The sequence below is a fragment of the Haliotis asinina genome, chromosome 1, assembly GCF_037392515.1.
Source record: "Haliotis asinina isolate JCU_RB_2024 chromosome 1, JCU_Hal_asi_v2, whole genome shotgun sequence".
Taxonomy (NCBI): domain Eukaryota; kingdom Metazoa; phylum Mollusca; class Gastropoda; order Lepetellida; family Haliotidae; genus Haliotis; species Haliotis asinina.
Window position 1 is genome coordinate 78,611,273 of NC_090280.1, and position 72,089 is coordinate 78,683,361.

A 72,089-nucleotide genomic window follows, 5' to 3' on the forward strand; every position below is an offset into this window, starting at 1 on the left:
TGTCATATTTGGGCTTTCACTTTCTTGGCAAAGTACAAATTCTATTACTTGTTTGGTTGAGTCTTTTGGTTTTCCCTCAGCATATACCCTTTAAAAGTGAGGGTTGTAGGGTAAAGAACCTTTAAAGCACGTAGTCTCAGTAAATATATGCAATAATGTTTCGCAAAAGCTTAACACAATCAACAGTGAAATGCTGTATGTGTTGAATGTAGGTCAGGGAAAATGACGAATATCGAATTGTATATTTCATGCTATAATCACTGATAAAATTCCTGTCTACACAATTACAAATGCATTACTTCACACTAAAATGTCAATCCGATCATTCTATTCCCCTTTCCTACAATATCTGTGTATTTACATACATAACGTCCTCGATATCTTCATGCTGTACGGTCCGATAACTCTCGTGTAAAGGATGCAGATATTTACCTACAAGCACGTGAAATATTTGTTAACATATACAAAAACCTTATTATCGCGCCTCTTATTTGATGAGTGAGTGAGTTTAGTTTTACGCCGCTTTTAGCAACGTTCCAGCAATATCACAGCGGGGACACCAGAAAATGGGCCTCACACATTGTACCCATGTGGGGAATCGAACCCGGGTCTTCAGCGTGACGAGCGAACGCGTTAACCACTAGGCTACCCCACTCATCTATGAACATGATTTGAAACAGCAAGATATGGAGTTATGGAAGCACTTATTAACATATGCATGCATATTTTATGCATGTGAGTATACATGGAGCACATTGCGTGCAGGTAGAATTATTCCACGATAAGATTTAGATTAGATATATAGAACCTGATGTAAATGCTTGTTTGATCATTTGTGTTATGTTCAAACAACATCAGTGAATCCAGCTGGCGTATTTAGGAAACATGTAGAAGTGTATGGGTTGGTCAAAATGAAGTCTCCTACTCAAGATATTACGTTACTGGCGCATTTAGGAAACATGTAGAAGTGTATGGGTTGGTCAAAATGAAGTCTCCTACTCAAGATATTACGTTACTGGCGCATTTAGGAAACATGTAGAAGTGTATGGGTTGGTCAAAATGAAGTCTCCTACTCAAGATATTACGTTACTGGCGCATTTAGGAAACATGTAGAAGTGTATGGGTTGGTCAAAATGAAGTCTCCTACTCAAGATATTACGTTACTGGCGCATTTAGGAAACATGTAGAAGTGTATGGGTTGGTCAAAATGAAGTCTCCTACTCAAGATATTACGTTACTGGCGCATTTAGGAAACATGTAGAAGTGTATGGGTTGGTCAAAATGAAGTCTCCTACTCAAGATATTACGTTACTGGCGCATTTAGGAAACATGTAGAAGTGTATGGGTTGGTCAAAATGAAGTCTCCTACTCAAGATATTACGTTACTGGCGCATTTAGGAAACATGTAGAAGTGTATGGGTTGGTCAAAATGAAGTCTCCTACTCAAGATATTACGTTACTGGCGCATTTAGGAAACATGTAGAAGTGTATGGGTTGGTCAAAATGAAGTCTCCTACTCAAGATATTACGTTACTGGCGCATTTAGGAAACATGTAGAAGTGTATGGGTTGGTCAAAATGAAGTCTCCTACTCAAGATATTACGTTACTGGCGCATTTAGGAAACATGTAGAAGTGTATGGGTTGGTCAAAATGAACTCACCCACTCTCGATATCACTTTATATTTAAACAACCAATTGTGTAAATAGGTTAACATAGTTTGTACAGACATGATACTTACATGTTTACGTGGATTGTAGTTATCTTGTTTAAGAAATCCCAAAACGGGCGTTTGTCACTCAGTCGCAATGAGGGCCTTACCAAACAAAGTTTAAAACACTTAGCAGGGCCATTGCATCCATGGAGGTAGATGAAAGGTAGTATGTACAAACACTGACGACACCGCACTTGAAATTTGCATTCTGAGAAAAAAAAACATTAGTGGTAATTGTTTGTCATAATATCAACACTTATGACAAATGCAATGGAAGAGAAATGGCATTTTGTGTCGTATATGCTGCACACATGAATGTATATCTTTGCAAGGATTCTAGGTATTTTTGTCACCCGTGATGATCTGAGTTAGAATTGGTTCGAGGTGACAAACGGGATCAGGTCAGACTTGCTGACTTGAGTAACACATGTCACCGTATCCCATTTTCGTAGATCGATGTTCAAGATGTCGAACCGTAAAAAGGTCCGGGGTAGAATAGGCCTTCAGCAACCCATGCTTGCCATAAAAGGCGACTATGGTCAGGCTCGCTGACTTGGTTGACATGTGTCCTCGGTTTCCAATTGTTGTTGATCATTGGATTGTCTGGTCCAGACTCGATTATTTACAGACCACCGCCATAAATCTTGAATATTGCTGAGTGGAGCGTTAAACAAACAATGCCATACATCGATAAACAAGTTTCATCGAAATCGGTTATTGAATAAAATGGTTCAGACATACAGCTTATGTTAATTAGACCAACATTTTATAAAACAAAATGTAATCACAGTTAGAGTAAGCTATGGCCTTTGTTATGTTAATTGTAAATAGTAATTTGTCAACTACCTCTGACTCCAAGCGAAGGAAAGTTTTCCTTGAACTGTCTTGTTTAAGTTAAACTTTGAAACTTGCAATTGTGTATTTCATTACTGGAGATGAAGACTCAACAGACACTGTCTATTGATTTCCGTCTTGCTGTTTATCAAACTTTGTACTTCGATCCAGAACTAGTTTACTATGTCACAATTTCAGAAAACACAACAAATATATGCAATGAACTTATCACACGTTGTACATACAGGAGAGTTTAAATATCCAATCTTACACACACATTTTGTCAAGTGGAAGAATTCTGTTAATAATGCTATATTTAAACCATCGTAACTGGGCATTATCAGTTGATCGAAACGGAATTTATTTTATATTCCTCCATTCCATATCTATCATTCTATATTATTTCACTATTTCTCTCTCCCATTGGTGACTGACTGATGTCTTCTGAAACTTAGATCCAAATAAAACATTACAGTAGTATTTTGAGCACTTTGGGCTTTTCAGGAGCAAATAAATATTAAATGGTAACGCTCGTGCTGTTGGTTTATATCAGAATCAAGCTCATTTAAATATTTATTCAATGCATTTTTACCCCGTAAAATGTTAAATTGAATAATTACAGAAAATGCTATACATGCACGAGGTTTCGAATAATTTGGCCATCCTGATCTATATATACTTACTCAGATGTAAACACCAGATACACCTTTCATACTCTCACCTACACCCATTATATGTGTTGATTTCGTCGACTATATTGTCCTAATATACATATCTCAGAATATCATCTTCCATTACCACATGAAAGTGTGTGCACTCTTCCATGCACTTCTAGTGCTATACTTTAACACCGCACGGGCATTAATCAGAAAAAGCTGAAAAATATACCTTTTATTAATCAGGTTTTCCAGCGTCAGAGAAAGGCCCCATTTGCATATGAAAAGGAAACGTATTGCAGCTGACAAAATTATCCACGAAGAAGGTCACGTGTTGCGGCAGATGTTGCAGCCTAGATTTCCAGCGCTTGCTTACAGTCCATATAAGGTTTTACAGTCATGTGTACAGCTGTGAACATAGGTTTTAGTCCTCTAGTTGAAGGTTGACAGGAGGGCTGACACTGACAGGAGGAGGGTGTAGTAGCCTGGAGGACTGGATTCCCGGAGCACATGGCCAAACAGACACCGATCAACTGTAGAACACAAGGTATACTCTTTGATATCTACTTCTGAAGGTTCTATACACGTTAATATTAATCCTTTAATCCTCTCTCCCACCCTCTCACTGCCTGTTTCTCCCCCACCCCCCACCCTCTGTACCTCCCTTTCACAATTCCACATCTCCCCCTTCTCTCTCTCATCCTGCCCCTCTCTGTTTCTCTCTGTATGTCTCTCTTCCCCTCTCTCTATCTCCTCTCTCGTTATACATCTTTACCACCTCTCCCTCTCCCGCTCTCTTCCCTCTTTTTTCTCTCTCTTTCTCTCTCTCTCCCCATCTGTCTCTCTCATCCTGCCCCTCTCTGTTTCTCTCTGTGATTCTCTTCCCCTCTCTCTGTCACCTCTCTCGTTATATATCTTTGCCAACTCTCCCTCTCCCTCTCCCGCTGTCTCCCCTCTTTTTGTCTCTCTCCCTTTCTCTCTCACTCTTTCTCTCTCACTCTTTCTCTCTCCGTGTCCCCCCCCCTCTCTATATGCAACCCTCTCTCTCCCTTCTCCCTCTTTTTTGTTTATTGTGCGTTTTCACTATTTGTAATCAACACAGATAATAATCAACATATTGTAGATTCAGCAATTGTGGCACGTTTACATGTGTTATGGTATTGAAATCGTATTCCAATAATGAATGTACATGAAATCACATTTTACTGATGCTATGGGGCATGTTTTGTCAATATGTGAAGTAACGGATAACGCACATGAACAGCGCGATGTTGCAACAGTTGGTTAGTGGTTGTTCTTTGCGAAGAAGAAAAACCTAGTCAGTCTTTCATCAATTTTAATGTGTAATCTGAATTGCAGAAAACGAAATGTTATGTAAACTGGTTGAAGAGCGTTGTCAAACGTTGTTAAAACGTGCTTTTGCGTCAGTTGGTTAGTGGGCAGTGTCGCATTGCAGAAAAATGCCTATCTTGTGTCAGATGGTTGGTGGGCGTTCACAACGTTGCGGAAAACGTTGTGGATTGTCACACAGTGAATAGATGTTGACACAGAGGTGGAATACACACTCATTGTTGCAGTGTCAGATTGCTAGTTGACACTGTTAACATGGCCAAACACATTGTCAGAGTGGTTATCGTGTATGTTAAGACGAAGTCGCATCCAGTGTTGTTTCAGCAGTCAACATGGTACAACGCAACATATATGTTGTTGTCAGCATGGTAGAACACAATATATACGTTGTTGTCAAGATAGTAGAACACAATATACATATTGTTGTCAAGATGGTAGAACACAACATATATCTTGTTGCCAAGACAGCAGAACACATAAAATTAGTTGAGTCTGCTATCCGGTGGCGCTGTCAACGCTGTAGAACGCAATATGTATGTTGCCGTCAACACAGTAGAGCACAACATATATGTTGTTGTCAAGATAGTAGAACACAACATATATGTTGTTGTGAACATAGAACACATAAAGGTGGCTAATTCAGTTGGTCGGTGGCGTTGTCAGAACAGTAGAACACAACATGTATGTTGCTATCAGCACTGTAGAAAACAACTTATATGTGAGTCGGTTGGACGACTGACTGGCAACCAAATCGGTGTTGCAGGACGTTGGTGATAGCAAGTACTTTGTAACAGGAGATGCAAATGTGCAGGAAGTATTTGATCCCAACGTTAAGGTAATAGTTATTGTAGTAATCAATATAGTCGGTGTAGATATGTTAACAATATTGTAAATCTACATCAGTAATAGGTTTCACTTCTTTGGCTTCTACAGCCATTGTATAGATAATGTAGACAATGCACTTACCACTTTGGATACCACACCGCCCAAAGTACAGTGTAAGCTCACTCACTATCCATGATAAAATGCATCCTTGTTAATTTATACACGCGGACTGATGTTGGTTCTGACACCTTTTCTTGTTATCGAATCACCAGTCCCCATTACTGCCTCTTCGCATTTGGCCGTGTTGTAGATAGTAAATAGTATCATCATTTGGCCATGTTGTAGATAGTAAATAGTATCATCATTTGGCCGTGTTGTAGATAGTAAATAGTATCATCATTTGGCCGTGTTGTAGATAGTAAATAGTATCATCATTTGGCCGTGTTGTAGATAGTAACTAGCATCATCATTTGGCCGTGTTGTAGATAGTAAATACTATCATCATTTGGCCGTGTTGTAGATAGTAACTAGCATCATCATTTGGCAGTGTTGTAGATAGTAAATAGTATCATCATTTGTCAGTGTTGTAGATAGTAAATACTATCCTCATAACCGATTTCTAAATTGTAGACCCGTAAAGGTCCGGGATAGAATAGGCCCTCAGGAACCCATGCTTGTCATAAAAGGCGACTATGTTTGCCGTAAGAGGCGACTAACAGGACTTGGTTGACACATGTCATCGGTTTCCAATTGCTGTTGATCACTGGATTGTCTGATCCAGACTCGATTCTTTACAGACCGCCGCCATATAGCTGGAATATTGCTGAGTGCGACGTAGAACTAAACTCACTCACTCACTCTCTCTAAATTGTAAATAATGCTGCTACTACTCCCGTTCTTAATTTAAGCAAAAGGTAAAATGTGTACATGAAAAGTTGCTTTTGAGTATAATTGTATATTCAGAGTTGTGTATATGTTTATACTTGATCATAACTACATGGTTGAAACAATGACAAGGCGACATGAAATTAACTCATTCACTCATTACTGCCATTCAATTCTATATACACGTTCCAGTCACTAAGGACCCGTGAAGATCAGCGTTAGAATTGATCTTCAGCAACCCATGCTTGTCGTAAGAGGCGACTAATGGTATCGGGTGGTCAGGCTCGCTGATATGGTTGACACATGTCATCGTATCCCACTGCTTAGATCGATGTTCATGAGGTTGATCTCTGGTCCAGACTCGATTATTTACAGACCGACGCCATATAGGTCAGTGTTAATATACTGGGGCTACGGATCGTACGGATTCCTACTTTTCTTTCTCACTAAGGTGAGGTGTGTGCGGCATAAAACTAAACTCAATCACTTACTCCAATCAATAATCATCTAGTGTGTCTATAAACGAGGTCAGACCACATGGAACGTCTGAATGTGGAACATATGCTGATGTGCGAGATTGCCTTGTAACTGATAGGGTTGATATATACTGTATATGTACGTAATTATCGATTACGTATGTGTGACTGCCGATTAACTGTATTCGCAAATATGTATATACACTAATGCATGTATTATTTCAATTTAATCTATGTGATGTATGACCATGGTTTTCAAGAGACCTAGTCTGTGTTGTGGATAGATGTCAGTGCAACAGCTGTCATCTCCTCACTGACTGGCATTTTCCGCAAAGGATATACGCCTCATCCTGCTGCACAAGTTTAAAATATTCATATTTGCCTTGATAATAGGAACGTGAGCCAAGATGTGTCAATAAAGCAACACACATTTACCTATTTAAATGTTCACGCTTCATTCATATTTGAAAAATTAGAGACATCGTTAGACATGAAACCGTTGCTACATCTCCACAAGTTGTGACAGATACATTTGGGCCCTGGAATTTGGAAGTTCAATCAAACAAAATAGTATGACGTCGACGTTATGTGACATGGGAGAAGTAGATTCCTGTGCGTATCTGCATTACGCAAAAGTGTTGTGTAGAGTTACGTCCCTTCGTGAGGTCAGGAGATCATGTCATCTGATACTCGACTGCGTTTATCGTTCGTTTGAGGGTGATTACCTTTGGTTGTGAGATCCATGAATGACAAATATGTTATGACTGTGAACTTTTTGTTTTCAATCCATGGTTTAACTGACAAGTTATACACCCGAATCATTGTCCATATATGTTTAATCCAAATCAGTAACTAGCGTAAAGGAGTATTCTTTGCAAAAGTTAAAGTTTGATAAATACATCACCATGGACTCTGACTAAATCACTAATCGCTGGACATAACGATGTTCATATAAATACACTGGGTGTGGGTGCTCTCATACATTTTTATCATCGAAAGAAAGAGCGGTGGGATAGCCTAATGGTTAAACCGTTCGCTCGTCACGCTGAAGACCCGGGTTCGATTCCCCGTTTCTGGTGCCGTGATATTGCCGGAATATTTCTAAAAGAAGCGTAAAACAATACCTACTCATCTAAAGAAACGACTGAAGGGATTGGGTGGTCAGACTCACTGATTTGGCTGATGCATTATGTGGTATCTGAATTGCGGAAACCGCGGCTTATTGTGCAGATCTGGGTTATCTGATCCAAACTCGTTTACCTACGAGGTCATGTATAGTTGAATGTTGCTGTGTTAAGCGTGAAACAGCTATACACAAGTGGACATTATAAAGTCCCACTACCTACTGCTGCTATGACCAACGACTTTATTACGAGCGAACACCTGGTGTCATCGTATCCATTTCACAATGGATACGAGTTATGAAGTTTTGCGTGAGATACTCATCTAGATATCTCTATTTCACAGATATTGTGATCTAATTTATTGAATTTAGCATTTTAATCATTCGCATGCTACATTGGAGTGCCTGTTAGATTAATAGTGTCATTATTAACCATAATTTGCTTCATCATTCTAAATTAGTTGTTTTGTGAGACAAGCGGTGAACATTTGTAAACGATTCAACCACTGTAACAACATACTGATACTATCACTGTGGTTACCCTTGACCCGATTCTTTTATTGTGAAAAGGATGAAAAAATCGCCACAAAAACATGACTAAGAATTGCTCAGACCACCAGATCAATATCTCACAGCTCAGCATACTCATTTAATGATACGGGTTAGAACTGGTCTTCAGCAACCCATGCTTGCGCTAAAAGGCGACTAACGAGATTGGGCATTATAGGACACATCTCTTCGTATTCCACTTGCGTAGATCGATGCTCATAATTCTGATCACTGGTTTGTCTGGTCCAGATTCAATTTAAAGACCGCCGTCATATAGCTAGAACATTTGCTGAGTGCGGCGTAAAACTAAAGTCACAAACACCATTGAATAATCAACCAAAAGTGTCCGTATAAACGAGGTCCGGACAAGCGATGTATATTGCACCATTCTAGCATGGCCAACCACTTGGTCCGTTCGAATCTGGATCACATGCTGATGTACCAGCCAGCCTTTGACTGATGGGGCTGATATATACTGTATGTTATGTATTCTTCCTATATGTACACACACACACACACACACACACACACACACACACACACACACACACACACACACACACACACACACACACACACACACATACACACACATATATACATACACACACACATACATACACATAAACACACACATACATACTTACCCAGTAACCAACATCTATGTGAATTTTGTAAATGAAACGTTCAAGTTGGCTTTTCAATGGCATGGATCCGGTGTGACCCTTTTCCCTTTTTTTCGTTATTAGTTATGTCCGTTACACAGATTATATCATATGCTCAAATATTCAAAGTGATTCAAAAGACATACATAAGAAAGTATGGTTTGGTTGTTGTTTAACACCGCGCAATATTTCAGCTTGATCTACATGACGGCGGTCTGTACATAATCTGGACAAAACAACAGCATGAACACCGATCTACGCAATAGGTATACCATGACATGTGAACCGTGCCAGCGAGCTTGACCACTCGGTCCCGTTAGTCGCCTCTTATGACAAGCGTGGGTTACTGAAGACCAATTCAAACCCGGATCTTCAAACCCGTATCTTCAAATCCGCATATTCACTGGTACAGAAGAAAGTATAAGAATGAAAAGAGGAATGGCTACACATTTTTGCCTTCTTCTGGTAGCTCCGGTGTTTGTATATTCAATTAAAAAAACATTGCCTTGCCTTTGCATGGTTTTGGACAAGGCTATTTTTTTTTATTTGATAGTGATTCACTGAATTATTCTCACGAGATCATATAATTATCTCTGCTTTTTAGCAGATATTTCTGTGTCGTAGATGTCGGTTTTGTCACAACCCTGTTATCTCCTTGTCGACTGAGTGTGCCTTTGACCCGTGAAGCTTCCTGGATAGAACAGGCCTTCAACAACCCATGCTTGATCTAAAAGGCGACTGTTCTTGTCGTAAATGGTGACTAACAGGATCGGGTGGTCAGGCTCGCTGACTTGGTTGACACATGTCATCGGTTCCCATTTGCGCAGATCGATGCTCAAGTTGTTGATCACTGGATTGTCTGGTCCAGACTTGATTATTTACAGACCGCCATATAGCTCTAATATTGTTGAGTGCGGCGTAAAACTAAATTCACTCACTGAGTGTGCCGTGTAAAACGCAGCTACATCACTGAAACTGTCGTCTATTACGTACACATTCGCTGTCTTGAAATAAACCTGATGCGTCCAATTCCATTCAACTTACATATATACAAGTTACCTATTCCAAAAGACTTTAAGGCCAAAAATAACTCGTCACTAACAAATAACAGTTTACCACCCTTTCTGCACAAGACACAAGCGTAAAACTTACTATACTTACTTACTATATAAAAAGCCAGGTTCGCTGAAAAATGTTATGAAATTAAAGCAGTGCTTTGCGTGGGCGGTTGAAGGCGACCTAAATAAATATGTAGTTATCGATTGTACCCTGTAGAACAGCCTAGTGTATATCGATGAATATCAATCAGCTTACCTCGATATACAGCACATAACATTTACTTCAGCAAAAATGTCATATTTCCACATTGACATGCAGGTATAACCGTTACTTCATTACATAAAAATACGTTTTTACAGTAATGCTATGTTTCTTAGTACTATGTATTTATTTTTTATATTTTTTTTATTTTTCTTCGGAAAGAAAACTTCAACGTGATCATATGGTCTGTAGTGATGTGATTTACCGTTAATTGTTGGCGATCTATTGCCTGTTTTTGTATAGGTTTTTTTTCTCTTTAATAATATCCTTTTTTGATAGCATGATAGTTTTACCTTAATATCTGGGATACTTTAGTAGTTTTACTGTTTTTCGACAACAGGTATTTTCTAATTTTATTGATCTTAAATGTAAAGATTAATTGTTCTTTTCACGATATGGCTGCAACATTTCAGTGACAATATATATTAACTCACTCAAGCACTCAACATTATCATTTGTTTTCAGACACCTTCAAATTGGATTTCCCCATCTACTGGATGTTAAAGGTAAGTTGTATCGTTGTGACAAAATATTTGAGAATTCAAACATTGTGTCGTTTATCGAATATTTCCAGGAGTAAGAAAAAACAGAAAGCAAAACAGGTTCCTTTCGGCGTCAGTGGCGAACATGGGGTGAATATTACTTAAGATTATCACTATGTTACCAGGCGTTCTCGAAAAAAGGATGTTGGAAAGAAAGTAGCTATCTGGTTGCAGTAATTAAGCATGATATTCATTGTTGTCCTCCATTTTGAAGTAGGGTCTTGAATAGAGCTTTGTTTGTCATATACTAAATAAGCTAATAACATTTTAACACATCAGTTTTGCATTAGAACTCATTGGAAATATTTGATTTACATCTGCTTGATATAAAAAGTGTATGCACATTCCCTGCCGATGGAGACAGGCAGAGAAAGAACGATAAACGATCTTTGCAAATGAAAGAAAATTTTGGTTAATCTCATCACAATTTCCGTTTTAGATTTGTTTGATATGTCCTTAGATATACACGTGCTATGTCCATGTTAACATTTGAGGAAGTAATAAAATATGTTGACTCTCCTTCGTGGTCACGATGGAGACCGTTTATTTAACTGTGGACCAAGATTGACAAATTTTATGGATAACAACTTCAATATTACGATAGTGCGACATTTCGGTAGAGATTCTTGCACCTTTGTCAAGCAGAAAACAACGCAAACAAGTTAACTGTGGACACGTGAAAATCCGGGTCAGACGTGGTCTTCAGTCACTCATACTTACAATGCTTGCTTAATACAGCATCTTCATTAACACTAGCCAGACCTTTCCTCATTAACTGGATACCAAGTAGATTAGACCCGTGAAGGTCCGGGGTAGAATAGGCCTTCAGCAACCCATGCTTGCCATAAAAGGCGACTATGCTTGTCGTAAGAGGCGACCAACGTAATCGGGTGGTCAGGCTCGCTGACTTGGTTGACACATGTCATCGTATCCCAGTATCGTAGATCGATGCTCATGCTGGTGATCACTGGATTGTATGGCCCAGACTCGATTATTTACAGACCACCGCCATATAAATGACATATTTCTGAGTGCGACGTTAAACAAATCAAACTAATCTAGCTGTGGAAATCTGGATGGACTAATTGAGACTTTGTAATGCGTGTCTGTTAATACTTCAACGGTAACAGTTCGTTTTATAGAGACATCCAATCTGACGAAGTTTATTGGAGAACAGATTCTTGAAAATTAACAGTATCAGTGACAAAAATAGTGCCCTCTTCAATTCGCTGTAAATGTAGTTCACTGTGTATAAGCCGCAATCATATTTCAGAGAGTGCGCACCATGAAGTCTTATCTTATGAATGATACTGAAAACTAAATTGCCAATGATTTGTATTAGCTAATTATCGGAGTACAGAAGGTGTTCATGAAGACTTAGTAAGATATATCACATTATTAATATTACTGACATTTTGTGTATATACAAAAAGTGTAGTAGTACTCTATCTTCATAAATACTTATACTTCCTGACAAAAGTGGGTCTTGCGGTTTCTCAATCTTGGCAAAGTAATTCGTTAATTACCGTCAATTATCTAAATCATATTTTCCCACAACTATGCCTTGATTAATATGACCGTTTATCTATAAACGATATCGTTTAAATCTCAGCTTCCATTGATGTAGTACGCTAATGTTTATTTTCTTTCCTTACAGGCGCAAGGCCGGGGCAAGTCTGGGCAAACATATACTAATCAGTTATCAACATGTGGAGAGTATAATTGATTTGTCATTTTGCTGGACGACCAATCATTTGTGCAATTACCTATGAAGCACCGAATGCAGTAATATACGGCGGGCGGCTCCAGTCGCCCAGATTTCGAACGGTTTCTCTCACCATTGAAATATTTCCTTTCTTGCAAAAGTTCTTCAGCAGTGTTGCATTCTCAAATCTACGGGTTCGTAACAAAAGCTTAACCTTTGGTTCATCGTCACTCAAAAGACGTCAGTTCCTGACTGAACCTCCATTGAAGAGCCACAAGGTTCAATTTGGACGCCCAAATAGCATGTAATTCAAGCCGCGACCAGTAATTGTTGACCAGCGATGGATATAGTAAACATAAACGTGTCAGGGAAAAAATTCACAATTCGTAAAAGCGTTCTACTACGGTTTCCGCAGACAAAGCTTGGACGTCTGACCGAAAAATGGCCAGAGTACAATCCGGAGGAAAACGAGTTCTTTTTCGACAGAAATCCAAAAGTGATGCTGTCAATTTTCGACCTGTATCGCACTGGAGAACTACATCTTCCAAAAAATGTTTGCAGTTTTACAGTGAAAACAGAACTGGACTTTTGGCAGATTGACGAATCGTTGATATCCGAATGCTGCTGGAAGACATACACAACGACACTGAAGGCCAAGGCTGTGATAGACGTGATAGAGAGGTCTCTGAACGAACATCCCTTCGTCAAAAGAGAGGAACTGACCACGAGGCAGCACTTTTGGATGACTATGGAGTTCCCCCAGCACTCCATTGTTTCAAAGGTAACACCACGTAAATCACAGAATATCCGTTTTCAATCGCAGAATATGTGTACAGTTTACATAAAATGCGAAAATGTGTTCAATCGTTAGCATGAGGGATGGTATAAATCCTGTTTGGGATGCGAGGGAACAAAAGTATCATAAATCCCCACGGTGCATATGTATGGGAGTTTAAACCCGTTGCTAGCTATCGGTCTCTTATCATTTTTTAAAAATTCGTATGGTTAATTCTGAATTCTGTATTTTTGCATTTTTTTCCTGAGCTAGATATTAGCTGTTATTCGATAACACGATTTTCGATGTTTATACAAATTAAAATTTCAGTATATATTTGACTCTTCACTCTTTGGTTGAAATATTGTCCACCTGGCGTTACTTTATTATTTCATTACTCACTCACTCACTCAAAGGTTAAGTTTAACATAGTATAGTAGTGAAGCCGACAGAGAGAACTATTGCAGGTAGTGGGTGATTGAGTGTGGTTTTACTCGTCGTTTAGCAATATTCCACCAATATTAGCGGCGGGTGACTTCAGGAACGGGTTTCAAACATTGTACCAATGAAGAAAATCATACCTGGGTCTATACATTTTAATGGGTTCCAGTGATATTATCACTGAGTGAGTGAGTTTAGTTTTACGCCGCACTCAACAATATTACAGCTATGTGGCGGCGGTCTGTAAATAATCCGGTTTGGACCAGACAGTCCAGTGATCAACAACATGAGCATCGATCTGCGCAGTTGGAAACCGATGACATGTGTCAACTAAGTCAGCGAGCCTGACCACCCGATCCCGTTAGTCGCCTCTTACGACAAGCATAGTCGCCTTTTATGGCAAGCATGGTTTGCTGAAGGCCTATTCTACCCTGGGACCTTCACGGGTCTATTATCATTGAGCTTCGTGAAAGACGCTAAGCCACATGTCTTTGCTTCCGTTTTAAAGCCGCACAGAGCAAAAGTTTAGCTAAAAGATGTCTGCATCCAACAAAATAAAGACTGATATTTACAATTTGTCGTCATGCTGCTGACGTATTGCTGAATTTAGCTTCGAACAACTGACCATCAAACTATACTCCGGAAAAGACCTCACAGCGAATACCATTGCTCCTGTATGCGAAGAAAAATTGTAGTTTGAGGACTACAATAACCCCCTCTCTAACTTGATTTTATATGCTCTTAGCGACAGGAATAACGCCCAACTTTGTGTGCGAATATTGAGATGCAACCTTGACACAAGAGTGTGTTTTTTTCTGCGTATGTATGATTATAAATTTTAAGTCGCAGCGGTGGTGTGGCCAGATGGCTCAAAGGTTAGGACACACCAAAGCACTGTCTCGATTTGATGAATACAATATCTGAAGGACGTTTTGGTGTCCTCCGGCGTGATATTACTGGAATGTTCCTACATTGGCGCATAACACGACCCTAGAAACTGGTATGATGCTTAGGGAACTTTAGTTCATGACATGTCTGTATCATATGCGTGTAATCCTCAAAATACATCAGAATATGCACAACTTGTTTATCAGTTTATGCCACAGGGACATTTCATACCATCACAGTGAGTGAGTTAAGACTTAAGTTAAGTGAGTTAAGTCATATCGGCAATATTTCAGCCATATCGTGACTCATACCATCATAGCTGGGCCATTTCATTTAAACATTGGTTTAACACGCTTGCGCCATGACGTGGTTGCTCGTTTCTGTCGTTTGTTTATACTCTCTTACCTTTAGGCATCTCTACCCTGGCTACACGGTTCGTGTTTGTTACTATTATCCTTAAGTTCCTTTATAGTATTGCGTTGAATAACAAAGTACTCCTATTTATACATAGGGAATTAGGGTAATTAATACATAATTACATAATACATCAAACAATCCTACCCACTCTACTTTGCCAAGCTACCCACTATGCTTTTCGACTCGCCATACTGAATTTGGCATCAGATTTGATACTTGACGTCTGGTCATCCCATAGTTTCTTATTTGTTTTATCAAAGATACATTTAACAGTTAATGTTTATCAATACGCATTTAAACAAGATAAGTATAGGTAATAATACCCAAATAATTTGCTCCTTGAAATAACTGTTAAAGAATTCACTGATTATCAGCATGAAACAGTATATCAGACTTGCAGGTTTAACGCCTGTGGATATTTATCTAAACTCTACGATATCGAATGTAGTTCTATTTTAATCTCCAACTGTTCCGCCAAGGACAGATGCCATTATATACTCATCAATATATCAGAAAATATGCGTAAATAGCCTTGAGATCAACAAATGGAGGTTGATTTTTCCGATTGCAATGATGCACATACGAGTTCTGAATGCACTGTGTAGAATCAATCACAGCGTGAATAATCTTTAAGTGAGCCATCTTGCCATTTAAAAAAATTGTTTCGTTCGTAATTAATATCAGTTTTAGACTTGATTTGCTATGGACACAGCAAGCACAATGAACACGTGAACAAGTGTCAAGAAGTGCCCGTGGGCTGTCGGAAGGTCTTGATGGGCATGTTGAGTATTCATTCTTACTTTTGGTTTTCGAGGCCTGTGAGAAGGTCTTTATGGGCGTGTAGGTATGTCATGCTCTGCTGTTGGTTATATCATGCTCTGCTGTTGGTTACACACGGACTATGAGAAGACCTTGATGTGCGTGTAGGTATATCATGCTCTGCTGTTGGTTACACACGGACTATGAGAAGACCTTGATGTGTGTGTTGGTATATCATGCTCTGCTGTTGGTTACACACTGACTATGAGAAGACCTTGATGTGCGTGTTGGTATATCATGCTCTGCTGTTGGTTACACACGGACTATGAGAAGACCTTGATGTGCGTGTTGGTATATCATGCTCTGCTGTTGGTTACACACGGACTATGAGAAGACCTTGATGTGCGTGTTGGTATATCATGCTCTGCTGTTGGTTACACATTGACTATGAGAAGACCTTGATGTGTGTGTTGGTATATCATGCTCTGCTGTTGGTTACACACTGACTATGAGAAGACCTTGATGTGCGTGTTGGTATATCATGCTCTGCTGTTGGTTACACACTGACTGTGAGAAGACCTTGATGTGCGTGTTAGTATATCATGCTCTGCTGTTGGTTACACACTGACTATGAGAAGACCTTGATGTGCGTGTTGGTATATCATGCTCTGCTGTTGGTTACACACTGGCTATGAGAAGACCTTGATGTGCGTGTACGTATATCATGCTCTGATGTTGGTTATCGCGTATATGTGTCTTCCACTGTTAGCTACATGTAGGCTGTAGAAGACGTTGACTGGCATATAAGTGTATCTTCCCGTTTGGGTTACACAAGGGCTATGAGAAGGCCTTGATTGGCGTGTGGGTTATTCATCTTCCCCTGTTGGTATCACATGATTTGTGAGAACTCCTTGATGGATGTAGGCTATTAATAATCATCATCTACTGTTGGTGACACATGAAAGGTCTTCTATGGACGTACAAGTGCATCATGTTCCCCTGTTGGTATCATTTCAACTATGACAAGACCTGTATGGACATTTAAGTACATCGTTCGGTCCTGTTGGGAACATTTGGTCCAAGACAAGGACTTGATGGTCGAGTAAGGACATCCTCATCCACTGCTGGCTATACTTGGACAACGGGAAGGCCAACATGTACATATGTCTCTCTTATTTGTAGCATGTGGACGGCTTTGACAATAATGTTCAGGGGAGATGAGACGTGAAGGTATGAACACCGATGGGAAGATCCACTACGTCTCGTTTGCACCACCTCTTATGTCATCTACATAGTCATGGGAAGATCCACACGTCTCGCTTGCACCACCTCCCATGTCATCTACATAGTCATGGGAAGATCCACTACGTCTAGCTTGCACCACCTCCCATGTCATCTACATAGTCATGGGAAGATCCACTACGTCTAGCTTGCACAACCTCCCATGGCATCTGCATAGTCATGGGGAGGACCCACTTCGAGCTTGCGTCACCTTCCATATCACTTGTGTTGGATATTCACTCTCTGGGAAAAATAAGTGCATGTTTTTAACTGTCAACGAAGAAGCCTTTGCCTATTGTCACAGAAAGCATGATTATGTTGTTCTGGGTTGATATTACACCGTCAATTCAGGGTGGGCAAATTTAATCTGCTATATTAAAAACGTATTGATATTTTTATTTTGTCACTCAGATAAATATTAACACACAACCATGCATGGCTGCGCATGGCTAACATGACGATAAATGTATATCAGGTTGATGTGACAGATGTCATATCTTTATATCTTTATATTATATGTACTGCCTTTACTAGCAATACAGAAGGTGATACTGGTGGTGATAACAGAAGATGAAAGATAATTAATGTGATACATTTTGATTAATATTGTAAATTAGGTTACTTAAAACAAAAATTAAAACGGTGCTGACTACATCATAAACATGTGTTGATGAAACACACTCTAACAGTGATGATACGAGGTGTCCATGGAAAGATGAGCGCATCCTACTTCACTCGTCAAGAACACACGCAGAGGCAAGTCATCGTAGCAAAACAGGCAAATAGGTACTTGCATTCTGGTCAAATACTGTCAGGCTCAAATCTCGAAACAAACTTACGTTTTACAATTTGGAACAGTTGATTTTTTAACTCAAATAATCTATCTAATCTAACTCAAATTGTCTACTGTGTTTGAGTTTAATATCGATTTCAGTTCATTGTGGGAAATGCATTTTGCTATTTACAGTTTTTTGTGATTTATTATTTTCTCGGTTTCCATGGAAACGATTCGGACATAGTCTCAAAAGGGAGGGATGGGTTTTGCTCCGGAGCACAACTCGAAAACGTCTTGATATCTTTCAACAGATCTTGGCAGAAATATGAGACAGATCCGGAAGTGGTGCATTGTGATGTTTACAGATCTATGCCATTTTTATTTTTCACGATTTCCACGGAAACGATTCATACTTGATCTGAAAAACATCAAGTAACCATCAGACGATTTGTCGTTTCAAATATGTAGGGGCCGGGGGGATATGTCATCTTCTGATGACTTTTGTTCAGCATGTTCTCCAATTTGAGTATTAAAATCTCTAAACTCAGTCATAACTCAGACTTAAGTCTGTCTCGGGGAATCTAGGAATTATATCAAAGTAACATCAACCGTCAATATTCCAAGTTTATCTCCATCGTTATTTCATCAGACGATTAAATCACTAACAATGAACATACATGTCTATTTACTTAAGTAAGCATGTTAAAAAGCTGATTAACAGTATCAACAATGATCAAATATATCATGAGAATTCTAGGAGTATATCCTGATCACAATGATCCTTTGGACGTCCTAGGTATGTTGACTTGATGGTGTCATGACGCAACGTTTTCATCCTTTCTTGACCTGCCACAGTTGGAAAGAGTCAGGCAGGCAGGCAGGCAGGCAGGCAGGCAGGCAGGCAGGCAGGCAGGCAGGCAGGCAGGCAGGCAGGCAGGCAGGCAGGCAGGCAGGCAGGCAGGCAGGCAGGCAGGCAGGCAGGCAGGCAGGCAGGCAGGCAGGCAGGCAGGCAGGCAGGCAGGCAGGCAGGCAGGCAGGCAGGCAGGCAGGCAGGCAGGCAGGCAGGCAGGCAGGCAGGCAGGCAGGCAGGCAGGCAGGCAGGCAGGCAGGCAGGCAGGCAGGCAGGCAGGCAGGCAGGCAGGCAGGCAGGCAGGCAGGCAGTGATATTGGTTTTACGCCACTTCTAGCAATGTTCCAGCAACATCACGACGGACTAAAATGAACTTTACACATTGTACCTATGTGGGAAATCGAACCCGGGTCTTCGGAGGATTGACTGTCGAACGCTTTTACCACTAGGCTATCACTATTACATGCATCAGACTTCTCGGACGTAGTACATGTACTTACAGAACACTTTGATGTGTCGGGAGAACACACAAGAGATTGAACAGCTGTGGTCAGGTATATATTGATGAGTCCTTTACAACAATGTCGTGTAGTGAATATCTATCAACTAATCTAATACCTACAATTGTTTGAAGTGCGGTGTAAGTAGGGAGACACGGCTTTCCATTTTACCATACATAGATGTGTAACAATGCAGGCACAAATGTCTCATTTCCGAGAGTACGTTTGTCCGAAGAGGCCCCGAGTACCCGGAGTCTTTAATCACTGTGACATGGTTCAATGCCAAATGCGTGGTTTGATGCTGATGATATCGGTCACTTGTTTGTTTGGTTTACACATGATTATTTACAAATATATGTCATACAGTTAGATGTCATGGTGGGTACCCCCACCCAACTGGTGTGGTGGTTTTCCTCTGATGTTGGACCGTTCGCTCGTTCGCTCGTCAAACCAAATGTTGCAGTGCTGTTGAATTGTCCGGCAGTTATTTTCATCAGATATGTTAGTCCGCTGTGTGGGATAATTTACCAAGTTCTTTTATGAAACAAATAAAATTCTAATTATTACATTTAGCGGTTATGCATTTCAGGCTTTCTCGCTGCAAGGGAAGTCTTTCTTCCACCTGCGCTAGGCTCTTGTGTTGGGCGTTTGATTCAAACATGGTGATGGTGTGTTTCAGGACCCTTGTTTTTCGCTGTTTTTGACAAAGTTTCATTTCACTCAAACTAAACATGCTTCACCGCATGTTCCAACATGTCGTTTATAAGTGTGTCTCGATATTTTTTGTTTGTAGTATATATTACCATCGGGTATGGAAATGCGAAATGAACATGTTCTCATGTGACAATTAATATTTCTTGATTACCAAATGTTTACACAAAAACACGGTGAGTTTAGTTATGGTAAATGAAGGGCCACATTTCCATGCGATTAACTGTAGTGAACCACTGCTGAGAACGGCTGATCATTCATAACTAATAGCCCAATTGTAGAAAGTCACCCTCATTAGCAGTAGACCCTGGGATTTCCTGTGACTTATGCAGTAAGGACAGAGTGTAGTCACACATGCATATACCAGTGTGATTAAAGGGGTGCCATTACGTGCAAACATCTGCACCTGGAATGAGTGAGTTCAGGCACTCAGAAATAATCAAGGTATATTCGGCAGTCTGTAAATACTCTTGTCAACCAAGTGAGCGAGCCTTACCTCCAGTTGCCTCTTACGACAACCATGGATTGCTGAAGGCCAGTTCTTACCTGTGCCTTCACGGGTCCACAAGGAATGAAACAAGAGGGAAGTTTCAAGTACAAAGTAACACTTTCAACTTTATGAAGAATTACAGTGATGTTAAGAGGTGTTGCATGGTTCTTGGTGTTGCATGGTTCTTGGTTTTGCACGGTTCTTGGTGCTGCATGGTCTACCCTAATGCTTACGTTATGCGTGGACATATAACACTGACGACATGAGCGATAACAAGCATGCCCAACTCTGGGGGTAACGTCCTGGATATGTTTGTTCATTTTTGTTACCTGATCCATAGTGATGGTATGGAGGCGATTTGTAAATAATCACAGAGAATCCAGTTATCAGCATCAGCAGCATACATCTAAGAAATTAGAATAACACGATGACATGGGTCCAGCTGATCCTATTAGTTGCCAAGCATGGGTGACTGAAGTGCAATTCTAACCCGAATATTCTTGGGTCTAAGAATAATGAACTATTTAGCTGAACTAGTGAATTTTTTGGATGCATTGGTGCTTATCTCATGGGTGACCGTTTTTCCTAGTCCGGTATACAGAGGATTACCTTGGTTGACAGTTACGTTACATCGGTAATATCTCAGCCACGAAAACAATTTACCCAATAAAAAATGAAAACTGAAAACAGTTTGTTCCATAAACAAAAAACCTGTTGACAATAGACAATAAACATACTAGACAATCACAGATATGAACATAAAACTAGCATGTAAACCCGAATCAATGTAATTGAAGAAGACAAAATAATATAACACACGGGCTATAGATCACCAACCATATTGTGTCGCATTAATCTTCACATTATTGATGTTTGTATCAGGCTTGTACAGTTCACTCCAAATTGCTTTCATCGACCAATAAACGTATCCCATTGATAACTAAAGCCAAACGCAACACTCACTAATACGTTTTTGCCGTCATACGATAATAACAATACAGTATGTTGAGTGAGTGAGTGATTTTAGTGTTACGCCGTACTCAGCAATATTCCAGCTATATGGCGACTGTCTGTAAATAATCAAGTCTGGAACAGACAATCCAGTGGTCAACAACATGAGCATCGATCTGCGCAGTTGGGAACCGATGACATGTGTCAACCAAGTCAGCGAGCCTGACCACCCGATCCCGTTAGTCGCCTCTTACCACAAGCATAATCGCGTTTTATGGCATGCATGGGTTGCTGAAGACCTATTCTACCCTGTGACCTTCACGGGTAACAGTATGTAGAAGTTCTTGCGGGGCATTTAGAAGTTGGTATACTAATATAAGACAAAATGTCATGGATGTCTTCATTATTATTTACACATTTACATTTTTTTATTTTTCTGGACTATTCGTCGGGTTGTTTTGTGCGATGTGAAGTCAGTTTAGTCGCTTACGTGATACAATATCATGTGGATTAATACCGTAAATTAGTTATCTCTAACCCGGAACAACGAATGGCCCCTGACCGACATCCGGGCGTCTGTACAAACATCCCTGCAAAGTAAACACATGGAAATGCGCGATATTTGTTTTCCGTGATTTGAGTCTTGGGCAGTCGTGCAAGCACAAAGGCGACGCCTGCAAACATTCTGTTCTTTCAACCCTTTCCATGCTCCGGAAATCTGATATAAATCCATGGTACAGAACATTGCTAGCTTTTCCAACTTGATTTCGTAAAATAGTCAAGTGTGCTGAATGAACGTATCGCTACAAATTTTCATAAAAGAGCTTGTAGTCTTGTAATTCAGCAATGCTCCTGCAGTGTGGCGGCATGACTTGGATCAAACATTCAGGGTACGACAAAATGTTAGTAACCAAACTGCCCGACCTGACCATTCGACCAATGATACTAGGTACGGACCGAAAACTCAAGAAAAGACTAATAGATTATAAATTCACAGTCCAGAACATGTGCATTGAAATTCGTTCCATGTTTGCCATGACATTTCTAGTGTCTTTGGGGTGAACCGAGAGCGAAAATATGCACATTGAGCAATGTATCGCAACAACGTTTTTCATATTACTGATATGTTACCATAAACACTGTAGCACTCAAACCTCAGTTTAACTTAATACCTAAATAACTTTAACCTCAAAGAATAATTAAATGGTTAATCTAAAGAAAAAGAACGAAAACGTTACTTTCTTCAGAGAACCGACGATGGTAAAATTGTTTAAGTTTAACTTGTTCGTTTGACGTTAACAATTGTAAATGGGGTCGTTTTCAAGATTCTGGTAAACAGTCCTCGGGAAATCAATATGCAGGCACAAGAAAAATATCTGGAGAAACACAACCCGGTATATGATGTCACTGATGAACCGTTGTTTGTTTAGGTTTTGTCTGAAACTAAAACTTGACATTAGTTTAATGACTGATATACGTGTCATGCAGATCAGATCCTGACGTGTCCTGACGTGTCTAAATTCAAAGTATGTTGCAATCGAAAGATCGAAATAGTCATACAAACATAAACATCAAATGAATATAAAGGGAATAAAGGGATATATTGGGTTTGAAATCAGAAACTAAAAATCATGTTGAAAATATTGATGTAATGCTACCTTCTTTGTTTTTCTTTACTTTTTTTCCAAAGATCATTTCCCTGTTCTTTACAAGTTGCGTTTCTAACGATCCTCATGTATGTTCAGATATGGTTCACGATCTACATGCTCTTCGTGTCAATGGTGGTCATCATCGCCTGTCTGTACACAATACCACAACTCCGGGAACCTTTGAGGGAGGACGATTCCCATCTCGAAACCGACTCCATCCTGGAAATGCTGTTGAAATCTGAGATGAAAGGCACCATCTACACCCTGGATCTTGTCTGCTTGGTGTTCTTCACTGTTGAGCTGCTTATCAAGTTTGCCATTTGCCCCGAAAAGAAACGATTTTTTACGTTCGGTCTGAACAATCTGGACATGGTATTGGCATCAATTATGTGGCTTGCAGTCATTTTAGATCACATACCTGCAGTTGAACGATTTCATACTGCTCATACTGTACTACGGGCCTTGTTCTGCTTAAACGTGTTGCGTATATTCCACCTAGGAAAGTCGTCCAATGTTATGAAATTATTGCTATTCACAATGAAAGCCAGTTTAAGTGCGTTTGGTCTGCTTTTGGTTACCTTAACGATGGCTGTTGTCATATATGCCACTCTTGCTTACTTTGCGGAGGTGGCCACCAAAGCAGATACATTCAGTAACATTCCGTATGCAATATGGTGGACCATTATAACCATGACTACGGTTGGTTACGGAGACTTCTTTCCTCAATCCTGGGCGGGATATGTAGTTGGAGTTATCTGCTCTTTGTCTGGAATTTTACTAATTGCTATGCCTATTGCCATTATCGCGTCCAATTTTGATGCTTTTTATTCAAACATGCCAGCTGCCGAACAGCGAATTCGAAGGAAACGCCTCGACGATATAGAGGCGGAACGGTTGAAATTAAGCAACAGTACTGGTACAGATCCCCATTCCATAATTCTGAAAACTGGCCAATATCCACCCAGTAATGCTCCAGCTGATTAGTTTGAGCCTTGGTACCTGAGTTCTTATGTCAGGAAGTGACTACTAGATATCTTTGAGGTGCAGGGGCTGAGTACTTGAGTTAATGCTTTTCCAAAAATCTAACTCGCATCTGAAAGAATATTTGACACATTATGAAGACGTTTTGTTTCGGAATTCATTCAAAATCGAACATACAACGGATGGGTTTAACGTTGTTGTGAACTGTATCCCATTATATCACAGCGTGTCAAGTTGGTGTGGAGAAAAGCTAGATGTGATACATGCATCAAATATCAAACACTGTCTTGGTGATGACAAGCCTAGAGACATAATCTGGGTAGAATGGAATTTGAACCCATGATCATAGATGTCCGACATGCCCAAGGACGAAACAGTGAAAAACTGTTACTTGTGCTTTGGACGAGGGGGCCACTTTCGTCCCTTGTCACACATGCTTCCAAATCAATGCATCAAACATAGATATAAATGAGGCCATTGGAACAATATCTGACTCAGCTGCAAAATACTGTGCAATGACGACAGCAGTTTAAGCAAGAAGGATTTATATGAACTATTTTAAACGAGATTGTGCGTTATTTTGTTTGGTACAAATCCCAACAAATTGATGTTATGCCCATTTGTCCAGACAAGACAGTCCCTGACTAAGTTGATGTACAAACAGATATATTAGTCAGAAAAGCCCATTGTTGGAATCACAGGTGTATAGTTCCGTAGTAAGGTGTTTCAACCACAGCACCAGCACCATACACACGCTTGTAAATGCCACATATCACCTTTGATATACACTTAATATGTTTCAAGTTGCACGTTGACTGACTATAGTGCACCATACTTACATATATGCATACTGCACATTGACGTAATCTACAGTGGAAGACGAGGCAGGAGAGTATTGGGTCCTGTACAAGTTTCAACGATAACCTGGTTGAGCGCCATTTTAGAATATGAGAAGTGCAATATTGCCGTCACAGCCACGAACAAACAGAAATTGCTATCCGTATTGTATTACGAATTGACTTTTCATGGGATTTCTCATTTTAAGATTAACTTATAAGTCCATTGTATATATATCTTAAGATGTTCACAAAAACGATTTGTCATACAATTACATTATTTCATTGTTCTTTGTTCGTGCCGACAGGTGGATCTTTTCTCAATAGTTGGTTTCATTTCCGAAGTTTGACAGTGTAGCAGTTTGGAAATCAGTTGTCGAAAATTGATGAACAAAATTACTATTTTTATTGTCATTTGTGTAAACAAGGTCAGTGGGTATTTAAAATCATGTCATACCTTACAGTTATTGATAGCGCTGATCCTGAACATTCATTTTAAAACACTTCTTTGAGGTGGGTTTACTAAAGCATTTATTATCACCCCTTTTTGTGCCCCAAACAATCTGTAATACAGTTTGTGCTGTCAACTGGGGTATATTTTTCTCTCTACTTTCCTTCTTTCCTGATGTTCGTGTTTGACACATTCCAAATCACGTCATAAAAATCACCAAATGAATCACACCAACCTGACTTTCATGTTCAGAGAAGCAATTAAAGATAACATGATCTTCCACCGGTGATGTACATAAACGAATCATTTCATGGTCACACGCATTTACATTAAAATTTAGTAAAATCAACTTTCCACGTTAGGCATTGTTTATCAGTGATTTTCATTTTGTTATCACTTACTGGATTGTTGTTTGATGCATGCGGTGTGGTCACATTACTGTATCCATATGGATAATAAACATTGTTACAAGAACGCATATAGCACAAGTGTTATGTTCTAAACTGAAACGTATTCAAAGTATGGCGTGTACTTCATGTGAATCATAATTGTCGTGGTCTCGATTCAGTGAATGAGTTTGGTATAAGGCATCTGTGAAGGATCTGCGTGGGACGCCTGAAGTGATGTATACCCTCTACTTTTAACACTTAAGTGCTATAATAAGCAATAGTACACGCCGTCAAGATACAAAGTCACTGACATATTGCCAAGACTGCAAATCCTATCCGTTAACGTAAGTGATGTCATGTGAAGATGTCCATGCAAAGGTCATAGTACACATGGGATTGTTACATTATGTTCATGGGATAGTTACATTATGTTCATGAACACGGAACCATAGTTATTACGTTCCTTATGATGTGTAGCCTTAAATTTCCCTTTTCTTGTGGTCGAAATTACAAGCTCGTAGATTCATGCCCTTGTAATATACTGAACAAGGTAAACTCTCTGAAGTCCCGGGGATTTTCATTTCATCGTCTATTCAAAAGCAAATACTATAATCCATGTCAAACCCCCTTACAAATAAAATACCATGAAGTCTTGGAATACATAACGTTTGAAATAGGTAAACAAATTCTTGAAACAACAAACTGAAGTGTAAACATATAAACATGTCTGCATCCATTTTTACAAATCGAAGGATGGAAAGGATTGTATGCCATGTTCTTTTTCAAGTACTTTAAACTTTCAGATGTCCTTATTTGTCAACAGATATGGTTCACGATCTACATGCTCTTCGTGCTCTTGGTGGTCATCATCGCCTGTCTGTACACAATACCACAACTCCGGGAACCTTTGAGGGAGGACGATTCCCATCTCGAAACCGACTCCATCCTTGAAATGCTGTTGAAGTCAGAGATGAAAGGCACCATCTACACCCTGGATCTCATCTGCCTAGTTTTCTTTACTGTAGAGCTCCTCACCAAGTTTGCCATCTGTCCTGAAAAGAAACGATTTTTTACGTTCGGTCTTAACAACATGGATACAACATTGGCATTAGTTATGTGGGCTGCAGTCATTTTAGATCACATACCTGCAGTTGAACATGTCCATACTGCTCATACTGTACTACGGGCCATGTTCTGTTTAAACGTGTTGCGTATTTTCCACCTAGGAAAGTCGTCCAATGTTATGAAATTATTGCTATTCACAATGAAAGCGAGTTTAGGTGCTTTAGGTCTACTTTTGGTTACCTTAACGATGGCTGTTGTCATATATGCCACTCTTGCTTACTTTGCGGAGGTGGCCACCAAAGCAGATACATTCAGTAACATTCCGTATGCAATATGGTGGACCATTATAACCATGACTACGGTTGGTTATGGAGATTTATGCCCCACTTCCTGGGCGGGATATGTAGTTGGAGTTATCTGCTCTTTGTCTGGAATTTTACTAATTGCTATGCCTATTGCCATTATCGCTTCCAATTTTGATGCATTTTATTCAAACATGCCAGCTGCCGAACAGCGAATTCGGAGAAAACGTCTCAACGATATAGAGGCTGAACGGCTGAAGTTAAGTTACAATAGTGGTGCAGGTCCCCATTCATTAACTCTGAATACAGGACAATATTACCCAATGCGTAATGTCCCTACTCAGTAATTAGAGTTTTGATTTCCTTTTGTACGTGAGGAATTGATAACTAGATATCTTTAGAGTTGCGGGAGCAGAGGACTTTGAGTCAGTGTTTTTGTTTTTGTTCTACAAATCTAACTTCCATCTTCTGGAATATTTGATGCATTATGGAAATGATTTGTTTTGTAATTCGTTAGAATCGAAGAATCGAACATACAAGAGTCAATATGTTTTGTTTAACGTTGCTTTGAACAGTGTCCCATTATATCAAAGCATGTAAAGTTGATGTGTATGAAAAGCCAGATGTGATATATTTCAAATAACATCCACTTTGTTAAACCGACGAACAAGGATGTTTTCCTCAGCGCCCTAGAGCCCATTTTCAAAATACTGTGCCATGAGGACACCAGGTTCAGCTAAAGGGTTTTCTAGAAAAGGTTTTTGAAACGCGACCCGTGCATGATCTTATACACAATAATCCTAACAAATTACAGCCGTAACCGTTTTTCCAGACAAGATAGTCCCTGCATCAGTTAATGAACAAACAGATAGAACTAGAGAAAAGCTAATAGGATTATAAATACTATCATGAAATAACCACAAAGATAGATCAATGACAAAATGAACAGAGGGAAACCGCTTTCATCCAAGAGTAGCTCCCTCTGCACACGAAGTGCTGCCAACGTCGAACTGTCCATGCCCATCTAAGTCTCCATCGACGATGTTCAGTTGTCACCCTACGAAGCCAGGATTTCATAGGAGCTCAGTCGTCAGGGCAATGTGTTTCGGCGATCCAAGTCATGCACCGCTGATGTCACCGTCAGGAAGCCATTTCTGGGATGCAACGTGCGCAGTTACTGGTCGTCCTGGACTCGAGGTCAGCCTCATCGTGGCTTGTCTGAGATCAGTCACGTCTGGCAGTATTGCTGCATGTGTCTGATGACGTGTGTGATGAGCCAAACATCCTTTCAACGTTTGTGTGGGAGGCTTGAATTTCGATCATCGCAACGATAATCGATGACTTTATTGGCATTTAATTGTTTCGTGAAAAACATGCCAACATATCTGGATAAAATGATGAAAAAGCATTCATTGCATGCCTTAATTCCAAGTGTAACGTCTGGGCGATGTGTTTCTATGTGATGGTGATTGATGGAATTTTGAATTATGGGTAATTTTAATTCAAAGTGGTATTTTTTCTTTAGGCCATCAGTATTTATATATTTAGTCTGAAAAGCCCATTATGGAATCGCAGGTATATAATTCCGTATGTGTTTCTATCATAGCACCATCACCACACTGACGCTTGTAAATAGCATGTATCACCCTCGATATAGACTGTACATGTATCAGTGAGTGAGTTTAGTTTTACGCCGCACTCAGCAATATTACAGCTATATGGCCGCGGTAAATAATTGATCATGAGCATTGATCTGCGCAACTGGGAACCGTTGACATGTGTCAACCAAGTCAGCGAGCCTGACCACCCGATCCCGTTAGTCGCCTCTTACGACAAGCGTAGTCACCTTTTATGGCAAGCATGGGTTGCTGAAGGCCTGTTCTACCCTGGGGCCTTCACGGGTCTGTAAATATATCAAGTTGCATGTTGACTGACCAGAGTACACCATACCTATGCATATGCACAAGCCAGTTATTAATATCCTGAATGCATTTGGTCCAGTAAAAGGTGAAAATGAAGTTTCAAGTGGCCTTTTTAGCATTTGAAAAGTACAATATTGACGTCGAACTCGAAGTTGTTGTCTATAAAGTTTGATATTGAAGTTTCAGGAAATGTATGTTTTCCAAAGAAAGATGTTTATGAACGATTTCCTAGTTGTAGCGGTACTCACACTATTTCATTCTTCTATATTTGTTTCGACAGTTACATCTTTTCACATTAGTTGGCTTTCCTTCCAAATCTGAAAGTCAGCTGGTGAAAAAAATATTCAGGAAACACACTCTCATGCTGAGTAGGTTTATATAAATATGTTACAATTCAACGTCAAACTTACTGACAGCCTCCATCCGGAAGAATTGACTGAACACACCTGTAAGATTATGATTTTTCCCCCAATGCAGTTACCATTACTCTCTTGTATGCCTGAAAACATTTGAGATACAGTTTATTACCAAATGGGGTTTCAAACGTCCCACCTGGGGTATAGTTCTCTCTCACCTTACATGCTTTTATGATGTTTGTGTTTTGCGTTTCCCGAAACCGCATAATAGAATAACAAGGTCATTAATTATTTGAAACGACCCCAATCATATGGAGCTAACTGTAATCTTGTACAATTATGGCAAAGTCCATGTGGCGTAGTAAGATCTATAGTAAAGGTTGCAAAAAATATATCTTAGCATGCATATTTTGAGGTCGTATTTGTTGACCATATTTACTGTAATGATTAATCAGGTGAATGCTATCTGACATTTTCTCAGTTAATTTTTGCATTTGATCTCAGGAAAAAAACGATTATGTCTCGGGATTTTTTCAAGTTTTCTCAAAACATATCCCAATAAGAGTAATGACGTTACTTTTTTGTTCAGTGTATCAATTAGAGATCACAGTCTTCCACCAGTCATGTACATTAACAAATCATTTCATGGTCACACGTATTTACATGAAGAACAATGTAATATCAAGTTTTCACGTTAAGCTTTTATTGGTTTATTCTTAATCACTTACCCGACTGCTGTGTGATGCATGCTGTGTGGTCACATTACTGTATCCATATAAGTAATAAATGAAACATATAGTATGTGTGTTACTTTTAAACTAAAACATATCCTTTGTATTGATTATGTACATCATTATATATCATTACCGTGCTCTTGAACCATAGAGTGTGTTTGGTGTCAGGCAACCATACACTGCATCAGGCTGCATGTCGACTCATCAGAGTGTGCCATGCTTATGCACATGTATACACACACTGACTTTGTCTACAGTGGAAGGAGGACACTGGAGTATATTGTGATTAATTATGCACATGCATGTACGCACTGACATTATCTACAGTGGAAGAGGAGACACCGCGATATATTATGATTAATTATGCACATGTATACACTCATTGATATTGTCTACAGTGGAAGAGAGGACACCGCGATATATTGTGATTAATTATGCACATGTATACACAATGACATTTTCAACAGTAGAAGAACCTGTGAGTGAGTTTAGTTTTACTCCACACTCAGCAGTCCAGCTATACGGCCTCGGTCTGTAAATAATCGAGTCCTGACAATCCAGTGATCAACATCATGAGCATCGATCTGCTCAATTGGGAACCGATGACATGAGTCAACCAAGTCAGCGACCCTAACCACCCGACCCCGTTAGCCGCCTCTTACGACAAGAACAGTCACCTTCTGTGGCAAGCATGGGTTGCTGAAGGCCTATTCTACCCCTGGACCTTCACGGGTCCTACAGTAGAAGAGGGATACCGGGGCACATTGTGATTAATCATGCACATGTATACGCGCACTGACATTTTCTACAAAGGGACCCTGGGGTATATTGTGATTAAAGCCGTCACATTCCTCCTTCAATGTGTGAAGCCCATTTCATGTATTTCCGAAGTGATAGTACGAGAATATTGCTACAAAAGGTGTAAAAGCTAACTTACTAATGGAATAGCGTACGGTTCACGAGTCTGTTTCATGGGCTTATTGAGCCATGTGAAAATCGATATTGTAGTTTCAAGCGTTTTCTATATGCAGTTCAATTGGGAATAATTTGTTCGATCTAAGGGCACCTACACTGCACGCGGTGCTCGATGCTTAAAAAGGGTCGATCGGTTCTCGAAATCTCTTTTGGAAGATGTTTCTGAAAACGTTTTTTCCTGTTTATCTACTGGAGGCTGCAATATGCCCCAGTGATCAAGGATCTACTCATTTGCAATACGGCGGCATGCATCGGTCACGTTTGACCACCCGCATCTGTTTGTAGGTAGTTTGACCATTGTGCTCAGAAACCTAACGGCTGTATTTAGAGTTTTTACATGATGTTAGAATCAATGTGAACACAGACATACATCCTCGTCAACTTTCAGCAATGGTTTATGGCTCGTACTTTATGGCTTAAAGTTCCTACACAGATGAACTGCCACGGTAGCAGCTGCTCGCTCCTTGTGGAGCATCGTAACTTTCTTCAGGCGTGCCACTTTACCACTTTATATAACATTTCAAAGATTCACTGTTCACCTGCAGATGGACCAAGACAAATAACAGCACAGTAATAACACACAATCATAATATAAATACAGGCTGTTCAAAGGCTGAAGACAAGATATGTTACTGTAAATGCAGAGGGTGATTTGACCACCAGCAGTTCAGCTACGTTTTTAACAAAGTGAGCTATCACAACTTTGAAGTTACCAGGCTACAGGAATACTGTTTCATTCTCGATGACACCCCCATCCGAATCTTCATCTTGCTCCTCTGGTAACTGAGCGACTGATTTCGCAAATACTTCCTTGGTGAAGTGGGAGACAACGCCAACTGCCAGACAATCTCCAGCCACGTTCACCGAAGTCCGGATGCGTTCCCTGTAACATCAAACTGTCTTTTGATCCCAAATCGTTGGTTAGTAAGGAAGGTGTAAACAAAACACCAGCTATTGCGATATTATAAGGGTCATGATCCGTTTGAAAGTTTTAGTATACTTACAGGGGTGAAAGACTTGGCAACCTTAGAGATTAGTTTGCTCGTAGTTCAGATTCCACTTGTGCCAGATATTAATCATACTATTTTTTGTAAAGTTCTTTTATAATTCTTGAAATTGAGAAATGTTATATTTTGGAATGTTACTTTTTTTATCGCGCGGTCGCTCACTTGCTGATGTATCAGACCCCAGACGCTTCCATTATAAGGGAGGGTGCTACTGATAGGACAAGACACTTTTTTTGTCGTCACTAATTTTCAGTGATCCATTCATATAATGCTGTTTTTTCCTACTTTTCCTTTATTTCTGAAGATAGTCAAGACACGATATTATTTTGCACTGGCGTTATATATTATATTCAGTTATATTATGGCGTGTCATCTGTAACTAAGGGAAAGCAGTAGAAATTTCAAACCAGGAGTATGGTGCTGAAAAACTTATATTCATAACAAATTTGCTTTTCGAATTTAATAGGTAAGGATCTTGGTACGCATATGAGGAACAACGTTTATATCAATAGTGTCCTAAATTGTAAACCGTGTAGTTATTTTTTATAATACAGTTTGATGTATTTTAGGTATGATTTCAAATTAATCAGTTGTTCTTCTGATTCAAAATGCCACTTTATTTAAACTGAGACAATTAAAGCATAGGCATACGTCAACCAGTTAATGGTTAGCAGGAAAGACATCCCCGAGTCTGGTAGTCCGGTGGCGTTCAGGACCATCAGCAAAGTGGTGATGCTTGTGCCTGGAACCCCAGCTGCCCCGATACTGCCAAGGATAGCTGTGAAACTGAAACAACCAAAACATGCCATTTAAACAATGCCATAATCTGTTCCTTGCGTCGAATGCTATTCTATATTGTGAGATGCCCTAAATTTAACATGCTTTAAGAGGATATGCTTTCCAAGCAAGGAACAAACATTTAACACATCAGGAACACGTCGGAATCAAATGAACATGGAAGTGTTCTCATTGTCACAAAGGACGCACATTTGTGTCACAGGACTTTATCAAGTATACAGGCGACAGATGACATGACTATTGTATTGCTATGACATGGTGATGATGAGACTATGATAAGGTTCTGGTATGGCTATAGTATGGTTGTGGAATGATTATGGTTAGGTTTTGGCCATGATCACGGTATGGCTATGGCATGCCTAAGACCATGGTATGGCGATGTTATAGTTATGACATGGATGTGGTATACTTAATGTAATGTTATGGTATGGCCATGATATCGCTGTGATGTGGCTATGCTGTGACTGTGGTATTGTTGTCATATGACTACTCTTTAACATGGTTTTTAACATTGTGTGACTGGTATGACTGTGGTATTGTTGTCAGATGGCTACTCTTTAACATGGTTTTTTAACATTGTGTAACTGGTATGACTGTGGTATTGCCATTGTATGGCAGTCGTATTACTATGATACGACTGCATGACAAAAACCAACCATTGCAGTGCAGTATTTATTTTCACAAGCGAGTGAGTGACTTTAGTTTTACGCCGCACTCAGCAATATTCCAGCTATATGGCAGCGGTCTGTATATAATCGTGTCTGGACCAGACAATCCAGTGATCAACAACATGAGCATCGATCTTCGTAATTGGGAACCGATGACATGTGTCAACCAAGTCAGCGACCCTGACCCCCCGATCCCGTCATTCGCCTCTTATGGCAAGCATAGTCACCTTTTATGGCAAGCATGGGTTGCTGAAGGACTATTCTTCCCCGGAACGTTCACGGGTCTATTTTCACAACACACTAGTATGATATAAATGACACCCTGAGGTGCGCTGCAATATGCATACAAGAAACATACAATGTCTGACGACAAGACACGAATAAAATCAGATTGACAACTAGTACCTGATTATAATTATATTGGTCACCGAAAGGTTGATCCCAGTGTACTGAGCGATAAATATAGGTGCACAGGTATAATATACTGTCGCACCATCCATGTTGACTGTGGCCCCGAAAGGGAGGACAAACTTGGTGATGCTGTGAGACACCTTTAACTTCTTTTCCATACACCTCATTGTCACTGGCAGCGTAGCGGAGCTGAAGAACAGAATGAGTTGTTATTTAACATTTTTTCATCACCTGTAAATGAGTGTTTCATGACCCGTATTTACATCTGATTACGTATGTTTCACAATTTGTTTGGCAATTTCACTACAGATATCACACACACGCACGCACGCACGCACGCACGCACGCACGCACGCACGCACGCACGCACGCACGCACGCACGCACTCATGCATATTGCTGACTATGAAGATATCCATGTGGTAGAATTACCTCGACGATGTTGCAAAGGCTGTTATGAGAGCCTGTCCAGCCGCCCCGAGGACACGAAAAGGATTACTCCTGGTCAGGACAAAATAAAGTATAGGCGTAGCAATTAAAGAATGGACGACCAGTGCTGACATTTCAGTGACGATGTAAAGGACCAACACTTCGCCTGTCTCTCTCAGGCTGACTGAAGACAACAACTGGCCTGTAATCATGGACATTATGCCGAGTGGAGAGAACCTGTGAAAGACAATGAAGACATTACAGGCAGGGGAACATGGTGTAAAGTGAATGATGCCAACGTGTATTGGCATCAGAAGGTATGATATTGAGAACATGGTATATGACTTCCACAATGATTCGGAAGCAAGCCAGCCTAACTTGGTTTCTTTAAACCTGATCCAATAAAGACGCCTGAAATCCAGTTACTTCACAACATACTTGCATGTTCCTACTACAGAGGGTTATTTTTGTGTAACAAGTACAGAATACAGGTCAGAAGCAAAAATACACATTTGCATCATTACACCATTATGTTTCAACAACAGATCAACATACCTGAACGTGTGATTGCTTTTTCAAAAGTTTCCTACTCACCACATGGCTAGTTCAACCATATTGAGGGTGATAGTGTTAATGGCTTTGAAGAACCGTAGAATGACGGATCCATGTTTTCCTATTCTGCTGAGAAATACCCAAAAAATCGCACAGTATGTCAATATACCTGCAACATAAATTCAGATATACGAACGCTCCATAATACTTTCGTAAGTGATAAAAATGACATACTCGATCATAAATCTGTGCTACAAATAGGTGTTTGGTGAGTCGCTGTCAAATAGCCATGTTACTCGATGTTCTAGAGTCGCCCTGTCACATGCAAACGTGAACGTTCAGTTCCCTGATAAATGTGTTAAGAACTTACCAACGACATTAACACCCCCTATAACAACTGTCTTCTTCAGCATCAACGGGACGTTTCTTGTTACGTTTAACTCAGGATCATCTCCATTTATGCTTGTATTGGTTAATTCGACTGTTTTATCTCCATTGGTTGTTACGGTTCTGGTGTGCTGAATTGCGGCTCCAATAATGTTGTCGGGGAAGATGTTTCTGCAATGTTAAGAACAATTTTATTTTGTTACACGATTGGACAATGTTGTACATATAGAGCATTATTTCTGTTCAGATTCAGTGAAAGTGTACATGGATATTTTATTTATGAGTTTCTAATTTGTTATCTTTTATTTACCACACTTGATACAATTAATGGACTGACATTGTTCCATCGTCAAATCTAATTTTCATGGTATCTATTTCATGATACCAAATTTGGAGCAGTGGTGCAAATTAATTACTCGGAAAGATGTATTCATTGGCAGTGAATGCACGAGGATGTTTTACAGATTTTGTACACCATTTAAACATGTTCTGCACGTCTTTATATTTTATACCATACATTGATTATTTAGTATTATTTCAGTCGTGTCTGTATGAATAGTGTGTGTATCCATACTACACAATCACCAAATGTTTGAATTCCAACCTGTTAGGATATTTTTGTTCATTTTATGTTTTGAGAGTACAAACTGAACGTTTGCTCAGATGTGACTATCGTTATCTCAAACGAAATGTGGACTCAAACATCCAAACAAAATTACACTAAAGCTCAATATGCTTTATTCTGCCTATATAAAAGGTTCCAACATTAACATAAAGAACCAACATTAACTAACTCTGCACACTTAACGACGTTAAAATTAGTCCATAACTTTCGTCTACCTACCAACATTTGTTCTGACAAAATCAATAACCAAAACCTACAAGAGCAATGCCTGACCTTATGAATGGAATGAAATTCTTGAACATACCTTATGACATCCAGGACCATATCAGTGCCAGAAGTCCTTAGTTCTGTGTGGGCATTCTCTGCTGTGGTGATACGAGAGTTACTGCCTGGCTTAATGGCAGATACAAAAGCCAGTGCTATCAGCAGCGCAATAATGGTAGTAGCCACGTAGTACAGCATTGCCAGCAAGCCAATCCTTCCAGTACCCTTCATGTTCCCAAGGCCTAACGGATGAACCAAAACTTATGTATCTTCTATCTTATTTAATTGATTAAAAAATTAAGCCTAACATGTCGTGTGTATTTTTAAATATCTGGATACAGAACATACCTTTGGTAGCAAACAACTTCTCCACCTATCTAGGCATTGTCGGTGAGGATTCCTGTGAAATTCAGTACATGTAGCAAGTACCTCGGTGATTTGGTGGAGTATTTGTCATCATATCCCAAACGCATCGATTGATGTTCATGATGTTAATCACTTGGTTGTCTAATGTAGCTGCGCATAGCTTGGATAGGTTCGGCCCTACATTTAGATAACGACAATTGGAAGCGTAATGGAACGATTTGAATACCACGAGTGACGCGTAAAACGTTGAATAAAACATATTTCACATGAGTGATATTTCACAACCCAGCAAAGAAATGGGAGTGTACCTTTGATGCTGGCGGTATTTTATTTTGACATGTAAAATATTATTCGAACCAAAGCGAGGGAAGTGCGTTGCCAACCTTTGCTCGCTTCGCTCGCATATCAGAAGACTGGTTATATTCTCTACGCTGCGCAATCCCATTTCCGCTTCACTGTATGAAGACTTACTGAACTACAGTCAATATGCATTGTATCAATTATTTTTTTATTCCTGATTCACTAGTTGTGTATATATTACCTGTAATCATACTGGCTATTATCAGAGGTAACATCAACATCCTCAGTATCCGCAAGAACAGCTCCCCGGGAAATTTCACGAGACGGATGGCTTCCTCCGATGGGTTGAGCTGTCGACACATTACCCCAACTACGATAGCCACCACAACGGCGATGACTGTGACGATCAGGAGAATGTTACCACGAAGGAACGACAAGACCTTCATCTACATGAACAACGGAAAAGAATCTAACGATCTATAATAGGCCAAAAATATTGGATTTTATACATTGCACTGCTCTTTGAATTGGTGTTTATCCTTAAGTACCCGGCGTCCCACAAGTATTAAGGGGATGTGGTACGATATTGCCTATGTTATTTCCGGGTCTTGTTTGACAATATCTGTTCTATAGGTTTCTGACATTAGCTTGTTCTTACTCGCCATAGTAAATGTTCCAACGCGTAGAGAAAACATTCGCATTTTGTTAAATACCCACAATTGCTCAAGGGATATGGCACAATATTGCCCAGGTTACTTCCGTATCTTGTTCGACAAAATCTGATCTATAAGTTTCTGGTATTAATATATCTTCTATAAGTTTCTGATATTAATATATCTTCTATAAGTTTCTGGTATTAATATATCTTCTATAAGTTTCTGGTATTAATATATCTTCTATAAGTTTCTGGTATTAATATATCTTCTATAAGTTTCTGGTATTAATATATCTTCTATAAGTTTCTGGTATTAATATATCTTCTATAAGTTTCTGGTATTAATATATCTTCTATAAGTTTCTGGTATTAGCTTGTGCCTACTGTTTGTTCAAAATTAGCTATCAGTGCCAATTTGGTCCTTACATAATTATTATTCATTACTCCATGACCGTGTTTTTATCTTCCACATTGCTTCTGTCGCCATAGTACTTGTCCCATATCGTGCTTTACGCTGTTAATTATCCTTTTTGAGTCGACCCCTTCCGATCTAGATGAATTATCACAGTTACTTCGTTTGGCTGTTTAACGCCACACACGGCAATATTCCAGCTAAATGACGGCGGTGTGTAATTAATGGAGTCTGGACCAGAGAATCCAGTGTTCAATGGTATGAGCATCAATCTACGCAGTTAGTGAGTGTGAGTGAGTTTTGTTTTACGCCGCACTCAGCAATATTCCAGCTATGTGGCGGCGGTCTGTAAATAATGGAGTCTGGACCTGACAATCCAGTGGACAACAGCATGAGCATCGATCTGCCCAATTGGGAATCGATGATATGTGTCAAACAAGTCAGCGAGCCTGACCACCCGATCCCGTCAGTCGCCTCTTACGACAAGCTGAGTCGCGTTTTACAGACAGCATGGGTTATTGAAGGCCTATTCTACCTCGGGCCTTCACGGGTCTCTACTCAATTGGAATATGATGACATGTGTCAACCAAGCAAGCGTGCCTGACCGCCCGATCTCGTTATTCGCCTCTTCGACAAGCATGGGTTACTGGAGATCACTTTTCACCCGTATCCTCCCGGGTCAGCAGCATATTTAACGAATGATTCTTAAATAAGTAATCGCTTTTAAGGAAACCCAATCGTAAGTTGTTCTTAGGGTATTGGTTTTATGTGTCAAACCATCTACCAAACTAGTCGATTACCATGTGTTGTTAATGTCATTGGTCAATAATTTTAATCATCGGTATGATCATGTCCAGGTTTAGATTAAATTTAAATTGCAACATCACAACATAAAGATGACGATTTGATTGGCGTCCAAATTAAAAAAATATATATTCGAGTCTCTAGACATGACTGGTTGCTGTTATATGGCTGCTTTGGCCATGCTGAGGGTCGTTTCAGAACAATATGTATTGAAATGTGCATTTACGAAATGGAGACTGGTTAGTTCATTTGTTTCTTGTTGGACGCTGCACTCAGCAATATTCGTTGGTCTATAAATAATCGTGTCTGGATCAGACAATCCAGTGATAATTGAGCATGAAGCTACGCAAATGGGGCCCGATGACATGTGTCAATGTATTTTAAGTGTAACGAGTGCGTTGAAGAGGAATATCTTGTTATATTCCAAAGTCCACTTTACTTTGATGTTAAGACAGTTGTTTAGGGAAATGGGAGGAAATATGGTACGATTTTAAATGTTAGAGTGAAAGAGACAAGTTAAGTTTTATCATATCCGAGGCTGAGATGTTGAAGCCAAAACCTGCAAACCTGTAATGGAAAAATGGTATTTCACGTCATGGTGAGCCGTCTTTTATCGAATAGATATTAATGTTGCTTTTTAGTACCAGTTATCAATTAATCCGCATTTAACATTTTACACATAGTCTCTGGTAACCCCTAGGGGCGGTGGGGTAGCCTGGTGGTTAAAGAGTTCCTTCATCACGGCTAAAACACGGGTTCGCGTTCACACATGGGTACAATGCGTGAGGCCCATTTCTGGTATCCCGAGCTGGGATATTTCTAAAAGCGGCGTCAAACTATACACACTCATTCACTCGTAAAAGATATTTTGTTCAACTGACTTGTCCATTGTTTTATATTGTAAATACGAGGTGAGCCAAATATTATACCTGTCTGTCTGTTTGTCTGTGATAATAAAGTGTAGTTCACCACCCGGTTCCGTTAGTCGCCTAGGCTCCTTATGAGAAGCATGGGTTCTTGAAGATCCTAACCCGCAACTTCCATTGCAGGTACACGGACATAAACCATCCATTCAATGTCGTAAAATATAAACATTTACTTTCACAACTTCTTTGAGTGGCATTTTAGAAGTTGGGGAGTACAAGATTGACAAACGTTATGAATAACAACTTCTTTATGCGACGTTTCGGTACAGATTCTTGCACTGTTGTCAAGCAGGAATGAAACATACAGTGGTGGCAAAGTATATGAATTGCCACGTCTCCATGTAGACGGCATATTCATATAGTATTGATATACTTTGCCACCACTGTATGTTTCATTCCTGCTTGACAACGGTGCAAGAATCTGTACCGAAACATCGCACTATCGCATTAAAGAAGTTGTCATCCATAAAGTTTGTCAATCTTATTACCATTTACACCTTTTATAATGCGTCCTTTATATTCCCCGAAATATATTCTCCAAACTGTAACATTATACATCAGTTGAAAAGACGAACGAATTTTAGAGCTTACTTTCAGTTACGCAATCTCAGAAAAGAACCAATGCATTTCTGTCCAAACATTTGATTATGGACATTTCCCTGCACACCACCATCCCCAAGAAAACCTTACAAAAATCATTACATTTACACCTCACAATTACATGGTAATCAACTACTGAAATGGCCACATACCTTCTTACTGTTCGTTGGCATACAGGGTTATTTGAAGTCCGTATGTCCAAGGCAAACAGGACAAGTGTTTTGATGCCCCAACAAAGGGAATCAACATGCACGTGTTTGCCGCCTGCTTGTTCTAGACAGTAGCTATTCAGAGCTAAGCTATCAGTTCCAGTCTGTTATTTACATAATTATTATTCATTACTCCATTTCATATGTTTTCTTTATCTTCCACATTGTTTCTGTATTACGTAAAACATATTATAATTATATGTATAAACATAATGTTGTCCTGCATGTAAATATGTGCATTTAACGTTCATGGCAACTAAGATCTTTCACTCAAAGCATGTTTATATTTCTAATTGCATTATTCCTCTTTTGCTAAAGTGATGAACTATACTATAAACATGGGACCGATATGCTTCTGAATATTGCAGAAATGGTGTTGATACTTTAAATCTGTCAATCACAAGGTGCTTCAAAGGGTAGTTCATATTTTTTCAGATCATTCTGCTCTTTGAACAATTTGCTCACATGGCAAGAAGGTGACATACCTTGACACACCACTACACCACATTCGGTATTATTACAGCAAAATTGGGGCAGTGCAATTATTGAATCTCAAACACTGACATCAGACACATTCACACTAAGAGTGTCAGTATGACAGTACATGAAGTCACAAACTGCATGGCTGTGTTCGCCTCTACCAGGTATACCCCAAAGAAATATTACATTCAACCACTGGCAATGATACAAATATATATGTTTGCATACTTTGAGTGATATTAGCCAGCATGAATACTACATGTACATAGGTCTATATACAAGACCAAATGCCGTAAGCATGCATAAGTAATACATATCTTATGCAGAAAAATACGTTAATAATTGAAGTGCTGATGGAAACGGAATATGATCACAAATGGAATAATGATCTGAAAAATTATTGTCTGCAGAAACGAGGCAACGTCCACGCCGAACTTTAGGTGTCTTTTATGAATGTGATCTTCAAATATCCCTGTACATGAGACACAAACAAGGAATGTGATTGCACTGTTGTTGCTCAATTTGTTCCTAAGCAGTTGAGCATTTTCTAAGTATAGTTGTTAGAAGTATACTGACATTTCTTATCACTTTTGAGAAATTGACATAGCATGAAAGTAAAGGGCTGGGTGAGGTGGCGTTAAGGTGCCCAACTTTAACATTATGGGTTCAAATGGTGCATGGAACTCAATATAATTTGCTGATTAAATCTGTCCTATACACATAACACATGTTTCATTTGATTCATATGTATTCTATTTAACTTTTGTTTCTAATCATGTATTCTATTTAACTTTTGTTTCTAATCATGTATTCTATTTAACTTTTGTTTCTAATCATGTATTCTATTTAACTTTTGTTTCTAATCATGTATTCTATTTAACTTTTGTTTCTAATCATGTATTCTATTTAACTTTTGTTTCTAATCGCTGCAGGGTTACTGTCAGATGTCGTTGTGTTAATGTTGTGGTAATCGTTGTTGCTGCATATTTCATATTTAATCAGCATTATCCCAGCTATATGGCGACAGCCTGAGTCTGAACTAGACAATACTCTGATCAACAACATGGGCATCTATCTCCACAACTAGGATACGATGAGGTGTGAACCAGCTCAGCGAGCCTAACCACCAGATTCGTCAGTCGCTTATGACAAACATGGGTTACTGAAGATCAATTCTAACCCGGATCTTCACGGTCTCTGTGTCTGTGTATGAAAGTAGTCCAAACACGTGGGGTTTTCCAGGTATATATATATATATCAACAAACGTTGACATATACTCCTCATCAAACGTTTAGACTCTCCAGTGTAAATGTGGCCACTTATTTCAGTCTACAGTTCTAAACTAGGTATTCTATAGTGTTTATATATTTATATGTGTTTACTCATGAACCGATGTATTGTAAAACGAATTTGTAACGTTGAAAAGGTTATTGTTATGAGTTCAATAAATGATGAAACTGAGTGATCCTTGGCGAATGTTTCACTAACATTTCCAGCAAAACACAGCTGTTCATAAGCACGATATTTACACATGATTTTCAAATATTTGATGATGCATGATCCTCGTGCAATTCATCTACATAATGTGTGCAGTTATGTTTCCCCCTAGTTAGTGGAGGAATCCATCATCGTTGTAACCGTATATATCCATAACATAACACACAGAACATGCAGTGAGTGCTTTATGTTCACCTCATATTTCCATTTCTTTTTCTAAATAGGATTTAGTAATCACAAACGGCAACAGTTTAATTGAATATGGAAATATAATTTATGTTTTAAAAAAACTTCATTAAATCCAAAAGCAGAAACTCCAAAATGACTTAAAATGTTCTTCAAACTGAACATTCGTGTTACCTTGCTGTTATACCCCAGGTGCAATTCTAAATGAACTCGCTGAAAAATATATGAATGACCAAAAAGGTGAGACTAAATTATTCCCCAAGATGTGAAATATATGCCCTGTGTTAAAAAATACAGCTAATTCTATAGTATCGTTTTGAAACTCTAGCAATGTATATGTATATTTACATTTCTTAAAACTGTTGGAAGCGCACGTACAATCACTGAAACAAGCCCGCAAAATCGTCAGAACATACACTCAGTTGGATCAGCGAGCGACGAAATGTCAACAGAAGGAGGTGCGTGTATTTGAATCTCTCACCGTCAATCGGATGATTTTTTTTATATATTTGACCACACAACTCTGTGAGCTACGTTCTTAGTACTTTCAATATGACGGTATATATTTAAAAGAGCTTTAAACAATAACATAATGCCATAAACGATTAAATAGTCGGGATTATTTTTATCAAAGCACTGCATCCATAAGGCGCGTTCTGATTGGTTTGTCGTATTTCCGCACATAAGAAGCATCGAGTTAGGGACGAGTTCTCTTGGAGTTGACGGAAACGGGCGAGTGGTGACGAATGTATATCACACTGCGACAATGTTTTGGACTTCCGGCTGCCCCCAAACGCAAGACTCATTCTGACAAAGATAAAAAGTATGAATAAAGGACACGATCAATTGTTCCCTCGTAGAAGGCAGATTTTCCATGGATTATAACCGACGAGGTTTACGAAGGAGGATGTTGTAAAACACTCAATGCCAGGAAACTGACATAGGTTTCATAAGTATGCGTCAAGACCTTTTGTTGTAGGTTCCAGTAATTTAAGACGTGATTCTCTTTACATGCTTAAAAATTGGACGGACACAATTTTGAATGCCAGTATGAAAGGTCACACAGTCCAGAATGCATCCCAGCGGAGAAAAGTTTTCTTTTCAATTCAACAATTGTGTGACTCTCTCATCACAAGTTATACAAAATGGAGGATCCTCACGCATGAGTATATCTAGTGTGGCCAATACGACATCGTCGTAAAATAACCTCTTCAAATCTGGACTGACAACCCAAGTGGGTGTAACCAATGTAAGGTTTTATCTCATGTAATTTATTGACACCCACTTGGGTGTCCCACTTCTTTTGCATCAGATCACGGATATAAGATCTAATGGTGGCTTTGTAATCACTATAATGAATAAAAAGTTGTGTCACAGATTTGTTGAGTGCTGCCTTGGCAGCAAGATCGGCCATTGCGTTACCAGAAATGGCTTCGTGGCTTGGTAAGCAACTGAAGACGATGTCGTATTGGCCAGTAGCAAGATTATTTTACAATTCAATAATATCAATTAGAAGTGGATGTTTACATGATGAATTTTAATCGCTTGAAGACAAGAAAGAGAGTCTGAATAGATTATATATTGTTTACGTTTAGGGTGTCTTTGAATACATTTAAGAGCTGTTAATAGGGCGTTAGCTTCAGCTGTAAAAATAGAACTATTATCTGGTAATCTTGAAGATATTGTTCCAGATCCAATGACAGTGGCACAAGCCACTGCGCCACCGTCCTTGGACCCATCTGTAAATAAGGATTTATAATTGCTATATTTATGTTTTAGTTGATTATATTCTTGTTTATATTGTAATTCATTAGTTTCTGATTTTTTAAATGTGGTCAGTGTTAGGTTTACTTGGGACCTGACCAACTGACAAGGAGGAGAAGAAAGAAGACGGGATTGAACTATGTTTTCCAGCTTAATGCCGGCAGCAGAAAGAAAGGGTTTAATTCTATGTCCTAGAGGCGGGACAAGAGAAGACTTTTTGTTGTATAAATCCTCATAAAGGGGATTGAAAGCACAGTTATATGCAGGGTTAGATTCATTAGAATATAATTTAGCAATGTACTGTAAAGCTAACTTTATACGGCGCTGCTCAAGAGATGGTTCATCAGCCTAAACATAGAGACTGTCAATAGGTGAAGTTCTAAAAGACCCAAGACAAAGTCTTAGACCTTGATGATGGACAGAATCTAATAGTTTTAATTTGCTTTTGCAGGGTCCACCATAGACGATGGAGCCATAAACAAGTTTAGAACGCACGAGTGATCGATATAGATGGAGAAGGGTAGCTTGATCCCCTCCCCATTTAGAATTTGAAACCACTTTCAACAAGTCAAGTGCTTCCAGGCATTTAGTTTTAAGTGACTTAATATGCGGTAAAAACGTTAAGTGTGAATCAAAGGTTAGACGCAAGAACTTAGCTTCCTTAACAACTTTAATTGGCGTGCCATCCAGAGATGGTTCAGGGTCCTTATGTGGTTTGTATTTACGACAAAAATGTATGCAGTTAGTTTTCAATTTAGACAATTTAAAGCCGTTTTCAAGACACCATTTATTCATATTGTTTAAACACAACTGCAGTTGCCGTTCAATGGTATGCATATTTGTACCACGACAAGAAATATTAAAATCATCCACAAATAACGATCCATCAATTGAATCGTTTAAAACTTTTGAGTGAGTGAGTGAGTTTAGTTTTACGCCGCACTCAGCAATATTCCAACTATATGGCGGCGGTCTGTAAGAAATCGAGTCTGGACCAGACAATCCAGTGATCAGCAACATGAGCATCGATCTGCGCAATTGGGAGCCGATGACATGTGTCAACCAAGTCAGCGAGCCTGACCACCCGATCCCGTTAGTCGCTTCTTACGACAAGCTGAGTCGCCTTTTATGGCAAGCATGGGTTGCTGAAGGCCTATTCTACCCCGGGACCTTCACGGGGCTTAAAACTTTTGATAAACTGTTTATCTTTATACATAAAAGTGTGACTCTCAACATACTGCCTTGTGGAACACCCTGATCAGACAGGGTAGAACCCACGCGGACTTGAAATTGTCTGTTATTTAAGAATTTAGCTATGAAGTCAGGCAAACGACCTCGCAAACCGATTTCATGTATATCATGCCATATTTGCAGGTTGTGTCATATGCCTTCTCAAGATAAGAAAAGATAGACACAGCATGTTGTTTATTAATCAGTGCGTTTTTCACAAGTGATTCTAAACGCACTAAGTGATCGACAGTACTTCTGTTTTTACGGAAACCACACTGTATATCTGTTATAACGTTATTTGTTTCCAAGTACCCAACAAGTCGATTATTTATCATGCGTTCCATGGTCTTGCAAACACAGCTAGTTAATGAAATCGGACGATAACTGGATGGATCCGTATGATCACGTCCAAGTTTAGGTATTGGTACTACTATAGCATCACGACATGAAGAAGGAAATTTCCCGGAAGTCCAAATATCATCAAAAATTGATAAGAGCGTCTCTCTGATAAGTTCTTCTGGAGTTGATAATGTATGTTATCAGCTCCTGAAGCAGTGTCATGAGCTTGATCGAGCAGTATGGAGTTCACGAATAGAAAACGTTTCATTATAATCTTCCCCATTATCAGAATGGAAATTAATAGTTTTATGTTCTTGTTGTATTTGATATTGCTGAAATTTAGGTATATAATTAGAAGAGGAAGAATGTTTAACAAGAGTTTCGCCCAGTTTATTCGCAATATCTGATTTATCAGTAAGTAATTGTTCTCCATGTTTAAGATGATGGACAGTATATCTAGTACCTTTACCTTTAATTTTCTGGACCATGTTCCATACCTTGGACATGGGTGTCCGAGAATTTATTTTGGATACATGATTTTGCCAAGATTGGCGTTTGTTCTGTTTCAAAGTTCTCCGCGCTTTAGCATTTAAAATTTTAAATTTATTTAAATTATGCACCATAGGATGGCGACGGAAATAATGTTCTGCTTTTTTCCTTGCCTTCCTAGCTTGTTTGCATTCATCGTTGAACCATGGTTTTCGAATATGTGGAACTACAGAGGACTTTGGTATACACTCATCAGCTATGAAATTCAGTTCATCAGAAAAACATTTAATAGCATCAGGAACGTCAATACAACGTTCAGGTTTAAGTTTTTCAGCACACAGTGTTTCATATAGAGCCCAGTTAGCCTTTTTAAAATTTCGCCTTGATGATGGAGGAACATCAGATGGAGTTACAGATTTTAGAATAGCAGGAAAATGGTCACTTCCACAGAGGTCATCGTGGACTGACCATTCAAATTCATTTAGTAGTTCTGAATTTGTGAGTGACAAGTCAAGAGCAGAATAGGTCCCTGTACCAGGGTGTAAATATGTGTTGGAACCATCATTATAAATACATAAATCATTGTCAGAGCAAAAGTCCTCCAACAACTTACCTTTACTGTTTGTAGTTACACGACCCCAGAGTGGGTTGTGCCCATTTAGATCTCCCATACAATGCTTCGGGAGTTGGTCATATAGAGCTTCAAGATCAGTTTTGGCAAACGCCGAAGACGGCGAAATATAGAGAGAGCATAGCGTAAACGCTACATGTAAAGTAATTCTCACTGCAACAGCCTGCATATTAGTAATAAGTGAAACAGGGCTTTGAATAGCGTTTTGTCTGACTAGAATGGATGATCCGCCAGTGACCCTATCACCCGGAGGTGCAAAACAATGATATGCATTAAATTGACGAAGGTCAAATGTATCTGTTTATTGTAAATATGTCTCTTGGACTAATAGCTGTAATTCATGTAAATAAGTCCTCAATCCTCTGCAGTTCCACTGTAGAATATTATTGAAACAACCTATCTTTTGGGGGGATTTATTGGGGATCTACCCCGCGACAAGCTATGTGCCCTAGAATGGATGTTTTAAGAAACGTCCATGTCTTCAAGAGACCCATATTTATTGAACAATTGAATTTTGTTCTGTGACCCTTTAGGAGCTCTGCCACTTTTAGTTTTGAGGCATCAGGCTTTGGCTTCGGTTTACTTTTCACCGTTTGTTGACTATCAGCTGTCGATTGAGACTTTGAGTGTGACTGAGATGATGATTTGTGATCAGAAAAAGACTTTGAGGTACTAGGAAGTGATTCCTCAGTCTGTGATGATATAGCAGGGTACACAAGCTGTGGAGAATCGCAATTTGCCCAAGTCAAGGCAGTTTGGCAGCCTGTGGTTGATGATGTTTTAGAGCTAGACCCCGATGATGTTTTTGCTACTGTAGCATAACTTTCATGAAGATCAGATCTCTTTACCAGTTTTTTGGCCTCAGAAAAAGAGATATTTTGAGTGAATTTTATTGTATTGATCTCCATTTGCTCTTTCCAAATTGGACCCTGTTTAGAAAATGAAGAATGGTCGCCTGAGCCATCGGTGCATTTTTTTATAATCACTGTCACAATCTTCTGTTGTGTGTGTCTCCTCATCACAGTGAGCACACACAACAGACAATGTGCAGGTATTTACACCGTGTCCATATTTCTGGCATTTAAAACACCTGAGCGGGTTGGGGATGTAGGTATCAACTGGAATGTTACAGTAGCCTGCCTTCATTGATTTGGGAGCATTTGGACATGAAAAAATAAACAGATACGTATTTGTTTTGATGGGTTCGTTGTTTCTGCAAAACAAGTGCTTGACATAGGGCACACCTTGATCCTTCATTTCAGATCCTATATCACGGTCCGACATATCATCAAACAATCGATCCCGATCTCTCACGATACCTTTGCTTGTGTTCAAGGTTTTATGCGGAGAGACCGTCACCGGAATGCCCACGAAAGATTTAATGTTCATCAGGTTGGTTGATTGTTGTCTTCAATTAACAGCGCACCCGAACGTAAGCGTCTAATGTTCTTAACGTCCCCAGCAATTCATTGAATACCCTTAGATACTGCGAAAGGGTTCAGCTTTAATGGTGTCTTGTCTGGTGTCTCAATAGCAAGAAAACGTGACCAATACTCAATCTGTGTCTGTGGTCAGTATCAACAGGATCAATTTCAAGTGTACGTTTTGTTTTTGGGGGTATGTCATAAGCCATGGTTTGTCTCATATGGTTCATCATCCGAGCTCCCCACCCACCACGGAGTATCACAAGGACAGTGCTGAAGCAAGCGGACCTCCAGCTTGCAGCACCAAGGATACCCGGATGATATACTCCAGTAGAAGACTTATAAATAATTAGTCTTACCAGATTGGCCCATAGGCCATCGCCTTCTGGCACAAGACTCTAGGCAAAGTTCATATGGTCATAATTTGGATAATTCACAATCGAAAAAGTTACAGATCAACAGTAGTGCCAAGACCAAAATTCACAACAATTCCAAATCAAATTTGTGCAATGACATAGTCCATGCACAGGGCTTGGCATGACCAGCCGATTGGTTGAATCGGGCCAATTCAGTCACCCGTCTAGGTGAAGTAAGGTCCGAAGTGGTGTGTTAGGCAAATGGAACGCAGCTAAAAGCCCAACTGCCCTCAACCACCAGGATCCCGTCCTCCACCGACACGGGACGCAACCAACGGCAAACAGGTTGCCCAATTTAGTCGCCTCTTACGAACAAGCAGTGGGGGTGCTGTGGACACATTCTGTCCCGGGTCCACACGGGAGAAGACCTCTTAGCGTTACCCAGCACCCACCACGAGGAGGTGGCTCTTCATGGGTGCCTGATGAAAGAAGAGAAGGGGGAGGGGGGTTAAGTACATACCTTTGCAGATCTTCGCGTCCCAACGTTAATTGAAAAGGTTAACTGAGTTTAAGAACTGCATGATCAAAGGACACATCCACAGCATATTAAAGGAAGACTTATACGCTTCCTAAGCCTAGTCTACAGACATTGCATCTCCGGAAGTGAATTATGTGGACTGCCTCTGTTATCATATACTACTGTATTTAAATAGGAAGTTATTGTTATTGTATACCATTTTCAATAAAGCTGCCTCCGTATATGAGCCAGAAATGTCGCACATACAACATATGCCCAAATTGAAAAAAAATGACCCTTTGATTATTTCATTGTAAAGACAATATGAAACAGCAGGACAGGTATTTATTATATGTACTAAAAAGAATATGAACTTGTTTGTTTCATGTTGCTAACATGGTAATCTGATTAGTTATGCATCTGTTATCGTTTACAACATCATTGTATACATCCATGATAAAGATTAATATTAATTAATTAGAGAACATCATATCAAAAAGTAATGAGTTAGAATATTTTACAATTTATATAATTCAGGTTGAATAACATTGAATAACATAACATAACTGAAAATAGTACTTATTATATTAATGTACTGTAGTAGTAGTAGTAGTAGCAACAGCAACAGCAACCCTATACCAATTAGATACGGAAAATGTCGTGAACTGTGTCAACTAGCTTTCCATGTGTCTAGCCCCAGTCAGTAACTCTAGAACAAAATGCTGCTGGCTTTAACACCTACATGGTGAGTGAGGGAGTTAAAATTTACATCGGCAATATTTCAGCCATATAGTGACTAAAACAAGTTGTAAATTCACCATTAATACATGTAAATTATGAAACCTGTCAAAGAAGGAAAGTAGTGAGTGAGTTAATATTTATCGTCACATCGACAGTATTGCAGCCATATCATGACGAGAATAATTACGAATTGTAGAACGGAGGATCTTCACCTTTCAATAGGTATCTGTATATTTGGTGTGGCCAAAATGACATCGTCGCATGATGAACTCTTCACACCTGGACTGACAACCCAAATAAGTGCCACCAATATAGGTTTTATTGCATGTAACTTTTAAATACCTACGTGGGTGTCCCACTCCTTCTGCATCAGATCACGGATGTACGATCTAATTGTAGCTTTATAATCTGAGTATGGAATAAGAAGTGGTGTCACAGATATATTGAGTGCTGCCTTAGCAGCGAAATCGGCCATTGTGTTCCCAGAAATGCCAGCGTGGATGGGTAACCAACAAAAGACGATGTCAAATTGGCCATTTGCGAGATTATTACATCGTTCAATAATTTCTATAAAAAGTGAATGTTTACAAGATAATTTTTAATATCTTGAAGACAAGAAAGAGAAATGGCAGAAAAGATGATATATTGGTTATGTTTAGGGTGTATTATTTTACAGCTATTAATGTTGCATTTGCGTCTGCCGTAAAAATATAGCTGGTATTCGGTTTTCTAGAAGATATTCTGGATCCAGAGACAGTGGCACGCATCGTTGGATCCATCTGTAAATAAGGATTTGTAATTGTTATATTTACTTTGCAAATGATTAAATTCTTGTTTGTATTGTAACTCGTGAGTTCCTGATTTTTGAAAGCCGTTAATTTAAGGAGTACTTGCGGCCTAACCTAGGAGGAGATGAAAGAAAGTGTCTGCTAAAACTGTGATATAAAATGTGGCAAACGGCCTCTCAAACCAAAACCATGTACATATCTTTAGATACCATGTTTTCATGATGTATCATAAGCCTCTTCAAGGTAAAAAAGCAGCATGCTGGATATTTACAGTGGATATATACATATTTATTATATTTAATTATTTAATATTTGGGTGTGCGAGTGACAGATCACGTGCAGAATATGTTCCCGAACCACGGTGTAAATGTGTGACAGACCCATCATTAAAAATGCATAAAGTACTTTTCTGAAATGAAGTCCTCGAGGATTTTCCCTATTTGTTGGTATTGGTACTGCCCCACAAAAGGTTATGTCCATTAAGACCACCCATGATTACACATGGTTGAGGAAGCTGGTCAAGAGCTCCTGAAGATCCGACTGACGAAGACGTGAAGATGGAGAGATGTATACAAAACAAAGTGTGAAGGATGTTTGTAACGTTAGACGAACAGCAACTGCTTAAGATTAATTTTGAGATGGACAGGACCATGGATGACGCCCTGGTTCACCAATATTGATTAGCACCCAGTAGTTGTATCGCCTGGGGGTAAAAAATGGTGATATGAATTGTACTGGTGCATTTCAAACTTATCAGATGCTTTGAGGAATGCCTCTTTTAAACTTAATGCCGGTGGTTTAAAATCGTGTGCAAACAATTGAACATCATTGAAAATTAGCCCTAAGACCTTTACAATTCCGCTGTTTTAGATTTGGATATTGGTTCATGGTGGGATCTATCAGGAAGAACCCCTTGTTTTGTTTTCTGAAGATGGGGTCATTTCCATCTCCACGGCTTCAAAGGAGTTGTGAACCTCTACTATATCAAGCCTCTCCTCGGTTGAGGGATGTTTTGATGACTTTCCAATTAATACGTTTTCGTGGCGATTTTGATGTATCATCATGTTTCTCCACACTACTAGTTGAAGCAAACGTTTGATTGATTTACAGTCTGAGAGGAACATGTCAAAGTGGATTGTCTTTCTGAAGTAGTTTGTACAGAAACAGGTTGTTTCGATTTCGTCTATGTCAATTCAGATTGGCAAGATAATGTTGGGTTCTTTTCGTGACCAGCCGATTGGTTGAACCGGGCCGATTCAGCCACCCGTGCGGGTGAAGTAAGGGCCAAATTGGTGTGTTGGACAAAGGAACGTTGTTCCATGCTCCACTTGTCCTCAACCACCAGGATCCCGTCCTCCATCAACACAGGGTCACAACCCACGCAAACCGGTTCGGTGGACCTAATATGACCCCAGGTGGGGGGTTGGCGAGCTCCTAGCGTTACCCAGCGCACACCACTAAGTGGTGGCACGCCACGGGTACCACACAGTTACATAGTGTTCAGATTCAAGAATGGACAGCAGATCAGGTGGCATGAACCCTGTAGAATGTGGTTGTAAAATCTGCCAAGGCAGGTTAATACCTATCCAGACAGATATGCCAGCAGCTCCTCGGTCACTCCTGAAAGTGATAAGATGCAACTGTAAAACTGAGTGAACGTCCATCAGATGTTCTTGCAAGAAGGATGGCCTTGGCTCTTCCACGGAACGTGGTGAGTGCAGGGTGTCAGATGCAACTGTAAAACTGAGTGAACGTCCATCAGATGTTCTTTCAAGAAGGATGGCCTTGGTTCTTCCACGGAACGTGATGAGTGCAGGGTGTCAGCAGTGTTAATTCTAGTGGAGCTGACCAGGAAGATGAACAAGAAAACATTTGTACTTTGGTGCAACATATGTAGAGTGGTGTCAGTGAAATCATGTTACAATGTCAATTTAAACAAGTGTGGACTTATTTATGTCTGTGTTAAGGCAGTTTTCAAACAGTCTAGCATTTTATGAACTGACTGAGTTACTGGTAAACATGCAGTAGTAATTTGTCACTAACCATGGCAAACAAATCAATATCAACCGCTTGTTACATAAGCTTAACCACCCAATATAACACTGAAAGAAGTTTTAAAAGTGGAAACAAGTCAGCAATTTTTCTACTAAGGACTCATTTAGGTGCGATGCGTGTTTTCTCATGGTCAAGTTACAATCGACTGCACACTAGGTGCCCAGATGATGCCATTGTATTATCAGCACAAGCGGGACACTGCGTTTACCCTTCTTGTACATGTATGTAAATTAAAAGTAAGCAATATACCACGTGTCCCCAATGAAGACAACGCCGTACATTAAAGTGCCATTATGGACGAGACGCTGACTGGAAAATATTATGTCACCTGGCTTCATTGACATGAACTCTACAGGATATTCGGAAGACATCCGTGATAACTTCTTTCAAAGGCAAGTAGAAGTTGATGATGTATGAGAACAATGTGTATAGAGTATTTGCTTGACAACATCTACACCGAAACGTCGCATCTATTCCTCAATGATGCCAGCTGATCCAAAATGGTTCTCACAAATACTTATCAAAGTTAAACAGACATTTCTCCAGCGGTGAATCCTTACAGATTCACACACAATACATATTCACACACAAATAGCCACACTTTCAATGCAACAGTTGCATTTACCTGCACATCTCTCTCTCTCTCTCTCAGTAGATCATTTTGGGGCGACGGGGTAGCCAGGTGCTTAAAACATCTGCTCGTCACGCTGAAGATCCGGGATCGGTTCCCAATATCGATACAGTGTGTGAAGACAAATGTCTCCTGTCCCTAGCCGTGATACTGCTGGACTTTTAATTGTCAAAATGTATCATAAAACGAAGCACACTCAGTCAGATACTCTAATGGAGACAGGGTTGCAAATTGATGCAGTGGTTAACCATTGGGACATGTGTTGCATTTCGACCAGGTATAGGCTCTGCATAATAAACACTCAGTGTAGTCACTTAGCAGAAAGGATGAAACGTGAGATGTTTTGGGATGTTTATATCACTTTGCACAAATATTCACCCGAAGTTGCTGTTTGTGTTATTCATATTTGTCGGCCACCAAAACTACATGTTTACCAGGAACACCTAGAAGGTAAGTAGATAAGTGTTGTTCAAGACCACTTTCAGACAAACCTTTTAATGCCACGTGTTCATGATCGAACATATATTTTGGGGTTGTTTGTTTTTTTGTTGGTTTGGTTGGTTGTTTTTATGGGGTTTTTTTTTGTTTGTTTGTTTTTTTGTTTTTTGTTTGTTTTTGTTTTTTTGGGGGGCGGGTTGGTTTTCTTTTGGTTTTTGTTTGTTTTGCTTTTTGGGGTTTTGGGGGTTTTTGGGGTTTGGGTTTTTTTTCTTGTTGTTTTTTTTCTTTTTTTCTTTCTTTTGTTTGTTTGTTTTTGTTAAGGGATACTGGAACTAAACAAACTTGCTGAGTACTATGCCATCTCCATCTTTCAGAGACTTATGCCTCACTGGAATTCTTCAAATGTGTTTTTTTTTTACACATTTCATTGCATCGCATTTCCGTAGTTCGATCTTCATAACTACATTGTCTGACTCACCATTTACAGACCGCTGCCATATACCTGGAATACACCTGAGTTAAACAACACACAAACAAAAAGAAAAAGAGGCTACTATATACTGCATCTGAACACGAATCCCATTTTCAGACAAATGACCTACTGCCTAAGAAGCAAGGCTATATTTGGAATCTCTCACGAATATCATATGAACAGTGTGTTAATATAAAACACACTCTATCCATACCTCATATGTGCAGTTTCCACTAAACTGCAACCAGTATTGCTAGTGCATTACTGCATGCACAACATGCTATTACCTAAGCGTGTGGGTGATATTAATGATTTGTGATATCCGTGTCTGGGTAAGAGCGACTTGGAATTTTAGTCACATCGTCATTCAGGCATATCGTGACTGAAACAAAATATACACTGATAAGAAAATGATGATAAAGTATCATCATGAAATATGGAATAGGATTGTAAAAACAACGAGACTATCACCAAAAATAGCTACCATATATCTTTAAAGACAGGTCACTGTGTTGGACAATACAATGTAAATATCGTAATAATACCTGAGGGCAGACCACCGTACTTGGGACCATGGGGACTTACAGTACATTTACTACCGGCACGGACCCTAGCTAGATTTACACCATCCCCTCAGCCGCTGGCGAATGAACTCGAACTTAGCCTCCTCAAAAGAACAACTATGATTCTTAAAACACCTAATGGATATAAACATACCATGCGAAGAATGGACTTGCATACCTCAGAGCGCAATAATTTTACAATACTTCAACCTCCGTCGGGGCATCGCAATGACCAATTCCGGTAATAATCAAATCCTACATGTACACTCTATTTACAGTTTGTCAGGGTTAGACCAAGGTGCATTATTACCATTTCTGCCATTAAGTGTTTATTTGTCACATACTGGAAGACCCGGATAGAACCCATGCTTGTCGTAAAAGGCGACTAACGGGATCGGGTGGTCAGGATGGCTGACTTGGTTGACACGTTATCGGTTCCCAATTGCGCAGATAGATGCTCATGTTGTTGGTCACTGGATTGTCTGTTTCAGACTTGATTATTTACAGATCGCCGCCATATAGGTGGAATACTGCCGAGTGCGGTGTAAAACTAAACTCACTCACTCACTCATTTGTCACGCACTGGAAGACCCGGACAGAACTGATCTTCCAGAACCCATGCTTGTCGTAAAAGGCAGCTAAAGAGATCGTGTTGTTAGGCTCGCTGATTAAGTTGTAATCGTATCTCATTTTATCGTATCGTATGTCAAAACTTTGATGCATAAAAAGTAATCTGTAAACAAATTCTGGAGGGTGGAGTGGGGTTTCAGCTGTCCCCTTGCCCACCTGATCTACCTACGGCCTTGATACTGTTGACTGTCGATCCCTAGATTGCCTGGTCCATACTCGATTATAAACAGTTCTCCGCCAAAGAGCTGAAATATTGCTGAGTGCGGCTTAAATCTAAACTCACCCATTCACATTAAAAGAATAAATATTAACGTTGGAAGAATACAAATACATGTACGTAGGCATGCACGCACTTAAACTGAAGTCTTGACTTTCTTCCAAGACACGACAGCCTGAATTGGAAATAGCTGTATCGAGAGTGTCATGTGATATTCATCCGGGTTTGAAAAGGTGTAATTCTAGTGTTCACATATTGTCTCCATCAATGAACATGCTGTAAGGATATTTTTTCGGAGCACAGCATTGTTTTCAGTTAACCCCCAAGACCTAATTTGAAATAACAGGTGTTCCCATTGCAAGTCTCGCGCGTCATGTTACAGTCTAGTGAACTAAAATGCATCAGACGTAGTTCGTAACTCTAACGCCGATGCACCTTCAGGTCTGTCCATACGTGTCAAAGCTATTACACGTCGTAGAGAAGGTAAATATGCATTTTCCATAAACAATACACATGTATCCATAGCAACCCATGCTTGACGTAAGACTAACGAGATCGGGTGGTCAGGCTCGCTGAGTTGGCTGACACTTGTCATTGTATCCCATTTGCGTAGATCGATGCACATGCTGTTGATCACATGGTTATCTGGTTCAGCCTCGAACAATTACTGATTGGAATATTGCGGTGTAAATCTAAACTCACTGACTCACACTCTCATGTATCAATAGCATGTACTGTTCATTTCTTACTACCTGTCTTCGAGAGGAAAGTCCACTGCCGTTATTGAAGATTGCATATGCTAAAACATATATCGGCATATGACCCGTGAAGGTCCGGGTTAGATTTGATTTTCTTCAACCCATGCTTGTCGTACGAAGGGACTAACAGGATCGTTGAGTTGGTTGACATCGTGTCTCAGTTGCATAGATTGGTACATATGCTGCTGATTGGTTCGAATATTTACAAAATTGCTGATTGCGGCTTTAAACAGCAAACAAATATATCAGCATTATAGGGAAGTTGACATGGCTGAAATCATCCCTTACTGTCACTGTGAAGAAGAGACACAGATCTAAATATGTGAGTGAGCGAGTGAGTTATTAATATTTAACCTCACCTCGGCAATATCGCAGCCATATCCTGACGAGAACAGTTAACACTGAAAAGGACGACATGTATATTATGAACACCTGTCGACGAAAGACAGTAAAACAACTAGAATATCACAATTTGAAATACAACTAGTCTACAAAGTTAACACTGATGTCACCATTTCGACAATGCAGCATATAAACAGGCTATAGATCGCCAACAACTTAAGGTAGATCACCATACAAGGGACCATGGGGACTTACAGTACCTTTGCTACCTGCATGGACCCTAAGTGGATTTACACCATCCCTTCAGCTGCTGGCGAGCGTAAGGATGGCTGGCCAAAATCAAACTAGCAAGAAAACTATATCTAAAATTCCTGGTAGGTTTAAATTCATCCCAAATTAAATCCCAAATGTTCACAACCCTGTCCATTTAGGTGCCTCTTATAACCAGGACCACACGTATAGCCCAAACTGACCAAAAACACAAACAACACGATGTTCAGAGAAAACATTGGGACCTCTCAGGACCCTCTCAGGAGGACATCTCAGTATGTAACAGATGGGGCTGTTTAACGGGTTGCTCTTTTTGTTTATAGCTCAAAGGATAGATTATCAAATTGTTTGAAAGAAATGGACGGGGTTTTTTTTCTATTCTAGATTGCAAAACTGAATGCATATCCATCGATGGGTGTTTTGATCCACGTGTACTCGTCTCGGATACCTTCTGTGTTCGGTGATTCATTTCTTGTACACAGGGTTGTGATTACTCTTGAGATAGATACGCAGAGCTCGGAGCTTTCCGAACGAAAACTTCTTAACTTCATTTTCCCCGTGCGTTTCACGCATGAATTGTTATAGTACACTCGATTTGGGAACAGGTACAATCCCAACGAATTGAATCAACACAATATACTGAGCAAACATGTTTAGGACCACCGATCCATTTCACCAGGGATACTCTATAACAGGGATTGGTCACTCGCTTGCTTTCCTTACCATTTGTACTAATTAACGTGTGCCTCGTCATGCTCCACTGCACATGTCGACTTGGTTTGTTCTCAGCGCAAATCGGCTGCGCTTAACAGTATTTCAACCAGTTTATTGTCGGAAACTATCGGCATCTCTCGGAGTAATACTCGGTAAATTGGAGTAGGCTCCCCTGAATGTTGTCACAACAAGCTGGTTACACTTCCTGTCGCCGAATGATGCATGTGTGGATTAATGAGAGGACTTGAGAATGTGTTTACACATTGCCTTGTTCAAAGACTCTCTGTTTATGTGACAATTTTGATACAGCGTTCGAAACGATCGCCAGCCCAGAGGCCCAGCGTCGGTTGTTAATGTATCAGGCCAACAGTTTCAGTTATCTGCAGGCCCTTGTGGTCTTCTGTCAATTAGATCTCATTTCTTTTCAACTAGCATCTTGCCCATAATTTGTATTAATGTTCAGGAATTATCCCTGATCCTTCATGTCAGGATAACTTCCAGTTTCACTTCACAGTATTATATATTCAGTGCCGGATAGGAATGTCAGCAGTCTATAACTAATGTAAACTTCTCTGTGCTCCATACACTTCACTAATGGATTTTGTAGGGACTGTGAAACTCTCTACAATGAAGACTATTTTGTTTTTATTGGTTTGATTTCAACAAAATGGATATGCAGACTTTAAAGACTGCAAGTGGCAGCAAGCCCTGATGGCCAAATGGCAAACTGAAGAACTGCAAACACTGTTATTATATGTATTAGTAGTATAGGGAATGATAGTCCGAAAACACTTTTCAAAAACCCCTCTAAAAAGCCTCATTTACTAAATGAGGCTTTGGTGGGACCATTAGCTCTTGCTACTATTGCCCCTACTACAAAGCCACGCCATCACGTTTACCGTGACTTGGCAGGCGGTAACACTGTGCCGTACGGTACGATCAATAATTCTTCTCTTACAAATCCCCTACCCGGCCCACCCCTCAAGTAGTACAAGTTAGGTTCGTCGGCTTTCATATCCACTTTATCTATGTTGTAAGTTTTGACCGACCATATAGGATCGGTGGCTCGCTTACGGCTATCGCCCTCGTGTTCCCCCGGCTGGTATAGATACCTAACTAAGGCCCTATCTGGTATCTGTTTCTCCTTTCCACGCAATGGAGCGGCCGACTCTGCAACTATTGATTTTAGTTTGATAGCGTCTGCCGGTTTCTTACCGGTGAGACGGGTGACTTCATGGTTGATTGCCGACACCACCTCGGGTAACCTCGCTACCCATTCGGTCGATCGTTTTCCAGTGGTTGTCATTTCCCTAGCATATTGATGACCGAACAAGCGCTCAGCCAAAGTCCTATTAAATCTCTCAACTATGGCTTGGCTGCGATGGGCTCCGGCCGTGCCACGTCTGACCTTTGTATCGTGTTTGGCTAGCAGTTGTGAAACGGCACCCATGAACTCCCGTCCGGGATCAACTTGCAGCTCTATTGGCCACGTCAGCGGGCTGCGTTTGTATATGCGTTCTAATCCTTTGGCTACTTTGGCCGAATCTTTCGTGGTCAAGGGTTCGGCTTCCTTGTAACGACTGGCTACGTCCACTAAGGTTAAGGCATACTTGTACCTCTTATCATGAGGTAGGAACAGTAGGTCTGCCTGGTGAATGCTATTAGGTATGTTAATTCCGAAACTCCTTCTAGGTACGTAGCGTGGCGCCGGCAAATAGATCTGCCACAGGGCTTGTTTTTCAAGCCACGCTTTGGCTTTCTCTGGTGATACTCGTGCCATTTTAGATAGCTTATCTACTGCGCTAGCTCCTTTCCAATATCCACGCGGGCTGTAATAAATAGCCTCAAATTTTTTCATGTCCATACGCGTATGTGTTTATACCATCAATAGCTATCCAACGTTTCGTGTCCATAGGCGATAGGGACGTTTTGTTTATAGTCAGTCCGTATATCTTATGTCCATCACTTCTAAGCGTGTTCATCTTATGCCTAAAGGTACGGGTCTTGAACAGGGCCTCCTTGAATCTGGCGTGTTTGATGTGTTGTTTCACCACATACTTCTTAACCCCTTTAGCTTTTCGGATCTCACTATTGTCGGCTTTCAATATGGAGTACATCTTAGGTCTCAAACCTATGTACTCGGCTATTGGCGTGCCAGCACACTCGTCCTTCATCTTACCTAGGACCTTTTTATTTACCGTGTTGTGTATAGTATGGGTCTTAGGATAGTCGCTGGTGTCGTATAAATCGATGTGTTTTTTCATGTCCTCGTACACGTCCTCGGTTCGAATCTCCATCAGCAGGGAATCCGTGTCAGTGTACAACACTTCGCACCTGTCGCCGTACTGTTTCTTGAGCTCGTTGTAGTAAAAGTCGTACATCAGGTGTTTGGATAAATCGAGGATACTCATCCCAACGTAAACAGGTCGGTTGAATTTTATGTGGCTTTTCTTCATGTGTATGGCAACTAGGTCGTCTGTGAATATTTTATTACGGTTGAATGCCGGACTGGCTATCAATTTCCTGAGCTTGTCTTCCTCACTAGATCTAACCAGTTTCACGGTTACGCGTTTCCTCAGGTTTTCCATAGTCTTACCAAACACCGAGTTGTTCATGAGCTTGTAGAGATTTTTCTCAAAATCACTGGTGGCTTTTTTTCGTAGGTCTGTGTTCATTCTGATGTAGGGCTCCATCCATGGGCTCTGGTCGAACATGAGCACCCTGTGTATTTTGGTCAGCCTCATACCCAATGACAGGTACAGCTGTAGGTTGCGATAGTGAACTATGTACTTGGTTTTATTCATTAAGTTAGGCACGAGTTTTTCAACGTCCGCCACACGACCACCTGACAAGTTATGTTGGTACTCAGACATCCAGTCTGTGTTAACTTTCATACGTTCGGGTGCAAGGGGATAGCTGTTGTGCGATGTGTGTAATTCCTTGGGATACTCTAAGTCAACTTCGAGGATATACCCTTTGTTCGAATCTGGTGCAATACTCATAATATCAATGTTTGGTACCCATTCGAATCCTCCTGTAGGTAGATACTGGCTCATGGCCCAGCCGTACAGGTTATTTGCGTCGAGGTAGAGAATGTGATTGGTTGGTTTGTTAGGATCGTAACCTTTCACGTATTGATTATTTGCTTTCGCGTATCGTTTGGATACCATGGAAATCCCACCTCGCAAGCCTTTCTCAATGAATAAGTGCATGTCGTAATCTGTGAGCAATTCTAAATTAACTCCTGTCTTTTTAAGCAAGGCGTCCCACGACAGACCTGGGCTGGTGTAATACCATGCGGGGTCGAGTTTATACTGCTTGAAACATGTTTGCCGAAACGTCTCGAACACGTCGGCTAACAGCAGTACATCTGTCCTCAAGTACAGGTCGTGATAATCACCCAGGTTCTTACAACCCAGTTTATTCCATACGTTAATCGCGTGCGAGTAATCGTCTCGTGAGACTGACGCCTCATTCAGCTTGCTATAAAAGCAGTCGATAGGAGGTAGTCTGGTCTCGGTGAACTTAACCCAACTATCCATGTACTCATATGGGTATACACCCTTCCTCATGAGCAGGTGTCTAGTCTCGGCGTCTGTGTATCGATCGGTGATAGGGAAGGTATTGTTGGCCTTGACCAGACTGTCGAGTGACGACAGGAGGAATTGAAACGAGTCAATGAACCTAAGTCCGTTTAAGCTGAAGGAGATGTATCTCTCCATGTTGTTTGGGATGCACGATATATTACCATCGATTTTCGCGATGGCCTGCATGATCAAGTGAGAGTCGTATCCTCTCAAGTTGTGAAAGACAACGGGGATGTTTATTGTCTTAGGATTGATTTTAAGCTTGAGGTTGCACGCGTTGTGAGCGGCGCCTCTATACTTACCAGTTATGTGGCAGTGATCTCTCACCGAATCACCGTTAAGTGGTGAGTCACACACGTGACATTTAGTGCTACTAGCGTGAGCTAGCTTGTCGGCTCTGGTCATACGCATGGGAGCGATTTTATACAATGCATTCCTAATAATTTTTTCTTCCTCCTGCAAACACTTTAGAAACCTTTCAGCCGCGTCAGGACCCCTATACACTACCGGAGCTTTCGTTTCCCCGTCACAACGGACGACAATGTATCCAAACGAACAGGCTTTATGCTCTTGTGTTTTGTGTGTGAAACTTCCACTAGTGGATGATTCCCCTACCACCAAGGCTTCGAAGTCGGCGTATATAATATAAGGCACAGACATTTGATTCTTGTGATTGTCGAATTTTAGGATATTTTCACCTTCCTTAGGCATGTCGACTCGTATGGCCGTCTGCCCAACACCTTGGCAATCCTCCAAGTGGGATTCTAATAAATCGGCCCGACTGAAACAGTGTAAGCATCGTACACAAAAGTGTTTTTCCCCAACGTGTTTCGACTGGTCGTGCAACAACCGGCTGAGATGTTTTATCCACGTGTAGTGATACGTTTCACCTTTTTGAATCATGAATAAATTAATAACTTGACAATCCTTCACCGGGCTGACCCTGTGTATTATTGTTGTATTACCTTCGTGTCCAAAGACATTTATAGCCAGATTATTCTGTTTTTCTACTTTAGTGATCTGGGATATTGGGGTGGGTTCATCTATACCATCCCAGTTGAGCCCATCGTCCTGTGGATAATTAGAAGGCCTGTTCGGATTAGTGGCAGCTGGAAATAAGGCTGACCTGATAGATAACCTCAAGCAATCGTTTCCTCTATTCTTAACGTTTACTATAGCTTGTTTGTTCTTATAGTAGGGAGGCAAGGCTAGGTATGACCCGCCTCTGAACGGCACGTATTTAGCTATATCTAGATAGACATTATCGATTTTATCTACAGCCCACCCGGACCCCATGTGCGTGTAGCGTTCTAGGTATTCTCGTATCTGCTGAAAACTATTATCGATTGATGTGTCAATGGTCTCTGCATGTGTGACGACCTCTTGTTTACCTCGGAAGTAAGGTTGAACATACTCAGTGGTACTCCCAACCTGCTTATCGAGTGACATTTTCACTGTGATCTGAAACTTGATACTTCCTAGATTATTTAGTTCCTGGTTGACCTTATCAGCTATCAGAGGTTTAATATCTGTAATGTCTATGTTTCTATCAATGTGCATGCGCCAACCTCTCAAATAATTGCCTACGGCGTGCTCAGTGCGCACAAACTGTAGGTCAATAGCTCTATTCTGTCGTAATAATTCTACAAGCTGTGGTTTTCTCATACGAGAATACCCGCCTAAACCCAAATCGTGTGCCTCGGCTTTCAGTTGTTTTACAGTTGGACGTGCTACGGGGGTATGTGATAACAATGCAGTTAACCCGGCTTTCCCCAATTTTGAATAACCCGTGTATCCAAGCTGTTTCGCTTGAGCTTTTAACTGTTTTACCGTAGGAGGGACTTCTAAACCTAGTAATCTCAACAATGCTGGCTTCCGCATTCTAGAATACCCGATAACACCTCTCTGTTTTGCGACCCTCTTGAGCTCGCGCACAGTAGTCATTGTGTTTACACCTAAGAGAACTAATATCTAATTGGTTCACAGTAAGGGGAGGTAACTCCTCCACTCTTGATAAAAAATATTTTATTTCTTGTAATCACTTATTAACCAAACTCGGTTTGTTGGCCACAATTCTCGTAAGTCTTCCAACAGCTTGTGTGAATCTATGTAGGCATCGATCAGTGTTTGGTTATTTGATAACAATTCGATTAACCCGGCTCTCCCCAGGTTTGAATAACGCCGGCATCCAAGCTGTTTTGCTATAGCTTTTAATTGTTTTACCGTAAGATAGGCTTCCATATTCAAGAATGTACAGTAGACATGTTTACACCTAAGAGAACCAATCTCTAATTGGAGTCTATCTTGAGCAGTCGCCTACGTTCTTTTATGTAGCCTTTTTTATTCTCGTATATGAGTTGATGTCTGACTACGTTCGCTCCGTGAGCTTTACATAAACAGTAGTGTCCTTTAACCCCGATACCACACACAGAACACGTGTAGTTAGGACTTCCCATATGGAAACAACAGAACCCCTGATTCCTACATTTCCTACCACAGGCCTCGGTCTTCCCCATAAGTATATATTCACATCGGTATGGAGCGGGTCTCATGTTTACTTATATAGGTATTTTAGTTTAATTGCTTAGCAACCAACGCAGTAGCTGCTATACCCAACACTATGAAGCCCAGTTCACGATTTATTTGTCCCTTGGATGGTGTGTAGTACTGAGCGAGTGTGGGTTTATTGAGCGGTTCCAATTGTTTACCAGTTAGTAGGTAGTATTCTTTCATTCCTTCATCGACATCGTAGAATGTTTTAATGGCATGGTTTTCACGCTTGAGTTGTTCGTTAATAAAATCAATCCTCTGGAGGCGTTTTTTAACGTACTCGGCCTGTGCTCTTTGTAATTTCTCAGTAGCGAGATCGTGTCGCTTCCTTTCTTCCTGTATTTCAGCCGCGTGATCATCTCGTAGTTTCGAGAAGAGGAAATTACTCCCGGAAAATGCCAGGGCATTCACTAACGCCCCACCGACCATCATAGCTATCGTGGCCATCCCTATATTTATTTCATTATATTATCAGGTATTATTCCTTGTTTTACTAGGATGTCTTTTGTGGCCATCGCCATACCAAGGTTCATTATGAGCATACCCATATCCTGCAGGTTGAAATCTAGCTTGATAGTTGGTTGTTTAAGCACCATTTTAGTCAACCGAGCGTACCCTACTGCTAGACTGGCTACCACTGTGGCGTGGTATGCGTCGTTGACGAACGTTTTCCCCTCAGACATTATATATATGATATAAAATATTTTAAATTATAACATGATATGCGGATCTACCATGGGGGATACCCCCATACCCTCACTGTTCTCACTGTTGGGTTGTGGCTCACTGTGGGAGGTGTATAACCATGTTATAACCACGGCAGCAGTTACACCTACAGCCAACAACAGTCGGGTTGGGTTGGTCACTTTATGTTGGTTACACCACCGTTTTTTACCGGCAGCTACTCTCTTAGGATTCTTCTGTCTGGTTACTGTTGGAGGTACCTCCACTGAAGGGGTCTCCTCCATCACTGTTGGGGGTACCTCCACTGGGGTTTCCTGTGCAGCATCCATCTATACTATTATTATTATTCTTTCTCTCAAATTGACAATGTTTTGCCGTGATAATCGCCGCCGTCACTGGAGCCAACAACATACCATATTTGTGGTACAGCCCGCAGCTGATAGAGCTCACGGCGTGTTCGATAAAAGGGTCTTTATCTAGGTCCTCCCACAGGTAAAGTCGGCGCTCTGGTGGAATGGGAAGGAATTGTGATACAATACCGGTGTATATCTGGGTCATAGCCGATCCTATTGTCTTTGTCATTTCTGCTCCGAGCCGGGCCTCGTATCTAGCGTACAGCTTATCGATTTCTTCGGCTGACATTTTGTTAATTTTATCTGGAGTGTAGTCTCCAAAGTAATGTTTGGCTTTGCCGCCAACAGCCAACGCCACCAGTTTCTCTCGCTTGGGGGAATCCCCAGTTGGGGAACCCTCCACAGACAATTGTTCGAGCAATTCCTCACACTCCATCTTATAATATAACAAGTAAGATTTAGTTTTAACTATATAATACCCGATGCAGACAAAACACAGAGAAATGAAAGTTAAGTTGCACACGACAAATACTTCAAATATCATAGCTTTTGCTTAGCTTTGCTTAGCTTTGCTTAGCTTTGCTTAGCTTTGCTTAGCTTTTACTTAGCTTTGCTTAGCAAACTATATATGCTACTGGTTGGTCGGTTTTTAGAACGAGCTTAGCGTGTTTAGTTTCAGCGAGCTGTTTCTTTACCCGTTCCCGTTCTAATTTACTCATCACATCGTTCTCTCTCAAACACTCCTCGAACGAATCCCTATCCTTGCAGTGAAATAAGGCCACCCATCGCGTCTGCTCCCTGAGGTCTTTCAACACCGAGTTGAACTTCTGCGTTAGCACCCAGACGCTGTGATTTGCATGCCGGCCGGAGAAGGCCAGGTACGATAGCATGTCTCTCTTTTTTGTTATCTCGCGATTAGCGCTGCAGTCGTCCAGTATAAACAGCGTCGGTTCCCCTTTAAATTTCTCGTGAAGAGCTTTCAACCAGTCCTGCAGGCGTGTTCCAGGGTCGATTTTGTGTACGTCCGGGTCCGTCATCACCCAAGGTCGCGCGTACGTTTTATTCATGCCCAGAGTAGGGCACATGATAACGATGTTATCGAACACATCCTTGTAGTAACCCTCCAACATATCCAACACGAAAACGGTCTTCCCACAGCCAGTCTGCCCGCATATGATAGCGCAGTGTGGGTCAGTGGGTAGGTGGGGGAGACCCCCACTAGTAGATGGCTTGCACGAATCTCCCATTGTCTATATTAAGTTGCGCGTCCATAATAACGTACAGATATAATTTCAACTTACCAGCGGTTTGAGCCTTCTTAGTAATCTGGATGGTTATCCCTTCGCTGCCGTTATCTATACGGCGCCCGCTACCGTGCAGTTTATCATCATCCGTGGATCGCATGTCCAACCATAGGGCGTACTTGGTGGTCAGGTATTCACCGATCTGCACGGAGCCGAGGTCCAGGTCCTTTGTTATATAATCCCCCACTGGTAGCTTTTTTATCTCATCCCACTGCTGGTGTGGCCTCATACCATGACTGAACAGCTGGTTGGGCACGCCCTCGATGGTAACTTCCACCTTTTCAATCTCGGGGTTGAAAAACTTCTCGCTGTCCCTCCGGAATGGATCGTAATCCTCCACGGGGACGACCAGGATACCTTTCATCGATCGGGCCGGCACGTTCAGGTTGATATTCCACACAGTGTCGCTCTTATCTCGCACGACTGATCTATGCCTCAGTACGCGATCGTATAGGATAGCCATCTTCCCAGAGTACTGGCTTCGAACCTGCCTGGCCAGCTCCGGGCTAGTGACCATGTCGAACTCCAGAGAGATGTTGTCTATGGCATAACTGGCCTCATCACCGTTCGGCGTACGCACTACTTTGCTATAGTCGTTAAACGTGAGCTCGTATTCGAGTCTATCACCCAGCGCGGCCTGGTAAAACGGCGCGTGTCCCGTGAGCAACTCGAAGTCGAGCGGCACGCAGAATCGATTCCCGTATGCTAGAGCGATGGCCTTTTCACCGTCCGATAGCTTGTCTTGCTGGTCTGTCGTGAAGACGTATCCTATGCGCGCCCGGGTTGATTTGCTGATACCCTGGTACACATCATTGACTCGTTCTCTCTCGCTTTTCCAGAGATCCTTGTAGCAGTGAAACACGTCGCTGTCGTCGATGCTCAGTACCTCGTTACCGCTGATCTTGACGGTCGTTTTCTTGATGATAGCTCGACCCACGTTCCGCACTAGCTCGCGTTTGTCGTTGTCGGAGGTCAACGTGATATTGAACGCCAGTCGAACAGTGCCTGGTACAATGAGGTCATTCTCACCAAGGTTTGGAAATCTAACCAGCAGAGTTTGGTTCTGGTCTATCTTACTGGGATTGTTGGTGATGGTCACCGACTGTCGCACGGCTCTGGCACCTAATGGCTCTCTCAATTTTCTGAAAGGATCTAATTTTCTACCGTACATTGTTATATATAAATAAAATATATTTAAATACTAATGGATGAAGACATAGATATGACGGAGATGCCGGGCGCTAGTGCCCAGGCATTCGATGATGAGCAGGAGACCTCATTTACTAGTTTACCATTGAGCCAACAACTTTTAGAAACAACGGTAAATGATTATTACGAAAGTTTAAAAAGTGATAAAAACTACGTTGAACCCCAGGGTATATACCATAAGAATTTTTTTGTTGATACAAAGGGTGTTCTACGTCTTAAGTCTGCCCCAGGGGTTGACCTCTTTAACAAGATCAATAAAAAACCACTGGCCTTGTCAACTCTAGCCAGCCGCAATGGTGGTGCTGAATTTATCCGTGAACATCTAAACATGCGTGATTACGGTGGTGCAATACCTAAGACCGTTAAAGAAGATCTGCAAGCTACCAGATCCCACCTCACCACTATAGATGAAATGACGCCAGAGCGTGCTACAGAAGCCTCGGACAGCATAGAAAAACTGTTGAGCACCTACTGGGACAAACCGTTACCGGGATTTGACTTTCCGGTAAGGGAACTGCGCGGCTTAGATGAAGCCGTGAAACGCGTGCGTGGAGAACTCGTGAACAACATGGGGAAACTGAACGAAATCGACGAGCACATCGCTAGGGAAAAAACCAAACTCACCGAAACTGACGACGATGATATGAAGAATCGTATCAATGAACGAATACGTGATTTAGAAGACGAGAGACGTACACGATTGGAAGCCGCTTCCTCGAATCGTGAACATCTTCGATCCCAGATCAGTCGCATTCGGGAAACAATCGATAGAATACTGAACGAAGATACAACTTTAGCCAACAGGATTCGGATATTGTTCCGGGAGCAAGGGATCACCATCGCCAGCATTCTGACTGCATTGGGTTTAATCATATCAACCCTGGTGGTGTCACTGGTGGGGGGTGCCCCCACACCCCCAAGTGCCGGCGGTGGAACTCCCAGCGGTGGTGGTGTTAAAGACTGGATCAAAAAACTCGGGGAAGGCCTAGCTAAACTGGCTGGTAAAGCCGCCGAAGCCCTTCCCGGCATCCTGGGTAGCATCGTCTCGTGGTTGTTGAGCGCTCTGTCTAAAACTGCCATGTGGCTCAGTCAAAACCTGTGGGCAGCCATCGTCGCCGTGGCGGGTCTGGTGTACGTAGCGGCTAAGAAATCTTTAACCAAATAAGTCCCAAAGTTACCCCACCAACCACTAGGGCTGTTTTATTATCAATATGCTGCTGATAGGTGGTGGAAACCCCCGGGGGTACCTCCACATGAACTTTAGGCTCCGGTGGTGGCGCAACTATACCCGTTTCACGTGGTTGGGTGTGTGGGATATAGGGGGTGTTAATATCGGGGTTGATACCCAACTTTTGATCCTTCGTGGCTATGACTATTTCGTTGTTATAACCCACCACTTTTTTTATTCTCAGTTGCATATCACTCGGAGCCATGTACAACCCCACGCCGAACACGTAATTGACTTTCGATCTGGCGTATTCTAACACATTTTGGTAGCGTTCGATGGCCCTCGGGAGATCAACTGGTGAATTGATAGCATCATCAACGTTGGAAACGAATTGTGTCTGAGCGTCGTAAGCAGTTCCCTTACCGAGGATGTTAGAACGCGTCATCGACTGCGCACCCAACAGCGCCCACACGTACGTTCGAATCGAGTCGTTCAAGCGTATTGTACCAGCACGAGTGAATCCTTTCGATGTTTTTGAGATCATTTTAGTCCAGGCTGTGGCTGCATCAGGACTGGTTTGCTTTATACAGCTGACATGGATCTTTTCATTCGTTGTGGGGCCTGTAAATGTATGCCGGTTTGGGTTGTATGAACCATCTTTAGAACCGGCATAATATTTTCCGGACCTGTAGAAGTACACGAGAACTATACCGAGACCATGGTTCACACCAGGAAGGCGAAAGTCTTTATTCGTTGGAATCTCAAACTCCCCACAAATACGTTCATAAGCGCGTCTATCATAGGGGTTATTCGTCATACTCCACGCTTTATCTTGGGGAAGAGGAGCACTTATTTCCTTCAATATTCGTCTCGTTTGATAATAAATATGAAACAAAATAACCACCTTACTCAGTTCGTCTATACCGTAGTCTGGTGTCACACCCGACCCTGTCGTCGCACACCACACAGCAAAGTTTAGTTGGTTCTGCCAAAACTGCATTGGGTTTTGATTCCAGTTTACCACCGCCTGCGCGTTATTAACGGACACGACATACTTTTCAAAGATATCAATAAAGGTTGTTTTAAACCCCGTACCATCTGCATTCACCACGATTTTCAAGTGTGCTAAATCCATATTATAATTTATAATTCATATATTATAATATGTACATAACACTTCCAGGAATAACGAGCGGTGAGGCCGTTCAGCTGACGCACGCGATCGATAACACGTCAGGTCAACTCGAAGTCGCACTCTGCGATATCACCTACCTACCGCAATGGACTAACATTAATATCAGCAACAATAAGCTGTTCGTCAGTGGAACTCGCAGTCAAATAACTGACGGCTACTACAGCGTGTGCTCGCTAAACGACGAGGTCTTCAAACCCCTTGGAGCCGAACTCAAGATGAACGACTCAAACGGCACAGTGGTGTTAATAAACAACGGAAGAACCTCCTTGAGGCTCGGCCGACCATTAGCGAGGATACTCGGTATGTCTCCTGACGAGATAAAACCAACAACAACCGTCACAGGCACGAAGTTACCCGACCTAGTACCGTACCGAGAGCTGTACATTCATCTCAGTCAGGTGAGCACAACGTATAACATTCAAGGAGGTCACCCTTCCACTATATTGAGAGCAGTGCCGGTGAAAACTGAGAAATTCAACGACGGTAGAACCGAGTCATTTTCACCACGGCAGTATAAGAGATTAACCCAGGGCAACATACCTGAACTGACAATATCGGTGTTAGATATAAATCATAATCCTGTAAATATAGGATACCTCAGCTTAACACTTCACGTAACATGACCAGCGCACAAGGACCCGGAGTGAAAAAATGCGTCAATATCGGGATCTCCGACCTCGGAGACACACGCGGTTTCGACGCTCCCGGAGTAGATGGTAAAACGTACGCCTTGCAACTGAAAAACAACATTTACAAACGCGTTGAAATCCCCTCCGGTGGAGCCCTAAGTGATATGATAGATACCACAGGAGCAACAGCCAACACTAAGTACGCCCTCGTCAACACCGGTGATGACAACTGGAGAATATACCCATCGTTCGGAGGTAAACTGTTCGACTTAGACGATGTTGAGAGCACTACCGTCGTCAAAAACAAACCATATATGCTCGTCTTCACCGAAGATGACAAGTGGGTGTTGTTACCCGATAACAAATGGTTTCTCAATATTAGACTCGTCTCCCCTTACGTGTTCACGGATAACAAAGACAACCATCTAAACAAAGTCGTGAACAATGGAACCCTGCTCGTGGCTTACGTCCCAACTCAGAGACGTAGCATAGTCGTCAGCCCAGTCAACACTATAGCAGCCCACATGCTATCGAGTAAACCAGCCATACAAAACGTGAAATTGCAGTTGGTGTCTGAATTCGAAGGCGTGGTCAAGATACTAGAGAGTCTACCGGCAAACTCAACACTGTTCATCAAAGTCTACCTAGGGGAACCATCGGGGAATGATGTCGAGATCGTGAAGGGGATCAAACTCGGGTGGGTGAAACGACACCAGTTTCAAGTTTGCAACGTTTACGTGCGGGTGGGTGTCGACTCCAAGACCAGTCTGCAGGGGGTCAACGTGATCGTGGAAAATAAGATATCACTAATCAATATCTTCCTGCCTGACAACATACACTTCATGGGTATTAAGTTAACCCCTGAATTATTATCAGAAAACCAGTTGGAAATTATATCATAATAGTATAATAATGAATAGTCATCATCCCAACACTACACTTAACGACCTGGGAGATACGGAGGGATTCGATCAGCCTGGTGAGGAAGATGAATTATACATCCTGCACTTCAAAGACAACGTGTACAGACGGGTGCCGTTACCAGATTTAAAAGAGCCCAAATGGCTGATCAACTTAACATTCACCTCACCTTATATAACATTAAATAATGGGGTTGTCTCTAAGATTAAGAACAATGGTATCTGGGCAGGGGATTTCATTCCGGAGAGGGAATTAGTACACAGACAATCTGCTGGTTACGACAAAAAGGGGTTATTTGCTTATCCAAACAATAAATTAACATTTAGCAGTAATCTTGATAGAATATCCTCCCCTTTCACCCTCATCATAGAAGTCTTCTTTACGGATTTATTCGATGGAGACC

General features: G+C 40.7%; 3 protein-coding genes and 1 long non-coding RNA gene across 5 annotated transcripts; 3 read left to right on the forward strand and 1 right to left on the reverse strand.

Annotated features, from left to right (window-relative positions):
* Nucleotides 1-3,659: 3,659 nt before the first annotated feature.
* On the forward strand, nt 3,660-12,676 carry LOC137283179 (uncharacterized). The gene is made up of 3 exons (XR_010956851.1): nt 3,660-3,750; nt 10,862-10,902; nt 12,596-12,676. It is a non-coding gene; the product is annotated as an uncharacterized lncRNA (long non-coding RNA).
* Nucleotides 12,677-12,909: 233 nt separating this feature from the next.
* LOC137283169 (potassium voltage-gated channel protein Shaw-like) lies at nt 12,910-24,179 on the forward strand. Its single transcript, XM_067814614.1, has 2 exons — nt 12,910-13,424; nt 23,227-24,179. The coding sequence occupies exons 1-2, from the start codon at nt 12,984-12,986 to the stop codon at nt 24,112-24,114; spliced, it is 1,329 nt and encodes a 442-aa protein (XP_067670715.1). The 5' UTR covers nt 12,910-12,983; the 3' UTR covers nt 24,115-24,179.
* Nucleotides 24,180-25,334: 1,155 nt separating this feature from the next.
* Nucleotides 25,335-40,630, reverse strand: LOC137283148 (excitatory amino acid transporter-like). 2 transcript variants are annotated; one of them, XM_067814601.1, is made up of 11 exons: nt 40,497-40,626; nt 39,748-39,855; nt 37,189-37,393; nt 36,322-36,523; nt 35,376-35,563; nt 35,048-35,174; nt 34,457-34,690; nt 34,020-34,214; nt 32,800-32,934; nt 31,855-32,024; nt 25,335-26,839 (listed from the first exon to the last, which is right to left on the reverse strand). In XM_067814601.1, exons 3-10 carry the CDS (start codon nt 37,391-37,393, stop codon nt 31,859-31,861), a joined length of 1,452 nt encoding a protein of 483 aa, XP_067670702.1. In that variant the 5' UTR covers nt 39,748-39,855; nt 40,497-40,626; the 3' UTR covers nt 25,335-26,839; nt 31,855-31,858. The 2 variants fall into 2 exon arrangements, with proteins under 2 accessions (XP_067670702.1, XP_067670701.1); XM_067814600.1 differs by lacking the exons at nt 25,335-26,839; nt 39,748-39,855 and having other exon boundaries at nt 30,125-32,024; nt 40,497-40,630.
* Nucleotides 26,560-27,501, forward strand: LOC137275681 (potassium voltage-gated channel subfamily A member 10-like). Its single transcript, XM_067808186.1, has one exon. It carries the CDS (start codon nt 26,560-26,562, stop codon nt 27,499-27,501), a length of 942 nt encoding a protein of 313 aa, XP_067664287.1.
* Nucleotides 40,631-72,089: the final 31,459 nt, after the last annotated feature.

Excerpts from the sequence above, each read along its gene's own strand:
- LOC137275681 (XM_067808186.1), top strand. The coding sequence starts at position 26,560 with ATGTTCTTTTTCAAGTACTTTAAACTTTCAGATGTCCTTATTTGTCAA.
- LOC137283148 (XM_067814600.1), bottom strand. The coding sequence starts at position 40,517 with ATGCCAACGAACAGTAAGAAG. Across the intron at positions 37,394-40,496 it reads TGCCAACGAACAGTAAGAAG|ATGAAGGTCTTGTCGTTCCT; the intron begins GTATGTGGCCAT and ends TTGTTCATGTAG. Across the intron at positions 34,215-34,456 it reads GCCTTTGCAACATCGTCGAG|CTCCGCTACGCTGCCAGTGA; the intron begins GTAATTCTACCA and ends TCTGTTCTTCAG.
- LOC137283169 (XM_067814614.1), top strand. The coding sequence starts at position 12,984 with ATGGATATAGTAAACATAAACGTGTCAGGGAAAAAATTCACAATTCGT. Across the intron at positions 13,425-23,226 it reads AGCACTCCATTGTTTCAAAG|ATATGGTTCACGATCTACAT; the intron begins GTAACACCACGT and ends ATGTATGTTCAG.